The sequence below is a fragment of the Anabrus simplex genome, chromosome 5, assembly GCF_040414725.1.
Source record: "Anabrus simplex isolate iqAnaSimp1 chromosome 5, ASM4041472v1, whole genome shotgun sequence".
Classification (NCBI taxonomy): Eukaryota; Metazoa; Arthropoda; class Insecta; order Orthoptera; family Tettigoniidae; genus Anabrus; species Anabrus simplex.
The window spans coordinates 258332226-258404314 of record NC_090269.1 but is presented as its reverse complement, the minus strand read 5'-3'; the positions used below and the strand labels follow the sequence as shown (position 1 = coordinate 258404314).

Below are 72089 nucleotides of genomic sequence, written 5' to 3'. Positions count from 1 at the left end.
CATCATCATTTCACCCTCATCACGACGCGCAGGTCGCCTACGGGAGTCAAATCACAAGACCTGCATCTATCGAGTCGAACTTGTCCTCGGACACTCCCGGCCCTAAAAGCCATACGCCATTTCATTTCATTTTTTACCATGTCAGATGTCTTCTCACGCATACTTGAACCTGTGACCTGGACACCTTAATCAAATAAATATGTTACCTAGACAATTGCTTAGCCTAAATTGCATTCCTCTAAACAAACGTCTTTTTTGTGTTGGGACGTATTTCTCTGCCCGTGTATTTAACATATGCACACCTTTAAGGGTCAATACATGTGTTTCCTTCACAAGCGCATGGCTTCTAGGTACCCAGTGCAGTCAGACTAAAGGCCCCGTGATCGCCACCCCATCGGCTCTTAATTCAACAACCTGGGTTTTGACTAATGGGCACCTGGCTGAGTCCTGGAATCGTTTCCATTTAGTTGTGTTAATCTCCTCCCTTTCATTTATCATATTGTATCTCTCTTGGTCGACTCTTGTTCTATTCCGGCCCCGAAGGTATTAGGTTTACAGGCCCAGAGAGTTTCATTTCCACGCCCTTCGTAGCCCTTCACTTTCTTTATCGATACCGTTATTCTTCCATTTTTCCTATCACGCGGTACGTTTTCTACGTCCAACAATTACGAGATATTTGGGAGAATTCACGTCATTGCCTTTGAGAGAAATCCGCTGGGGTTTGAAGCGTGGAGTGCCAGTAAGCATTGCAAAGGCCACTCCTTGTACCAAGACAATGAGGCAGCGCAGTGAATCCGGAGAATACCCTAGCACGAGGAAGAAAGGACAAGTGGTTGAACCGGAAATCGAGCACACAGACAACAGGGAGGGGACCGTAGTACACCATGGGCAACTGGGATATTCGTGCTTGTATTTACGTCATTGGGCATAAATTGCATCCATCTCTTGGCACAGGCCAGAGTAAAGTGTAGCTTCCACCGAAGTCCCAGTCAACATCCATGGCTGTGACAATATGGAAGTGCTGGGGTATGGGTAGTGTTGAGTAATGACATTCAGAGCACGACTAGTGCATCCGAGTGTTATGAAAGGTGCTGCTCATAGGGTCGGTCGTGCTGCAATAGTACTTCCTGACCCACTGAGGAAAGCAATGGCAAACTACCTCACTCCTTACCTTGCCTAGTACGCCTCATTTTGGTGCTGCCATAGGATTTTGGGATTTCCATATAACCGCACAACCTTGGTAGTGCTATTTGAGGATCCAACCAGCCTCTGGGCTGATGACCTAACAGACAGACAGTAATATCCAAATGTATAAGGATAATTGATTCAACTGTTAGTTTGGACTAAAAATGGACTAAAGATGGTTCATGGTGTGGGTTACTGTAGTCACACCCTAGTTCGTGAACCATGAGCAACGGCTGAGTGGCCTAGTAAGTGGTCCTGAGAGTCGGGATACCAGTTGCTATGGAACGGGAGTGGGCATCTCGGACATATTCTGAGTCATGGTCCTCTTTGTGCTCAGACGGCTAGGACTATACAATCCACCGGTGGTCCTAACACGTAAGAGGAGAGATCATCACTTGGACTATATGTAAGTAGGGTAGCAATATTCTTCATTAATTTACCAAGCTCAGAACATTTTAGGCGAGCCTCGGACATATGGGAGTAACGGAGTCCCACTCTCATTTGACAGGCGAGGGACTCCTTGGAAACAATTTGGCGAGTGAAATGGAATTCTATGGGCAGCTATCGATATTAATGGGGCTTATGGAAGAAATAAAGTAGAACTGGCTGAGTCAGCAAAGAGGATGCATCCGGATGTGTTAGGAGTAAGTGTTATTCGGGTAAGGGGAGACAACGAGGAAGATATAGGAGGTAATAAAGTGTACTTGACGGGTGTTGGAAAGGGAATGGCAGAGTATGGGATTGGGTTGGTTATCAGGAATACCATTGCACGCAACATAGTTTCTGTTAGGCACGTAAAGAACGAATGATGTGGGCAGATTTGGCAGTTGGAGGAATTAGGACGAGAATTGTCTCAGGGTATTCACCATGAGAGGGTGGAGATGAGGATGAAGTTGACAAGTTTTATGAAGCAGTGAGTGACGTAGTAGTCAGCGTCAACAGCAAGGAGAGAATAGTGCTAATGGGCGATTTCAATGCGAGAGTTGGGAATAGAACTGAAGGATACGAAAGGGTGATTGGTAAATGTGGGGAAGATATGGAAGGTAATGGGAATGAGAAGCGTTTGATGGACATCTGTGTGTTAGTATGGGTTTAGCAGATAGGAATACATTCTTCAAGCATAAGGATATTCACAGCTACACATTGGAGGCTAGGGGTACCAGAGACATAATATACTATATCTTAAATTACTTCGAATTCAGGAAATCTGTTAGGAATGTACGAGTTTTTCGGGCATTTTTCGATGATACAGACCACTATCTGATTCGTAGTGAACTAAGTATTTCTAGGCCTAGGATAGAGAAAGTGACATCTGTCTGCAAACGAATAAGTGTAGAAAACCTCCAGGACGAGGAAATTAGACAGAAGTACTTGGATATGATCAGTGAGAAGTTTCGAACAGTAGACAGTAGGCAGGTTTAGGATATGGAAATAGAATGGATGGCATGCAGGGATATTGTAGTAGAAACAGCAAGGGAATGCCTAGGAACAACTATGTGTAAAGATGGAAAAGGTGAACATCTTGGTGGAATGATGAAGTGAGAGCAACTTGTAAGCGTAAAAGGAAGGCTTGTCAGAAATGGCTCCAAACAAGGTCCGATGCAGATGTAGATGAAATAAACAGAGCGAAACAAATAGTTTCTGGATCCGAAAAGAAGTCGTGGGAAGAGTTTGGTAATAACCTACAAATGCTAGGTCAAGCAGCAGGGAAAACTTTCTGGACAGTAGTAAAGAATCTTAGGAAGGGCGGGAAAAAGAAATAAACATTGTTTTGGGTAATTCAGGTGAACTCATAATAGATCCCAGGGAATCACTGGACAGGTGGATGGAATACTTTGAACATCTTCTCAATGTAAAAGGAAATCTTCCTGGTGATCTTACGAACAGCCAAGCTCATGGGGAGAAAGAAAATGATGTTGGTGAAATTTTTCTTGAGGAAGTGGAAAGGATGGTAAATAAACTCCGTTGTCATAATGCAGCAGAAATAGATGAAATTAGACCTGAAATGGTGAAGTAGCGTGGGAAGACAGGGATTAAATGGCTTTAGAGAGTAGTAAGATTAACATGGAGTGTTGGTAAGGTACTTTCAGACTGGACAAAAGTAGTAATTAAACCTATCTATAAGCAAGGGAACAGGAAGTATTGCAAAAATTATCGAGGTATCCCATTGATTAGTATACCAGCCAAAGTATTCACCGGGAGAAAAGTAGTAATTACACCTATCTATAAGCAAGGGAACAGGAGGGATTGCAACAACTATTGAGGTATCTCATTGATTAGTATACCAGGCAAAGTATTCACTGACATCTTCGAAGGGAGGGTGCGATCAGTGGTTGAGAGGAAGTTGGATGAAAACCAGTGTGGTTTCAGACCAGAGGGGCTGTCAGGATCAGATATTCAGTATGCTCCATGTAATTGAAAAATGCAACCAGAGGAATACACAGTTATGTTTCGTAGATCTAGACAAAGCATATCACAGGGTACCGAGGGAAGAGATGTTCGCCATACTGGCGGACTATGGAATTAAATGTAGATCATTAAAACCAATCAAAGGCATTTATGTTGACAATTGGGCTTCAGTGAGAATTGATGGTAGAATGAGTTCTTGGTTCAGGGTACTGTAACTGTTCCACCTCGTCAAAACACTTGAGGAGATGGAAGTTATTATCTTGGGACACATGAATATTAAATAAACTATTTGTGGCTTGCCCGCAAATTGCCACGCAAATAAAAACAATTAACATTCCATGGTTCCCCATTTCTCTATGTAATGTTTGGGCGCCATGGTTACAGTTTTAAATAAAACTGTAAACCAAAATTTATATTTACTAGCATAGAGACTTATACTTAAAACACAGGGGTAGGATTTTAAATAATTAACCATTAAGTATCGCTTAAGAAAGAAAATTAACGCAATATAAAATACAAATGAATTTATTATACAAAAAATGAGATGAATCGGAAAAGTTTCCTTAAAGCGTGGAGGAATTTATAATTTACTGAATTTACTATTGCTTGCTTTATCTAATTGAAGCTCACCAATTGCAGCTTCCGTTGAAGTCATCTGGTTTCCGTGGTTGCTCGTTCTCTTCTTCTCGATGTAGACTTTGCTCCATGGACATCCTTCCTTCCTTCTCCGATATGGTACGGGCTATCTGGACTAACACTCCCTACTTGCCTAGTCTTTAAATTAGACATTGTAAAAACTGATCAGCGTTGATCGTATGAGGAGAAAATTCAGAGATATGAATTTTTCCATATTAGTAGAAATCTCAATCCAACTGAGCTATACTATTTATACGGTACAGACTTGTACCACATTCCGTAGACTTGAACTAAACATAGTTCTTCGTCCACAATATTTACTGAAAATAACACAAGCCGTAAGCTTGTTTCTTCTCACGCAGATCCGATAACATTACCGCAACTAAATACTGTATCGAAACGATAACACATTGTACAAAAATACTTATGTCGCGGAGCGACCACACACTGTTTCAAAAATCAAATCACGTCGTTCAAAGTAGATGTTCACAGTAGGAGTACTAGTGATGGAGTTCACGTAGTTAGGTTGTAAGGTTGTAAGGTTGTGAGCTCCCGTGCTCGTGTTGAGAATCAGTATACATCCGGGCTCACCCCCACTCTTGGTAACAGTTCAATCTCAAAACTCATATACAACGAAGTATCTGATTCGATAGATCGAAGCATCAACTCCCCTTCCCTTCTTCCTCGACAAGTCCAGAAGGCGTGGCGATGATATAGCTGACCAGCTTGCAAGCCTCGCGCACCGGTCGCTGTTTACTAGCCTTGGTCATAAAATAAACCCATGACTCACGCAAAATCACAAGCTTCAAGAATAACCCTCCGTATACACAACATGAGGTGAAATGAAAACAACTATGTCTCAACATATTGACCGTATTTACAACATAATGAATTCTTATCCTACATAATATAATAATTTAAATACTAAAACGATGTTATTATATATACAATATGATTGCAAAAAGCCTTGATTACAAATGATTGACGTTGAATAAATATGTTATTACAAATAATTGCCGATGGCGGATAAACTTGATATCAAATGATATCGCGTAAAATGATATTATATTAAATTAGTAGGGCTGGAGACGCCTGGACGGTTACAGTACTTACAGGGGATAGACAAGACTGTAATCTCTCACCTTTGCTGTTCGTAGTTTACATGGATCATCTGCTGAAAGGTATAAAGTGGTAGGGACGGATTCAGTTAGGTGGAAATATGGTAAGTCACCTGGCCTATGCTGACGACTTGGTCTTAATGGCAGATTTTGCCGAAAGCCTGCACTCTAATGTCTTGGAACTTGAAAATAGGTGCAATGAGTATGGTATGGAAATTAGCTTTTTGAAGACTAAATTGATGTAAGTAAGAAATCCAAGCGATTTAAATGTAACATTGGTGATGCAAACCTGGAACAGGTAGATAATTTCAAGTATTTAGGATGGGTGGTCTCCCAGGATGATAATATAGTAAGTGAGATTGAATCAAGTTGTAGTAAAGCTAATGCAGTGAGCTCACAGTTGCGAACAACAGTACTCTGTAGGAAGAAAGTCAGCTCCCGGAATAAACTATCCTTATATCGGTCTGTTTTCAGACCAACTTTGCATTACGGGAGCGAAAGCTGGGTGGACTCAGGCTATCTTATTCATAAGTTAGAAGTGACAGACATGAACGTAGCAAGAATTATTGCTGGTAAAACCAGGTGGGAACAATGGCAGAAGGGTGCTCGGAATTAGGAGATAAAGGCTAAGTTAGGTATGAACTCGATGTATGAATCTGTACGCAAAAACCGGCTACAGTGGTGGGGTCATGTGAGGCGAATGGAGGAGGATAGGTTACTAAGGAGAATAATGGACTCTGTTATGGAGGCTAAGAGAAGTAGAGGGAGAACATGACGACGATGTGGTTAGACTCAGTTTCTATCGATTTAAAGATAACAGGCATAGAACTAAAGGAGGCCACAGCACTAGTTGCAAATAGAAGATTTTTGCGACATTTAGTAAATTCACAGAGGCTTGCAGACTGAACTCTGAAAGGCATAACTTTCTATAATAATAATGTATATTTGTGTATATTTACACACTATCTACGGTTGGAAACTTTACACTCTGCCATCTGGCAACCATCAGGGTATCATTTCAAGGCGGGGATTCACCTCGAAGAGAAATGATGCTATACTTATAACTCAACAACCTACGATCCAATTCCTTACGGGCATGTGTTTAATTGTATCCTATAAAACTGGCTATCTGACCATTGCGCTGTTTCACTCCTAATACCACGAGGATAGAGGTAATCCATGTTAGTGCAGGAGAAGCTCTAAATCTACGCCAGTTTTTCATTGTTCTTAAAAGGCAACATGATGTCTTTGGAGTGTGCAGACCGGGAAAGGTTAGCGCTGACGCTGATTAAGAATTATTTGATAAGCTAATAAGCTATGTGGGAAACGACATGAAATGGACTGTGATTGTAGCAGGAGATCTGAATTTACCAAATATCAACTCGAAAAGTAATGCGAATGACAGGAAGCATGACCAACAAATGGCAAAAACGTTAATGTGAGAAGGGCGGCTGATTCAGAAAGTGATGGAACTAACTAGAGGGAAGAATATCCTGGACGTAGTGCTGGTAAAACTAGATGAGCTCTATAGAGAAACCGAAGTAATAGATGGTATTAGTGATCATGAATCTGTTCTGTACATAACATCTTTTCTACACGTACTTTCTGTACGTAACACGACCTAATAGGTTGAAAGTGTGTTTCGATTAGGCATGAGGCAGGGGCGGTTTCTCCATAAGGTTGCAGGTTTGCGCTACTCCCATTAAATTTTTGTTTATTTTAGGTAAAGATTTATTATTTTGATTGCTCAACTACTGTATTTTCATTCAACAAGACAAACCTTTCAAGAACTTGAAAGAGCAAATATTGACTACAGGGCACTTTACAAGCCGGTACTCTTAGATGTTCACTGCAAGAGCTGAAAAGTTTGCAGCGGGAAGTCAACCTGAGGTAGGATGAAACTTGGGCTGCTCGAGGGGTGCGCGGGGCTGCTAGAAGTGTGCTTTTCGGCTGCTAGAGCGGCGCGCGGGGAGAGGAAAAGGTAGGCGTGGCTTCTTATACATTGCTTAAATGGAGGTTTATCAACCTGGCTCCTCCTACCACGGCCGACTGGATCCCTCGCTGCGCTAAGGGGCTAGCTAGAGGGAAGCATCAAATCGGTCGTGCTCCTACGTAACCAACTACCAGCCAAGTCGCTAGAGACCGCTGCTGCTCTATGTGAGATTCTGTTATAGAACAGGAGTGTCATCTAGCGACACCGGATGGAAGTTCATCTGCTGGATCACGGCCGGTTGGATCCCTCGCTGCGCTCCGTAAGGAGCTAGCTAGAGCTATTCGTCCAGGCTAGAGCGACGCATCAAGTCGGCCGTGGCTAGGTATATAACTAACGGCTCTAAAACACCGCCATTTCTTTCAGTATAGTCGTGAGCTTTGCTATGTGCGTACAAGCTAAGTAGCTTATTGATTTCATTGTGTAAACATTCGTGTCAGCATGTGTGTTTTTATTATTGTGCGTTTTTTTTAAATCAGTTAGTGGTATTTTGCCAGATCATGAATTCGATGCAGTCTTTAATGTCTAGGCCGTTTCCGCAACGGACTGCCGAGGGAAAATCCGAGGTGAAACGAATGGGTAGGCCCACGCGACGTTTACTTTCGAAACCACATACATTACAAGAGGATATTTTTTCAATACCGGAATTAGGCTACCTCAAAGTCTTTCATTTCAGTATGGTAAAAGAGTTTTTAAATGAAAAAATGTTAATGTGTTGTAGTAATATTCCTGAAAATAGAAATGTATAATGTTTGTTTTATTTTTAATAATAAAAAAGTATTGTTGATGTATCTAGATTTGAAAATTAGCCTTTAATCATCTTATATCTTTGGTAAAACTTGTGCACCACTGGACTTTTATATCACCAGCCGCCACTGGCATGAGGGAGTTTTAAAAAGTAAGTATGATCAGTGGAAAATGGTAAATACTAATGTAAACAAGGTCTGGGATGGGTTTAAATCAGTTGTTGAGGAATGTGAGAAAAGGTTTATGCCTTCAAAGGTGTAAAGGAATGGTGAAGACCCACCTTACTGTAACAGAGAAATAAAGAGTCTAAGAAGGAGTTGCAGATTGGAAAGAAATCGAGTTAGAAATGGTTGTGGAAGTAAGGTGAAACATTGAAGGTACTAGGAAACTGAATTTAGCAAAGAACTCTTCTAAGGATTACATTATGGCAAGCATAATTGGCAGTCATGCAAATTTTAGTGAAAAATGGAAGGGAATGTATAGGTACTTTAAGGCAGAAACAGGTTCCAAGAAGGACATTCCAGGAATAATTAATGGCCAAGGGGAGTGTATGTGTGAGGATCTGGAGAAGACAGAAGTATTCAGTCAGCAGTATCTAAAGCTTGTTGGTTACAATTGTAATGTCCAGACAGAGGAGGTGACTAATGCTAAACAAGTATTAAAATTTACAAATAATAACAATGACATTACAATAAGATACAAAAGTTGAAAACTAGAAAAGCGGCTGGAATTGAAAAGATGTATGGGGATATATTAAAGACAATGGGTTGGGATGTAGTACAATATCTGAAGTACTTATTTGATTATTGTTTGCATGAAAGAGTTGTACCGAATGAATGGAGGATTCCTATAATAGCCCCTGTGTATAAAGGATAGGGTGATAGACATAAAGCTGAAAATTACCGGCCAGTAAGTTTGACATGCATTGCATGTGAGCTTTGGGAAAGCATTATTTCTGATAATATTAGACATGTTTGCGAAATTAATAACTGGTTAGATTGAAGGCAGTTCGGGTTTAGGAACGGTTATTCCACTGAAGCTCATCTTGTAGAATTCCGGCAAGATATAGCAGATATCTTGGATTCAGGAGGTCAGATGGACTGTATCGCGGTTGGCATGTCTAAACCATTTGATAGTGTGGATCATGGAAGACTGCAGGCAAAAATGAGTGCAACTGGACCAGACAAAAGAGTGAATGGGTTGCTATATTTCTAGAAAGTTGACCTCAGAGAATTAGAGTAGGCGAAGTTTTATCTAACCTTGTAATAATTAAGAGGGGAATTCCTCAAGGCAGTATTATTGGAACTTTATGTTTTCTTATGTATATAAATGATATGAGTAAAGAAGTGGAATCATAGATAAGGCTTTTCACAGATGATATTATTATGTATAGAGTAATAAATAAGAGAGCAAGTACATGAGAGTCCCAAGACGAGAACTTTCTACTCATCTATTTTTGGGCGAAATGCCGATGAGTCGGAAAATCTCAATCACATGGACTGGCGGGGTGAAAATGTATCCCGCAAATCAGGAATGAACCCCCTCTTTTCTAAAACTGTTATAAATGCAATTGTTTGTAATTTTGAGAAGCAGAAGAAGGGTCTAAAGAAGGGAGGGGGGCGGAGGGAGTTTCACTTCTTAACTAATGGGCCTTTTCAGGGGGATTTATTTTTGATTTTAGTGACTTGGTGTTTTAATTTGGAATAGGTCAAAAAGTGGGGGGTAACCATTTAAAACAGGTCGTAAATTAGCCAAGGGCTGCGATGTTTGTAACGGGTGTTCGACTTGTTGGTTTTTACGACCCGTTTTAAGAGTAGGATGCCTGGGTCGATTCTAGACCTGGTTATGAGCGGAGTATGAAGTTCGGTTCGTATCTTTTTATTAGATCTCAAGAATGGGACTCTTGTCACTTTTCGTAGTATTATACTTGTAGCTTCGGGCCTCACAGCCATACAGCTGGATGATCCTGACACATCCTAGATAAAGGTTTCCCTTAATGCTGGTATAGATGTACTACAGTAAGGACAGCGCCGCTAGTAGGGCATTGGGCTTAGACTGGAAGCCGAACTGTTCCGGTCTCATTCTTTGCGGGCCCAAGTAACCATTAAGGCGGGTGAGAAGAAGTCTCTCAAATATTTTAGACATGTTCGACAACAAGGTGATCGGACGGTAATTTTGTGGGAATAATCTGTCCTTCCCTGGTTTCAGAATGACGACCATTTTACCCGTCTTACAAACACCAGAGAAGTAGGCTACCCCGTTTACAAACAGGCCGAAAAGTTAGTTGCCAAAAGGACTACTGCCTTATAGGGCAGGGATTTAATTTCTGTATTTGACACCTTGTCATCACCGGGAGACTTCCTCTCGTTTAGGCCCTTTATAACCCTGTGGACCTCTGCAGGCTTTATGTCAGGTGCATCATTGTCAGATCTCCATTTTCCTTTGAAAGTTAGATTTTTCCGTGTATCGCACGGGCCCCTTGTTCGTTATCATCGTCTGAAATATCGTGAGTTACACATTGATTCTCAATTGAATCCACGAAAGTCTCAGCTTTATCGTAATGTGACAATGCCAGCCCATGGACACCATGAATTGCACGCCCGGCGGGGTAGGTAGTCAGATTACGAATAATCCGCGAAAATTTTCGATCTGACTCGTTTCGGAGAGATTACAGAGATTCCTCCCATTTTCTATCTTTCTTTCCATCAATCGATTGGGTACTTCCCCGGCTAGTTCCTGATATTCCGTCCGGTCAGCTGGGTGCGAAATCTTTGCTATCTTTTTCTGTATGTATTTTTAATATGAATCGAATCCTTAAGGAGATCCGGCGTGGTGTCGTCTTGGGAATTATGTCAGTACTGAAACGTAGGCGGAGCAGCATTCGTATTTACGTCTCGGCCTTGCACCCGTTTCCTGCGCGCTTCATACATTTTGACGACGGTCCAGATTATTATTATCATTGTTATTATTATTATTATTATTATTATTATTATTATTATTATTATTATTATTATTATGGACCTAGCGGTGCGTGGGATTTTTAGCAGTACGAATGATCTATTTCCGTGAATTATTGACCTTATTATAAGGCGAGTAATGGCACGGTCAATATCATTCCTATTACTAATTGAAGGGTTGGATGCAAGAACCAGGCAGCTTCACTTTTCGTCAAAATGGACATTTTCATATATATCGAATGCAAACAAATAGGCGCACATTTGTATGCAAGAACCATGCAACTCCAATGACTTCCATTGGCGATACAAAGGAAAAGGAGCCACATGGAGATAGCATTCATCATAATTTTAATGCAAGAACAAGGCAGCTCCAGGAGCCACCTGGTTCTTCTATCGATTTTAGTTCAGTGCATCGTCACTGGTGCCGAAGCTTCGGATGTAGAAAAAGAAAAACGGAAGAGAGAAAGACTGTATGTTCCTAATGATTATGTGAACCTCATAAGAGGGTCAAGCTCAACATTTATTGTCAAACAAATTGAGAGAGACAGCTTTCTAGACTATAAAGGTACTTTTGAAGAATCCTTCAAGAAGAATGTTAGTGGTGTAGGTAAAGAGAAGTTCTCCATTTCAAAATATTGGTTGTTTATTCATAGTGAAGAATTTTGTGGAACTGTTAAAAGTTCAATGAATGCATCAGGTTTTTCTCTACAAGAGGTTCCTCTCTTGAAAAAGAACAGTACCCCAAAGTTTCCTCACGCGAGTCAGGAACTGTATCCAGAAGCCCTGCACATCAAGGAAGGAAAATTTCGGGATGTAATGGTACTGGCCAAACGCTATGTACCTCCCACTGACAAGTGGTATTACAACAACATAACCAGCCAATCAAGAGAAAATAATGTGAACACCTCATCTGGAAGTGAATAACATCAACTGTCATACTGTAATAGTGGACACACTTAATATTTAAGGTTCTTAAAATTTCTGTGACTTATTATGAAGTGTTTACATATTGAAATACTGTAATTTATTTTCCAAAAATACAGTTTTTGGTAAGTAAAACCACAGAAATGACTGAATTAAACATTTTCTATGCAAGAACCAGGTGGCTCCAAAATTAATTTATTTCTATAGAAGACAAGAAAATTGAAAATTCTGCTACAATACAGACTAAATGTATCAAGGAGGTCATAATTAACATACTGACAGAAATAAGTATTTATACCGTCATTCATACTTATTTTATACAGTTTTTTCTTGCTCCTGAAAAGTTAGAAAAAATGGAGCTGCCTGATTCTTGCATCCAACCCTTCAATTTCAAAAGTATTTAAATTTTTATTTATATGCCACGAGAATCTGTGGTTAAATATTTTTAATTTTTGTACTGAAAAAAATGGCTCTTGAAATCGAACCAAGGAAAGATTGAAAATAATGGGTTTGTGATCTCCATCGAGAGCATTATGAACTACAAAGTTGATGGCCCTGTTATAAAATGTAGAGACCGTGATATCAATGGCATCGGGTCGATCCCAAGCTGGATATCTAATATGTTCAGTTGGGGCGTAGACACCGGGGTCATTATCTCTCATATGTTGTTGCAGTATCCTTCCCTTAGGATTTGCAGTCCTAGAGTTCCAATCTGGATGCTTAGAATTTAAGTCTCCCGCTACAATTGAAGGTACGTGGAGCGATTTGTTGAATAAAATATCATTCGGCTGTATTAAGCAGAACCTTGGGGGGTGGGGAGAGGTAAATAGCTCGCAGAAAGTCGGTAGTGGTACTGTTGGTGTCTAATCTCGATACCGAGAGGCGCAATAACGCCCCAAGAGGGAGGGGTTCAATGACGTGGTGAGGACACCCACACTCTCGCTCTCTTTACGGTAAGTCGTAAAGTTCTTAATTTTGAATGCCCTATGAGTTTTTAGCCACGTCTCTCCCCTTAGCAGATATCGATTTTATACTCAGAAATAGGCTACTCAAATTCGTATTTCTTACTAGAATGTCCCTGACAATTCCAAGCACAGATTGTCATGTCCATTGTCAGGCAGAGGACACAAATTATGGTTCTGTGAAATATCGCATAGCAGCATTTAGCAAAACTCCTACCTTATCTACCGCACTCTGACATTGTTCTATCCATCTACTCAGCTGTTGTTCGCACGTGGTGAGGATCTCGCCTGTCTTGCTCTTCAGAGGACTAGTTTTATTAAAATCTTTCTTCGAAAGAATCTTTGTGATGCCTTTGTCGGAGCTGGCTAGCGGTCTCTTTTAAAATAGGCAACAAACTGGAAAAATTGGATTTACCTGAGGAGGCCCAAGATATCTCCCATGACCGAGAGAGCGGATATGGGAGGCGCCGTGCCGATGGGCTCAGGGTTCGATTGGGTTCGATGGAGTGGAGGGGCGGAGGCACCTCTCATCACTTGAGTGTAGAAGTTGGGATCTACTCCTCGGGAGGGGTAGGGTCGTCTTTTTCTGAGACTTAAAGCACCTTTAACCGTCTTAGTCTCCATAATGGTGCGGAATGTATCACATCCGCGCCAGGAAGCAAGATGGTTGCCCTAGCAATTAACGCTCTTGGCTGATGCTGTCGGAGTGAGTGGAAACGCAGCAGCCGAGTGGTTATCATCGCACATAACGCATTTCAGAGGCATGGCACATTAGTTAACTGTGTGATCCCACCTCTGACAGCTGTAGCATTGTGTAGGGTCTTCACGACCCTTATAGGCCTCCATAGTCACTCTGGATCCGTGAGAATCGCCCTTCCAAACATTAAGTTCTCAGAGGTTGTCAGATACTTTATTAACGGGAGCTATCTCAATGGCCTCGCAAATCTAATGCTGTCGGTGTTAGAAGAGAGCAAGAATTGAACACGAGATGGAGGATAGAATAGATGAAACCGAGGGGGCTGACTCATCTAGGAGACCCGTGGTTTAAACTCGAGAGCTCCGGGGGTTATCATTTTAACGACCTCTTACGATAGGCAGAAAATTCTGCAGATGTATTCTATCAACCCCCACGCACTGAGAAGAGTTTAGTTGTTTACAATAAAGATGGAGAAATTTCTGACAGACCGCAAACTCTTGTTGTAGGAGAGACTTCTACGTTCAATATTGCCCTTCGACATCACATACAAAATAACCGTCTACTTGAACAAATAAGAATGGCTTTTGTATTATAAATCTCTTGATTTTTCTTTCAGTGATTTCCAAATACTAAGAAATAGGCACATTATAGTGAACACTTCAATACAGTACATTTCACGCAACAATGCATTGCATTAAAAATACTTATAAATCCCCTTTCCTTTGTAGAATACCAAGAGTATAAACTACACAACTGGTTTTCAAAATTGACCAGTTTTCCAGTTTTGATCTTCTGAATTTTGTAAATATGAGGAGCAATACCGTTAATGAAGAAAACTCTCAGATGAAACTGCATGAAATATTAAATATCTAACAAAGCATTTTGTTTCAGTTGAATATTTAGTAAAGGCTACTTTCTCCTAATTCTAAGTTTTGTATCTCTTTTAGGTCTCTCACACTAACAACATGCCCCGAGGAAGAAGTTTGTTGCAGGGATGAAAGTGAATCTGAGGTCATTAGCACAACAACCACGACCACCACCTCTACCACCAGCAAACCCAAAAAAGGAATGCGTCCATCACCTTGTGGTCGGAGAGGCGGAAAGCTTAGAATTCTTTCTGGTGACAAAGACGGCGAAACTTCGTACGGCGAGTTTCCTTGGATGTTGGCCATATTCCGACGGAGAGGGAAGGATTGGAAGTTTCGCTGTGGAGGTTCATTAATCCGCATGAACATGGTTCTGACAGCAGCTCACTCCGTTAAAAGGTCAGGAAAAGCTACTTTCTGCGATATTGTTTTCGAGTCGAAGTTTACTTATCCTAGACCTAGATCGGAAATGCTCTGTGTTGCACATATCTTCCTACGTGTTTGAGTTTGAGGTTCTATTGAGGCCGTTCGCTGGGAAACACAACCCACTCACCCAAGTCGATTCTGACAAATACAGGTATCAACTCACTGTAACCCCCACTCTACATTCTCTTACTGCACTGTCCCTCTCGGTCACTATCTCACTGACTGACTGACTTCACCACAGAATCCAACGCTGGCTAACTCTGACTGTGTTTTACTCGATATATATGCACTTTCGACAAACAGTCTAGAAATATCGACTTCTGGAAATGTTCTTGCAACATTCTGAATGGAACACATTCGAACATACAAGGACATTCGATCGACCGGCCTCTCGATTGGAGTAGATCAAACTCGAATGTTCGATTACCGTTTATAAACACGCATGGACATGTCTACAACATTCTTAATGCTTCTGCATGTATCTGGATAATAAATCATTACTGTAGGTTTCCAGAAACCTCCATATGTAACAGAATGATAGTGGATTATAACCAATGTACGAATATTATAGAGTTTTCTACAGTTTTCGACTACACAGATTTTGAGGTTATACAAATATACAATACATATTTACAGAACATGGTCGTACTTAACATTTCATAAAAAATAATTGAAATATACTAACAATACGTATTTGAGGTTATACAAATGTGCAATACATATTTATCGGGTATAGTCGTATTATTATTTAATAAAAGATAATTAAAATATATTAAACATAATAATTGAAGGTTTTACAAGAGTTAGGTTATGGCGGCTGGTTCTGCCATCACATTTTGTCTCGGCTGCTTATGGCATGATGTGGATAATTTCAGGCCGTCCCTTGCCCATCTAGCGTAATGCCATCTCTTCTTGCGTGATGACGGGAATAGAAAATACATATGACATTACTTTAAGCATAATGATGTTCTTAAGGTCTACTAAAATTACAATGTGTCTTTTCTTTTCAAGATTGATTAAGTTGATCTTTATATTCTATCTCAATTCTTTATAATGCTAATTTTGGCTTAAATATTTGATTAAAGTTGGTTTGTTTTAAATAACTCGCCGATGTTATTTGCGTATTGTAGCCTTGTTCTGCTTTGTTCTTCTTAATAGTGTAGGCGTCTTAGAGCAAGTTGGTTGGTAGTATATAGCCTCGTATTTGACGAAATATTTCGCTCGGTTGATATTTCTTTCTCTATATCGCGAGATCTCAATATATTACTCTTGCTGACATACTCTTCTTATCTTGAATTTTTATTTGTTTAATTCCAACTCTTGCTTGTAGTACATATATTTGCTAAAATTGCATTTATTTTGTTCTCTGTGTTGGCTTGGCTCAACAATCCAAGTTCCATTTCTTTGTCCTTTCACCGCCATGATGATTATCTCTATTCTGATATCGGGCCAATGTAGACTTCTATGACAGTGGATCATTCCTTCTACTTAACCTCGCCCCGGGCAATCGCGTTTATTCTGATTTAACCGGAATCTTACCTTAAGAATAGTACAATGGTACACATGTAAATAGATTTTGTCCTGTGCGACTAGAGATACTACAAGTGTTTTAATGCGGTGGTTTCCCCTTGCCTTCCGCACCCTACGCCATTGACCTCCAATAAGTTCAGGAGTGAGTTCTCACCCCGAGGACAAGAGGGTGCCATTTTCTCCACCCCTTCATCCACCCTCCTAAGAGGCTGTTGGCCCTTTGTAGAGGGGGACCACTTATACCGGTGGTAGTTGGGTTTCTATAAATTGTACTGGTATTTATCCCCGAGCCGGGGTTGCCTCTTCCGCCATCTCCACCGTACCGAAGTCCACCTTCTCCGCCGTAGATGCCGTTGAAGTCTTCACTCGTAACCCTGAGCTGGGGCCCTTACGAGATGCTACACACCGGGTCAGTGTGCTCTGGGACTCACATAGCCAGGGATGCAACTCCCTGGGTAGGGCTGCCTCCGAATAGGGTCTCTACCCGCTACCATAATTTCCACTGATAAAAAAATACCGGGTTTTTTATTTGTGCTTGGTTTTGTTATTTAGTCGTTCTTTCTCAAGCGCATTTTAATCTTACCGCTCTTTTAAGACGCATTTGATTTTATTGTTGTTTTCGTGAGCGATACGACAGCACAGTAGTACCCTGCGTTTCCTGGTGAAATTTATTAAATGTATCCCTCAACCCTCGAGCCCATAAAAATATTATTGTTCTATTTTATGCCCTAGTTTACCTTACACTTCAATGCTGAGGTTCTTGTATGTTCCGTAGTTTACCTCTGATTCCGTACAAAGTAAAAATAGACCCTGTAAACACCCCCGTACTCTTTAGTTCATAAAATTAATTTGCAGCTTAGTTTCTTCCGCTTTTTATCTTGAACTTAAATACTGAATTTCACAAATTTATCTGCCGCCATTTACCCCTGATGGTGTTGAGCAGAGCCGTTCGATGCGGCAAACCTGCTGCCATAAGAGCGTTACTGTTTTCTTAACATGGAATGAACTATAAATAGAGGTTGCGCAGTAGACAAAGCATTCCGAACCATCTTATAATCAGATGGTAAATGAGATTTATATATCTTAATCACAAGAGTCAGGTTACACAAATGATTCCTCAAAAAGCAACAGAACTCTTAGCAACCACCAAGGGCACGGTGTTCGTAAGTTGATTGTCTAGCCTGAACAGCTTACAGAACCGTGTAAATTTGGATGTTATTGTGCCATTAGCTCGAACCATAAGACCCAAAATTTCTATAGATGTTAACTTATATTTTGCATTATAATATGGAATTGTGTGTTCGTAGGCGCTGCATTTCTCTTCATGAACACCCGTTGGTTGAATATGTAGGAATCGATATGTTTAACTAATTTCGACCCAGTGGCCATTACTACACCCATTATTACGTTTTGTTATATACTGCTTCACCTCTCTCCCCAGTTGGTGGTTATCCGTGACGGGCAGAGAGATATTTTTTCATACATGCATGAATTCAGTTTATTTATTCACTCCTGCATTTATCATCCATTCATTCAGTCATGCATTCATCCACATGGAATGTTCTCATCCTATCTGCTGGAGTTCCGTAGATGTAGGATGAGAGCATTCAACTCACTCAATCATGCAATCACTCACTCATTAATTAATTAATTACTTCATTCATTCATTCATTCATTCATTCATGCAATGTACCAATATAATCCAATCAGCAATGCATCCATTCATTCATTCATAAATTAGTCATTCATAAATTAGTCATTCATGCAGTGTACTAATATAATCCAGTCAGGCAATTTATTCATTCATGCAGTGTACTGTACCGGTTACGACCTGTACATGAGTATTTTTTGAGTATAAATTACATTTAATTATCACGCGTAATGTTCTGAGCACGCCTGGTTTGTTTACCGTCAGCGGGGCAAGCAAGCGAGTGAAGGACAGCTGTGAGCTGTGACGTAGCCACAGGGGCTAGCTAGACCGCCCGCCCGTCACACCACGTGTTCCCAGCCTGGACTCGTATATTCTAGATTCCACGTCACATCTTCCAGATTGTTCGACGGGGAAAATTTTGTAACTCCCGTAATAATTATGCTAGCGGCTTGAGCGATATGCCATCTTGTTTGGGATCATCTGAACGTCGCAATACTCGAGTTTCAAGTAAATCCATCGAGGGATTCAGGAGATATTCGGTCAAGCCGTATTGTGACGTAGACGTCCCGGATCGAATAAAAGGAGGGCCCACTGTAGCCTGTTCACTCAGTTACAGCTGAGTAGTCAGCGTGGACACTCTCGCTGCTACTATCGTCGTGTAGTGACAGTCCCGACGAGGAACTCTGTAATTTTCTAAGTATTCATAAAGTTAACTTGTATTTTCTCCGAGTGTGGGAGAACGAATTCTTCCAAGTATTCTAAAGTGGACTTGCAATATTTCGAGTGTTAAAGAACATTTTCTAAGTCTTCGTAATTGAACTTACAATATTTACGGGTGTTCGAGACTGGAATTTTTCCAATTATTCATGAAATGGACTTGTATTATTTACGTGTGTTAAATTCATAATTGGACTTGTATTATTTACGTGTGTTAAAGAACGAATTCTTCATAAATTGAACTTGCAATATTTGCGAGTGTTAAGAGACTCATTCCTCTAATAAACAGTGATTTATAAACTTTGCTAGTGATGATCTCTGAATGTGCTCAAAGTTCCCGTAAGCATAAATTTGTGATTTTGCCGGTACTGGTTCAAAGGCTTATAAACTTTGCCGGTGATGAACTCTAACTTCATTCAACGTCTTTAAAACATAAATTTAGGATCTCACCTGTGTTTATTCAAAGACTTGGATACCTTGCCAGTGATAGACTGTAAATTTATTCATGTGGATGGACTTGTGTTTTTCGTACATGTTCACTCAAAGACTTGTACATTCGCCAGTGTTGATTCAAAGACTTATAAATTTCGCCAGTGATAGACTGTAAATTTATTCATGTGGATGGACTTATGTGTTTCGTACATGTTCACTCAAAGACTTGTACATTCGCCAGTGTTGATTCAAAACTTTATACATTTCGCCAGTGATTCAGATCTTCATGTGGATGGACTTATGTTTTTCGTCCGTGTTCATTCAAAAGACTTGTACCTTTGCCAGTAATGAACTTTAAAATTTAGCCATAGTTTCATGAGAAGGGACTTGTGGTTTTTTTTGTCAGTATTTATTCAGAGACGAAAACTTTTTCTAGTGGTGAACTCTGAAATTATTTATAATCCTCGTATATAGAGACATATCATTTTACGAGTGTTAAATTATGAAAGTCTTGACGATTAATAACCAGTGACTTCGCTAATAGGTTAATCACCCAAGGTTTTTATGAACTCAGATTTATCAGTACTGCGAGTGACCTTGGAGACATCAACCCTCTCAGTCACATTGAGCTGAGGTAGTAAATGATTATCTGCAACATCACCAGGATCATCGTGGTTCAACCTGGGCCTCGAAAGTTCGAGGCATCTCTACCTTCTACCAACCCAGACAGTCCAGCCGCTTCTGTACGGAGTCCCTGGACTTCTGGAACGTGTTCCAACCTGCTCGGCTTGGTGAACTGGAGAATCCGAGCCATATTATAGGACTATGTGGAAAACAACTTATATCTACCTGGAGGTGATGTGCAATTTCATGCCTTATATGAATAAACTCATGTTCAGTCAGAATCAAAGTTTTCTTGTAGATAGGACCCTACCTCCTGTACCGAGCCCTAGCTACTAGTCACCCAGTTTTAGCCCTGAGAACTATATTCTTGCTTACTTTAAAATATAATCTGAGAGTCGGGCTCTTTTACCGGTACAGTACCAATATAATCCAATCAGGCAATTCATTCATTCATTCATTCATTCATTCATTCATAATTTAATTCATCCATTAATTCGTTAATTCATTCATGCAGTGTACCAATATAATCCACTCAGATAATACATTCATTCATTCATTCATTCATTCATTCATTCATTCATTCACTCAGTCAGTCAGTTAGTCAGTCAGTCAGTCAGTCAGTCTGTAAGTCAGACAGTCAGTCATTCAGGCTATATAACAATGTTAACGTCTAGGATGTCCGACTCACTGACGGAACGATCAGCGTACTGGCCTTCGGTTCAGAGGGTCCCGGGTTCAATTCCCGGCCGGGTCGGGTAATTTAACCTTCATTGGTTAATTCCAATGGCCCGGGGGCTGAGTGTTTGTCCTGTCCCCGACATCCCTGCAACTCACACACCACACATCACACTATCCTCCACCACAATAACATGCAGTTACCTAGACATGGCAGATGCCGCCCACCCTCATCGGAGGGTCTGACTTAAAAGGGCTGCACTCTGCTAGAAATAGCCACACGAAATTATAATTATTATAACGTCTAGGATAAAAATGTTAGAAACTACAATTTAGAGATCAAGTGTAATTAGTGAGTAGGCGAAATTGTAATATGTAAGATAACAATTTTGAAATGAATTGTAACAAAATCATGCACGTATCAATATAATTTGGATTTCAAAATATTATTACTCTCTCCTCAGTTCCTGGCGACCCCGAGCTAAAGGATGGCAGTATTATGTTCTATATAATGCTTCACCTTAGTTTACAGGTTTTGAAATATTAAAACAACGTCAATTCTGTACGGGGCATTGAAAGGCATTGCACGAGTGGAAGGCAAAGGCATCCACTATTCGTAACCTCGGCGAGAAGGAGTGATCATCTCTAGGCCTGGCCGCCCTTGATCTCAGGAACGAACCTGGAACTCATTCTTGGTGCACGCTGAGTGAACTTCAAGGCAATGCGGCTCTTCAGAAGTGGAAATTTGGTTTCGAATTGTTTCCTTCCTAAAAGGGAATCCAACTCACATCCTTCCGAATGGACCGAACTTTTGAAATGGACCGTGCATATTCGTGTCATGTCCATGGGTACGATTGATATAACGCAGTGCATGTACCAAAAAAGACAAAGGTTTGCAGAATATGAAGTGGAGCGTGGTCAGAGTGACGAATCCTCTTGGCTCAGGGACGATAACTCACCGTCAGAGAGCTCCTCGATTGTAATCACGTAGGGTGAGTGGACCCTGAACCAGTCCTCAGATCCAGGAATAAATCCCTGACCTGGCCAGGAATCGAACCCGAGGTCTCCGAATGAGAGATAGGCGTGCTACTCCTAGACCGCGAATTTACTATAACATAGTGTAAATAGAAGAACAGTTTGCTGGCATGGTTGAACATGTTCTGGGTGTCCTTTTAATTCTGAGAGTAATTACACCTTGTATGCTGAGTCATCAGCCTGAAGAGCTCTACAGATGTACCAGTCTACATACACCAGCCGACACTATGAGCAAGTGTTTCACAACATTCATTAAAGCGACTAGCTGCACAGGGAATGGTATTACTAGTAGTAGGACCCACTCATACCTCAGCCACTTTCATATCGTCAAGGCCAAGGGTGAGATTGAGAGAGAGAATGCGAGAACTCACTTGTTCTAGCCCCATACCAGGAGACACAGATCACGCCACGCCAGAGAAGAATCTAGGCAAAATTCACCTACGAGGGTTGTAAATAAAGTAGTGGCAATATTCATAGAATGCAATATTTAATGAACTAAGAAGTACAATTGCATTACATTCCTTCACTGAGGTCACTCGCAAATACCTTTTTCCAAATGTCGGGAAGCCCTTGGGGACTGATGGCAAGGCGTTCTCTGTTGATGATAGCGACGAAGCGCCCAATTGCGTGCAGTACAGATGCCATGTCAGGAAATGGGCGGCCTCGGAGGGGTTCCTTCAACTTCGGAAACAAACTCACAAGGGCTCATATCTGGTGAGTACGGAGGCTTTCCCAAGACCTCCCAATGCCACCGTTGCAATAAGAGCTTGACATTGTTAACTACATGACAACGTACACGATACAGCGATCGTCTAGCATTAAACGTGGACGATAGCCTGACGCAGATATCGCTCCAGAAACCGGCAGTAGTAATCACTGTTGTCGGTTTGTCCTTCAGACACAGCGTGCGTAAGAATAATATCCACGTAGTCGTCGTTCCTGTCGAAATTTCTGTAGACTTGGCGAACCTGGGCGGCGCCATTCATTCGATTGGCGCTTTAATTCAGGCTCGTAGACTCATGCCCACGTCTCATCAATGGTGACAATACGCAGCAGGAATGCCTCTCCTCTGTTGCGATATCTGTCCAGGTGGATGTCAGACATTGCGTACCGGCACCATTTCTGTACTTCGGTGACATGAAGTGGAACCTAACGGGACGCATTTTTCCTCATGTTAAGACATTTCGTCAGTATGTGCCACACAGCTTGATAACTGAGACCAACGTCTACGGATAATTATAGGACAGTCCATCGATGATCTACGGAAACGAGATCACTCACAATGTCAATCTGATATCGAGGAATGGACGGGTGGCCTTTGTGATGCAAATCCGCTGTCTTATTCCAACCTGCACGAAACGCCTTGAACCATCCTGCAACCATCCTAAACGGCAATATGCAGCCCCAGAATTTGCCTGGTGTGAAAATGGGAAACCACGGAAAACCATCTTCAAAGCTGTTGACAGTGGGGTTCGCACCCACTATCTTCCTAATGTAAGCTAACAGCTGTGCGATCCTAACCACACGACCAACTCACTTGCTTCTCGATAACATTCTGATGCATTTTTGCCACGGGCAAAGTCTATTTTTATCCACGTACACTGGTCACCTTTTGAAAACGTGCTTTAGAGCGGTGAAATCGACACTCTTCATTTCAACGCCACACATCAACAACACCACCAACTGGATGCCCGTTAGATGCACACTGCACATTGAACACCGACAACACTCCCATATCCTTTGTGCACATGTTCGATCTCCTGCAAGTATCTGGACTACGTTCCCACTATTTTATTAACAGCTCTCGTACATAAAATTTACCTTCATCGCAACATCTCATTTCAAAGGGTTTAAGTTAAGCAAGAAGCTTTCAGGGAAACATTTTTGTGAACATAAATGTATCAAAATCGCAGCTAAAAACATAAGAAATATTTTAAGAATGACCCTTAATTTTGTACTTGTATGAGACGTCATTTTACAAAAATTCTATTTTCTATCCAGTGCAAACTAGTCTTGCCTAAAAGGATTAATATCAATTAGATTTAACCTTGCTTATTTTCGTTTCATACCGAGTAATGCAGCATAATTCATTAACGTGGCTCATATTCCTTTTCGGCCGGCCTCGCTATCTAGAGGTAATGTGTCAGCTTCTCACCCGCAGGCCCCGGTTTCAATTCAGGACCAGGTAAGGGATTTTGACCAAAATCCGAGGGCTGCTTCGAGGTCAACTCAGCCTGCGTGATTAAAATTGAGGAGTTATCTGATGGCGAGATGGCGGCCCCTGTCTAGAAAACCAGAATGATTCGTTACACTGGCCATGCCAGGACTTCGGGCTGAGCAGTGGTCACTTGGTAGGGCAAAGCTCATCAGAGTTGTAGTTCAAGGGCGAGGGAGGGTGGGTGAGGGGGTATTCCTGTTCGGAATTATTTTGATGTGATAACTAGAGATCGGATTTATATGCTGTGTAAATCACCAATATGAGCATGCTGAAAAACGTGGTAAAATATACATCTAATTAGGCACTTATTTTCATGCTATTAAATACTTGTATGTAATGCAAACGTAACATTCCTTTACTAGACACAAGCGATTCAGCCGCACCAATACATAGAATTATGATCATGAATAAACAGCTGAATGAAAAACAAAAAATCACACTAGTTACAGCTCCGGCTCTTCCTCTAGTACAAACAATCCGTGCACAGTTTGTGAGGCGTATTAATCTACCAGTGGTCATTGTTAAAACAATGTTCACACCGAGGTGCCGGAATTTTGTCCCGCAGGAGTTCTTTTTCGTGCCAGTAAATCTACCGACACGAGGCTGACGTATTTTCTAGACACACTGTGTTAATTAATACACGTGATAAATCACTTAGTAAGATAACCGCTGGGCTGAGTGGCTCAGACGGTTGAGGGGCTGGCCTTCTGACCCCAACGTGGCAGGTTCGATCCTGGCTCAGTCCGGTGGTATTTGAAGGTGCTCAAGTACGTCAGCCTCGTGTCGGTAGATTTACTGGCACGTAAAAAGAACTTCTGCGGGACAAAATTCCGGCATCTCGGCGTCTCCGAAAAACCGTAAAAGTAGTTAGTGGGACGTAAAGGAAATAACATTATTATTAGTAAGACAACCGTATACAAAAACAACACAAACGTCTTGTTACACTGCACACCCTATATTTCCTGTCCATAATTTGTTTTGCAGTACACCACAACAGCCTTCTGGTATAAATCTGTGGTGGTGTTTGTCTGTTAAAACTAGCTTCAGTGGGGTTAATGATCTCTCTACATCTACAATGTGACAGGACAGTACTTGATTTCGGGAGAGTGTAGGTGTTGAACATTCGGGTACATGCAGTCAAATATTTTGTTTTTAGCTACCATGATATCGTAGCCCGAATTTCGTTTAAAGACATCACGATATTTCGTTTTACAGATGGCATCCGAGCTTTCCTTGAAACCTTCCAGTTCACTCTTTATGTTCTCCACAATGTTCAGTGAATCGCCAAGACGCAAACCACGTGTTCCTAGCTTCTTGATTTATTCTAGCTGTTATGATTTGGAAATGTGTCTTGATAATTGCCGAAAGTGTTCATGACATTACTTACATTTTCTTGAAGACTGCTTGAAAAAAACATGTTAAAATACGCATCATAAAACTCGAAAACATGCACAATAAATCTGAAAATTGAAATATATGCACTAATCTCAAATATATGCAAATATGCATGTGTATATGCGCTATTAAAGGGGCTGCTTGGCCGAGGTGGTAAAGGCGTGCCCGGTTCGCCCGGAAGGACGTGGGTTCGAAATTTAAGAAACGAGATTTCCACTTCCGGAGGTGAATATGGCCCTGAGGTTCACTCAGCCTACATCAAAAATGCGTACCAGGTTAATTCCTGGGGGCAAAAGCGGCTGGGCGTAGAGCTAACCACTCTACCCCATCACGTGCCGAGGTTAGCAATGGTGGAAGCCTTTACCTTCCACTCCTCCAAGGGCCTTCATGGCCTGTACGGAGGTGACTTTGCTTTGCTATATGCACTATTAAACTTATTAATGTGTCCAATTTCACATTTAAACGCACTTTCTTGTCGGTTTTGGAGGTCTACATATCGGCAAACAAAATACGCATTTGCAAACAAATCCGATGTCTAGTGATAACATCCCAATAAGCTGCATATACGGAAGGTTGGTGTTACTAAATTCAGCTTGACTATCTGAGGCTGTTTCAGGCAAACTATGAGTGATACTTTCAATATTCTAATAACACTAGGTAACTAAGGACATCAGCTAAATGGCACAATAACAAATTTAGCGCGATGCAATCTCTTCTCGCGGGTCCTCGTGTTTTGAGTGCTCGATTAAGCGTACTCAATACAGTTCGGAGCGCCGTAGCCAGTCAAAACGTCGACCGATTTAAACAGATTCTGGTCTCCTTTTGTTCACGAATGAGGAGTGTATGTTCTAAAGGTGCTATTTCCGCCCTAAGAAAGTTGTGTGAAAACGCAAGGAAACGTATAATAAAAGGCATATGGGTCGTACTCATGATCGGGTCTGGATTGTTCATGGCATTCGATAGTGTTCGATAGTATTCAAGTACTGCAATACATATGTATCCATACTAGCAAAAAGTATTGAAGTGGAAATAGCACCTTTTGAACAGACACTTCTCAAATGACAGGCTAAAACAGTAAATATAAGTGGCATCGTAATATATACAAGTAAAGTTTATGAACAAGTGACTGTGAATGGAGAAAACAGTGGAAAGGCTTGTGCTTTCCACTTGGATGTGAAAACAACACCAGCCTAGGGTTTGGTCTTTTTGCACCAAGATCTACTGAATTTTCTTAATGACCATTTTAGCTAATTGTGTCTATGGACACGTTTTATCCAGATGTCGGCTGGTTCGTCTACAAAATTAACTGCAGCTCTCTAATGAATAATGAAGTTACTGGACAAAAGGTCCCTTTTTCTTTGAACTTATTACTCCCCGGCGGAGAATTCTGTGCTAAAATTCAATTCAAGAACTGCTGTGCTACAGCGTAAAATTTTCTCAAAATTTCCTACATTTAACCTTGTTATTTTGATAGCTTTAATCTTATTAATTGTTCATAATTATTCAACTTAATTCGGTCTGATGTTTAACCAGCCTTCAAAGTAATTCAATTGTTCAGACTTTGTACTCTGACTTTCGCAGCTGTCGTAAGACAATAGTCTTACTTATTTATCTTTTATTCGCACAGCCTGTGGCAACTTTTTCGCTCAAGGCCAAGTGCTGAAATATAATGTTAAAATATTAATCATTGTTAAAATTTTCCTAATTCTTGTTGTTATTTCTGCATCATTTATATAATACATTTGTAACTGCTGATCTCCTTTCTTATTTCCCGAGAAACCTTGGAAACCCCCTTAGTAATAACAGTGGGATTATATAAAGTCTATAGTTTGAGGAAAGCTACATCTACAATATTTCCATTACTTAGTAGGTAGCGGTGACAAAGTTGCCTAAAACTAGCAGGTGAGGCTCCTCTGACAGAGACGGGTAGTGTATTCCATTGGCGTGCCGAAGAAATAACAAATGAGTTTGTGTATCGTGTGGTGCGGTGAGGTGGAGTAGATAAGAGTGTATCAGATTTTGACCGTGTTTCGAAACTGTGATTGGAACAGATTGGAAACGACGTAAATAGCACATACTTGTATTAATACACAGACTCCTCGCCTCAGTACATTTCCTCTAAATTCAACTTCCTTCATCACTGTAAACACTCGCGCTGGATCTGACCTAGTAATTCCTCTTCACCATTCATCTGTCCGGCTCCATGGCTAAATGGTCAGCGTGCTGGTCTTTGGTCACAGAGCTCTCAGGTTCGATTCCCGACAGGGTTGGGAATTTTAACCATAATTAGTTAATTCCCCTGGCACGGGGACTGGTTGTATGTGTCGTCTTCATCATGATTTCATCCTGTTCGTGACGCGCAGGTCGCCTACAGACGTCAAATCAAGAGACCTGCACCTGGCGAGCCAAAGTTCTTGGACACATCCCGGCACTAAAAGCATACGCCATTTCATTTATCATTCTTCTTTTGCTATCGCTTTTTCCCACACATGTGGGGTCGCGGGTGCGATCTGCGTCGCACACGTGGATTTGGCCCTGTTTGACGGCTGGATGCCCTTCCTGACGCCAACCCGATATGGAGGGATGTAATCACTATTGCGTGTTTCTGTGGTGGTTGGTAGCGTGGTATGTTGTCTGAATATGAAGAGTAAAGTGTTGGAACGGACACAAACACCCAGTCCCTGAGCCAGAAGAATTAATCGGAAACGATAAAAATCCCCGACCCGGCCGGGAATCGAACCCGGAACCCTCTGAACCGAAGGCCAGTTCGCTGACCATTCAGCCAACGAGTCGGACTTTACCATTCATCTACGTATAACAATTATTTTACTGTGACCGGTTTCAGACTTTGGAATTCCTTACTAATCAGTGTCAGGGACAGTGACTCATTAACTGAATTCGAGAGATCTTGCCGAGATTACCTATTAAAAGCTAGTGGCTCCTGTGTGGGGTATACAGGTGAGTGTATGCATGGCGACAGACTGTGTTTTTTGGTATGTGTAGACCTAGTCGATAATTGTGTAATATGTGCATTTATTTTGTGTGTGTGTTTGAGTAATATCATTTCATAATGGTTACTGTACAATAAAATATTTTAATTTCTTTATAAGTATGAGTGAGAGTGATAGCGTGTGTGTTAGTATAGTGTAATTCTATTAAATTATAACAATATATCTGAAGAAAAGTATTGTAAGTGTAATAAGTGTAAGAGATGGCCAAACTTCGCCAATTGAAAGAAGGCAAATAAATAAATAAATAAATAAATAAATAAATAAATAAATAAATAAATAAATAAAATAAATAAATACATTACATACATACATTATCATTATAGACTGTTATGCCTTTCAGCGTTCAGTCTGCAAGCCTCTGAGATTTTACTAAAAGTCGCCACAGTCCTCGATTTGCGACTAGTGTTGTGGCCTCATTTAGTTCTATACCTCTTATCTTTAAATCGGTAGAAACCGAGTCTAACCATCGTCGTCTTGGTCTCCCTCTACTTATCTTACCCTCCATAGCAGAGTCCATTATTCTCCTAGGTAACCTATCCTCCTCCATTCGCCTCACATGACGCCACCACCATAGCCGATTTATGCGTACAGCTTCATCCATCGAGTTCATTCCTAAATTAGCCTATATCTCCTCATTCCGAGTACCCGAGTACCAGCAATCATTCTTGCTACTTTCATGTCAGTTACTTCTAACTTATGAATAAGATATCCTGAGTCCACCCAGCTTTCGCTCCCGTAAAGCAAAGTTGGTCTGAAAACAGACCGATGTAAAGGTAGTTTCGTCTGGGAACTGACTTCCTTCTTACAGAATACTGCTGATCGCAACTGCGAGCTCACTGCATTACCTTTACTACACCTTGATTCAATCTCACTTACAATATTACCATCCTGGGAGAACACACAATCTAAATACTTGAAATTATCGACCTGATCTAGCTTTGTATCACCAATCTGACATTCAATTCTGTTGAATTTCTTACCTACTGACATCAGTTTAGTCTTCGAGGGGCTCATTTTCATACCATACTCATTGCACCTATTTTCAAGTTCCAAGATATTAGAGTGCAGGCTTTCGGCACAGTCTGCCATTAAGACCTAATCGTCAGCATAGGCCAAACTGCTTACTACATTTCCACCTAACTGAATCCCTCCCTACCGGGCGAGTTGGCCGTGCGCGTAGAGGCGCGCGGCTGTGAGCTTGCATCCGGGAGATAGTAGGTTCGAATCCCACTATCGGCAGCCCTGAAGATGGTTTTCCGAGGTTTCCCATTTTCACAACAGGCAAATGCTGGGACTGTACCTTAATTAAGGCCACGGCCGCTTCCTTCCAACTCCTAGGCCTTTCCTATCCCATCGTCGCCATAAGACCTATCTGTGTCGGTGCGACGTAAAGCCCCTAGCAAATAAAAAAAAAATCCCTCCCTGCCATTTTATACCTTTCAGCAGATGATCCATGTCAACTACGAACAGCAAAGGTGAAAGATTACAGCCTTGTCTAACCCCTGTAAGTACACTGAACCAAGAACTCATTCTACCATCAATTCTCACTGAAGCCCAATTGTCAACATAAATGCCTTTGAATGATTTTAATAATCTACCTTTAATTCCATAGTCCCCCAGTATAGTGAACATCTTTTCCCTCGGTATCCTGCCATATGCTTTCTCTAGATCTACGAAATATAAACATAACTGCCTATTCCTCTCGTAGCATTTTTCAATTACCTGGCGCATACTGAAAATCTGAACCTGACAGCCTCTCTGTGGTCTGAAACCACACTGGTTTTCATCCAACTTCCTCTCAACGACTGATCGCACCTCCCTTACAAGATGCCAGTGAATACTTTGCCTGGTATACTAATCAATGAGATACCTCGATAGTTGTTGCCATCCTTCCTGTTCCCTTGCTTATAGATAGGTGCAATTACTGCTTTTGTCCAATCTGAAGGTACCTTACCAATATTCCACGCTAATTTTACTACTCTATGAAGCCATTTCATCCCTGCCTTCCCACTATACTTCACCATTTCAGGTCTAATTTCATCTATTCCTGCTGCTTTATGACAATGGAGTTTATTTACCATCCTTTCCACTTCCTCAAGCGTAATTTCACCAACATCATTTACCTCCTCCCCATGAGCTTGGTTGTTCGCAACACCACCAGGATGATTTCCTTTTACATTGAGAAGATGTTCAAAATATTCCCATCATATCTCCAGTGATTCCCTGGGATCTATTATGAGTTCACCTGAATTACTCAAAACACTGTTCATTTTCTTTTTCCCTCCCTTCCTAAGATTCTTCATTACAGTCCAGAAAGGTTTCCCTGCTGCTTGACCTAGCCTTTCCAGGTTGTTACCAAAATCTTCCCATGACTTCTTTTTGGATTCAACAACTATTTGTTTCGCTCTGTTTCTTTCATCTACGTACAAATCCCTGTCTGCTTCGGCCCTTGTTTGGACCCATTTCTGATAAGCCTTCTTTTTAAGTTTACAGGCTGCTCTCATTTCATCATTCCACCAAGTTCGCCTTTTCCCATCTTTACACACAGTTGTTCCTAGGTATTCCCTTGCTGTTTCTACTACAGCACCTCTGTATGCCACCCATTCACTTTCTATATCCTGAACCTGCTTACCGTCTGCTGTTCGAAACTTCTCACTAATCATATCCATGTACTTCTGTCTAATTTCCTCGTCCTGGAGATTTTCTACCCTTATTCGTTTGCAGAAAGATTTCACTTTCTCTACCCTAGGCCTAGAGATACTTAGTTCACTACAGATCGGATAGTGGTCTTTATCACCGAAAAATTCGCGAAAAACTCGTACATTCCTAACAGATTTCCTGAATTCGAAGTCGGTTAAGATATAGTCTACTATGGATCTGGTACCCCTAGCCTCCCATGTGTAGTGGTGAATAGCCTTATGCTTGAAGAATGTATTTGTAACAGCTAAACCCATACTAGCACAGAAGTCCAGCAAACGCTTCCCATTCCCATTAGCTTTCATATCTTCCCCACATTTACCAATCACCCTTTCGTATTCTTCAGTTCTTTTCCCAACTCTCGCATTGAAATCGACCATTAGCACTATTCTATCCTTGCTGTTGACCCTGACCATGATGTCACTCGATGCTTCATAAAACTTGTCAACTTCATCCTCATCTGCACCCTCACATGGTGAATACACGGGCACAATTCTAGTCCTAATTCGTCCAACTGCCTAATCTACCCACATCATTCGCTCATTTACGTGTCTAACAGAAACTATGTTGCGTGCAATGGTATTCCTGATAAAGAGCCCTACCCCAGACTCTGCCCTTCCCTTTCTAACACCGGTCAAGTACACTTTATAATCTCCTATCTCTTCCTCATTATCTCCCCTTACCCGAATATCACTTACTCCTAGCACATCCAGATGCATCCTCTTTGCTGACTCAGCCAGTTCTACCTTCTTTCTTCCATAAGCTCCATTAATATTGATAGCTCCCCATCGAATTCCATTTCACTCGCCAAGTTGTTTCCAAGGAGTCACTCGCCTGTCAAATGGGAGTGGGACTCCATTACTCCCATAGGTCCGAGGCTTGTTTAAAATGTTCTGAGCTCGGTAAATTCATGAAGCAGGATGCTACCCTACTTGCACAGTCCAAGTGAGGATCTCTCCTGTAACGGGTTATGGACCACCGGTGAATTGTATAGTCCTAGCCGCCTGAGCACAAGGAGGGCCATGACTCAGAATATGTCCGAGATGCCCACTCCCATTCCATAGTAACTGGTATCCCGACTCTCAGGACCACTTACTAGGCCACTCAGCCGTTGCTCATGGTTCACGAACTAGGACGTGACTACAGTAACCCACAAACATGAACCATAATAAATAAATAAATAAATAAATAAATAAATAAATAAATAACATCCAATAGGAGCTAACCGCGCACCCATTTAATTTCCATTCGCCAAATCTGCCAGTCCTTCTTTCTGATATTAAACTTTAATAATGCACATTTGTATTAATAAATAAAGTGTATTGTAACTAAATCCTCTATGACCACAGATTCGCGAAGAGTCCAGAATTGTTGATGGTACGCGCGGGCGCATGGGATCTCATGAATGACCTAGAAGATCCTAATGTGCAGGAAATGGGAGTATCGAGAGTCATAATACATGAAAATTTCAACGAGAGAGGAGTCCTGAATGATATAGCAGTGCTCAAGACCAGTGAAGCTTTCCGCGCTGATTCCAATGTTGGAATCGTCTGTCTAACGAAGATTGCGGACTACTTCCCTCCTCAGAAACGTTGTATAGTTGCAGGGTGGGGTTACGGTACTTACGGTAAGTAAAAATTGGTTCTATCCAAAAGTCTTCCTTCAGATCTTTTCACATTTCATAATGTCACAGTATTTAGATTGTAATAGGGTCAGTCAGACGACGATGATAATACTGGTAACAATATGCGTTTTCTACAGTGCAGGAAAATGACAGGAAAGGCTGCCGGAGTTGGTTAAGGCTGGGCTGACCACCAATAATATGTGTTGAGTATTCAACCCGAAGACTGATTGGATCCTCAACATCTATGCCATCATCTATAGTAGAAGGCCTAGGCGTCACTAAAGAGGCATAATAGCGAAATTAGGAGAAATGAGGTAGTTTCCCATTGCTTTCCTAAATGAGTTGGAATGTAATATAACATATCAGTCAGTCAACCCCACTTCGTGCACCAACCAACAGACACTATGAGCAACATTTGATCAAAACAATACAAATGGCCGAAATATGGATTTATATGCAATTTAAAGTTGCCTTAAACGGTGTCAGGGTCCCATCACGCAGTTATTTTTCAGATTTCAGCTAAAATGAACTCAGGAAAAAAATATGACTTTTCCTTAACACCCGAAACTTATTCGTTACATACCTGTTCGGGCTGCATTAGAAGTCCTTTTAAACTGAGTCTAAAAATAATACTGGCCTCAGGCCTCTGGAGTGGTCCTGCTGCAGGTCTTTCGAGCTGACGCCCACTGGTGGCCTGCGTGGATATGCGGATGGGACCCTACCTATCATTAAATAGACGGCACAAATATCCAGTCCATGAGCCAGAGGAATTAGGAAATGAAATATAAAATCCCCAACACCACCAGAATTGAACCCGGGACTCCCGGACCAAAGGCCAGCATGCTAAGCAGTTAGCTGCGGAGCTAGACAAACAGGGACTAATACCAAACTACACCTGCGAGTCAAACTAAAATAGGGAAATAAAATTTGTAACGAACTCCCATCTATATAGCTCACATCAAATCCCCTTTAAACAAGGCCTATCCATTTTACCTTTACATAAATTTAATTTAGATACATAAGTTACAAGTGAATGATATGAAAACAATTTTACATGTATTGGTAGCCCACTATGTTCCTTCGACACGGTATTACCTAACCAACACTTTCATAAGGTGTAGATCAAATACTCCCAACGTCAAAAAGGCTCACCTTTGAAAGTTATAGGCTACATGCCCCTACAGCTAGCGGATTGCCCGTTAGCTCAGAGAATATATTCCAAGGGTACTATTCTAGAATAGAAGGTAACGTCCACAATATCACCAGATACCATGCCATAGCAAACACAATGTTCTCAACTGTTGCAAGGTTGAGCCCTCCATGACCTGTAGATAAAACGATGGCTTCGTCCATACTGTCAGAGGTGGTGGTGATGATTATTGTCTAAAGAGGAAGTACAACTAGGCACTTCTGATATAAAAATACAGAGAGATATCAAGGAAGATGGACTTACGGAGATGAAGTCAATCTCACACATTCGAGACGGGAATTCCGCCAGAAATAATGGAGGCAGAGCAGGGACTGTATACTTTGATAATACCGTAAATTTAGACAGGCACTGCACTTGAATACTCACACTGTTTTTTCGAACAGTTACTTAATAACAGAAAAATATATAATCGCTGAACAGAGACCTCGAATTTGAATTGTTTTCAAAATATTATTATTTCGTAGTAATTTTACAAAACCTCCACATAGTTCTATGGAGACCACGTAACAAAATATCCAATAGATCTGCTTATAATGAATCAATGAATCCAGCATGTACAGTATGTCGTATGTTATGACACTTGCCTACAGATATCTCGTAAGTTCAAAATGAAAATCTTAAAGTAATTAAAATTGTTGACACTAATCAATGCGATTATTATCAGATGTAATTCATAATTGTCCACCTCTGTGGTGCAGTGATTAATGTGATTATCTGCCACCCCCGGATGCCCGGGTTCGATTTCCGGATATGCCACGAAATTTGAGAAGTGGTACGATGATTGGAAAGGGATCCACTCAGCCTTGGGGGTTCAAATGAGTAAAGAAGGATTCGACTTCCGCCTCAGCCATCCTCGAAGTGGTTTTCAGCGGTTTCCCACTTCTCCTCCAGGCAAATACCGGGATGGTACCTAGCTTAAGGCCACGGCCGTTTCCTTCCCTCTTCCTTGTCTATCCCTTCCGATCGTCCCATCACTAACACGGCGTCTCTTTAGCACAGCAGGTGAATTACGCAGAGGGGTTATGTTAAAGTATATACCATTTTCAAATGCAATTTCTGAAGGAAGTCACTGAGATCCAGAACAGCATTCTTCTTCTCAGAGCACAGTTGAACATATGAGAGAGCCTGCACGCCGGTTAGTGGTTGTGAGAAGCTGTGCTCGATACTGCGTTTTCAAATATGCAAGGATATGGCAGTACCTAGTGTTTACAGTGCACTATGTCTTCTGGTATAGGCTAGAGCAATTTTGTTACTTTCTTGGCCTGTCTCAGTCTTATCCTTGGCTTTGACAATATGAAAGTGACTGAGGTATGAGTGATGCTAGTAATACCATTCCTTATGCAGCCAGTCCCTGTTATTGGTGTGAAAATGTTGCTCATAGGGTCGGTTGATGCATGCATTTCAGTGGGCTTGGCAGACTGATATGTAATAGCAACTTCTGGCTCGGTGAAAAAAGCAATGGGAAACTACCTCAATTCTTATTTCCCTAGTACGCCTCTTCAGTGATGCCTAGGCCATCTATGACAGCTAATGGAGGAGCTGTTGAGGATCCAACCAGCCTTAGGGCTGACAACTGAACATACATTGAGAGTTAATGCGAATAACTTTGAACTTAATCTGGGATAGAATATATTACACTATCAAAGTCGTTGTTAATAACCATTATTTAAGAATTTCATATCAATTATTTTTCTCGGATGTCGTGAATTAGTTATATAAAAGTTATTTACCTAGCAAGTAGCTGCGCGGTTTGGGCCACTTAGCTATCAGCTTGCATTTGGGAGATAATGGGTTCTTACCCCACTGTCGACAGACCTGAAGATGCTTTTCCATGGTTTATCATTTTAATTTCAGGCAAATGCCAGGGCTGTACCTTAATTAATAGCACGGTCGCTTCCTTCCCAATTCTAGCCTTTTCCTATCCCATCGTTGGTACGACGTAAATGAAATTGTATTTTTTAAAGTTATATACGCGTGTTGTAAGTTATTCATTATTGAAAGTTCTTTTTGATTCAAAGTTTTCAAGCAGACATTAACGATATTCTTCTTACCATCATGGGTTTTCACCACATTTTTCAGGACATGAATTTATTGCTTCTTCACTAATGCTACACATTCAATTGAAATGCTGGATACTGTGTCCGGCTCCATGGCTAAATGATTAGCGTGCTGTCCTTTGGCCACAGGGGTCCCGGGTTCGACTCCGGTTGGGTCGGGAATTTTAACCATCATTGGTTAATTTCGCTGGCACGAGGGTTGGGTGTACGTGTCGTCTTCATCATCATTTCATCTTCATCACGACGCGCAGGTTGCCTACGGGACTCAAATCAAAAGACCTGCACCTGGCGAGCCGAACATGTCCTCGGACATTCCCGGCACTAAACGCCATACGCCATTTCATTTTTTGCTGGCTACTGCTAATTTCGATATCATTCACAGATAAAGGTTCGCACAGATTTGTTTATGTTTACTAACAACTTACTAACGTACTAAATATGATACATTTGGTTTAAAGAATAAAATGCACGAAATATCCATGTTCTGCTCTTTCTCAAAATTTATAATAAGTTATGTACTTATTTACATCGTTTTATTGTTATAAAAACTGTAAGTGGTTAGTTTAGAGGCATAATACTATGGTCAATTTTAAATTGTTTTTCTCCGATGTGATCGTTTTTATAAAAAAACAGACGTCAAAAATAAATGCTTATGTTAATCTTTAAGACAACTTCATGGTTACTGTTTTAAATGACGTGAGAACTTGTTTACCTAAAATTCCTTTTGGAAAATCCAATCATCATAAATAGGGCCCGGATGTTTATGCAGTAGGCCTAATAGGTTAGAATGCAAACTTACTGAAGTGAGTAATAAGTAGAGTCTACCCGCACGTCGAATGTGCTATGAGGTTTGCATAAGCATTAGGGGTTCGGCCCATTAGAACCCCTAGAATTCATGTTACTCCCACTACATTACGTTAGAGCGGGCAAGTCGATATTTCCTACTAACAAAATTATTTAGTAACAAAATTACTTAATAGGATATGTCGACTAGCCCGCTCTAACGTAATGTAGTGGAAGTAACATAAATTCTAGGGGTTCTAATGTGCAGAACCCTTATAATGTTTATGCAAACCTCATAGCATTACCGTCGTGCGGGTAGACTCTACTTATTACTCGCTTCAGTAAGTTTGCATTCTAACCTATTACTGCATAGACATCCGGGCCCTAATCATAAATATGCCTTTCAATAAAATGTGTGACGTAGTGTTTATTTAGTAACCGTGCAGGCTCTGATGTGATGTATTGACGGATGGCCATGACATACAGATCCACGGCCTGTGCAGTCCTCGAGGTACTGTTGCTAGGTAACACCGCGTCACACAGCTTGTTACTTGACAGTATTTAGTTACACAAATTTTCTAATGACACCCGGTTCTAAGGCATATTTATGTAAAAATCACATGGTTTCAATGCGGAAGGAAACACATGCCAATGTTGTGCCAGAACCAGAGAAACATTACATTACTTCATTGCGTTACATTACATTACATTACATTACATTACATTACATTACTTCAATGAAGCATAAGTACTTAAATGGAGTGAATGCCACGCCAAACACAGCGACTTTCCGATGCTGTCCGACTTGGCGCATGCGTTCTGCGTGGTATTTGATCTACTCTTTTCTGAATGCCCACATTTTCCTTTATTGTGTTGCTTTTGGCGGTATTTATTTTTAATCCCTTCTTTATGGAAGCCATATATATCAGATGCAAGGAACAATTTTGTGGCCTTTTGCAACAAATTTCAAAAATGTTTATGTTGTTAGCCAATCATGTTCATTGAAAGAGTGCGCTTAGAACATTTATTTAAGTCCTCACTCACTTCGCAATGTTTTCAACTTTAAAATTTTAATGTTTCAAAATTTTGAGTTAACCATTTTAGTAGTCGAAAACTACATATATTAACTGGACGCAAAGTTTTTATTTTACAAAACTTCAACGCTGCTTTTGTGTAGAAATCCCTTTGTTCCGTTACAATCGGAAGTAAACGAAAGGCGTAACAAGCATTTGAAATTACCTCTGTTTTCGTAACGCCGCTGGAGTTGATGTATGAATGTATAGTTCAATTGATGTTAACAGGTCAAAAATGCAGTACTGGTAAGAAAATTGTCATTTCTAAAAAATAAATTATTCGGTATGCATACTGAATATTGTATTAATTTTGATGTTTTTATCGTTCTGCCCAGCCTCTTCGACGACTGGGCAGAGTTATGGGATTTAACCAAGTCTGGTCAACTTGTCTGGTTCGAGAGATGGGTGTTTGTGTTCTCTGTTTACATACAATACGGTACATCACACCACAGAGACCCACTCCTGTGAATACATCCGTCGCCACAGGAAAGGCATCTGCCAGTAAAACTGGACTTAATGCAAATATAGCACCAACTTCAAGTAACTGGATAAAGGCCAGGAAGATGATGAGATTATATTTGCACCGTTCTCCCAATTCAAGTAGAATGGTATGAAGTATTTTACTACGAGACAACTGAAAAGAAGATTCCCCTACCAAGCGACCGCTGCTTAGCCCGAAGGCCTGCAGATTACGAGGTATCGTGTGGTCAGCACGACGAATCCTCTCGGCTGTTATTCTTGGCTTTCTAGACCGGGGCCGTTATCTCACCGTCAGATAGCTCCTCAATTCTAGTCACGTAGGCTGAGTGGACCTCTAACCAGCCCTCAGGTCCAGGTAAAAATTCCTGACCTGGCTGGGAATCGAACCCGGGGCCTCCAGCTAAGAGGCAGACACGGTACCCCTACACCACGGGGCCGGCTAAAAGAAGATCACAAACATAAAATCTATTACTTAATAAATATGATATACTTTGAGGTTTTGCTGTGCCAATAAATAAATTCCGTAAGTTTATTTATGTCCGCCTCTGTGGTGTAGTGGTTAGTGTGATTAGCTGCCACCCCCGGAGGTCCGCGTTCGATTCGCGGCTCTGCCACGAAATTCGAAAAGTGGTACGAGGGCTGGAACGGGGTCCACTCAGACTCGGAAGGTCAGCTGAGTAGGGGTGGGTTCGATTCCCACCTCAGCCATCCTGGAAGTGGTTTTCCGTGGTTCCCCACTTCTCCTCCAGGCAAATGCCGGGATGGTACCTAACTTAAGGCCACGGCCGCTTCCTTCTATCTTCATTGTCTACCCTTTCCAATCTTCCTATCCCCCCGCAAGGCCCCTGTTCAGCATAGCAGGTGAGGCCACCTGGGCGAGGTACTGGTCATCCTCCCCAGTTGTATCCCCCGACCCAGAATCTGAAGCTCCGGGACACTGCTCTTGAGGTGGTAGAGGTAGGATCCCTCGCTGAGTCCGAGGGAAAAGCCAACCCTGGAGGGTAAGCTGAAAGAAAGAAAGAAAGAAAGAAAGAAAGTTTATTTATTGACACGGCAGAAAATAAGTAACATGTATTTTAATACGGGCCAAGGAAGTATGAACCTAAATTCATCACTTAATGTTCATTTAAGGGGGAGTTAGGACTAAATTAATCAAACTGTGTAAATATAAAATAATTATTAATATTAGATTTACATATTATAATAATAACGGAATCATTATACTTATTCTCGACCTAATCACCCACAAAATACTGAATATACGTGAAAAAGATAACAAAAATGTACGCTTAATGATACTAGTGTTTGAAGGTATATCTTTTGGTCTGTATTTTGACTTTCAAGGTAGCAACACATCGACGCTTCCTGGGTACTTAAAGGGATGATGCAAAACATTATTTTCTGAAATGAAATGAAATGAAATAGCGTATGGCTTTTAGTGCCGGGAGTGTCCGTGGACATGTTCGGCTCGCCAGGTGCAGGTCTTTTGATTTGACGCGCGTAGGCGACCTGCGCGCCGTGATGAGGGTGAAATGATGATGAAGACGACACATACACCCAGCCTCCGTTCCAGTGAAATTAACCAATGATTGTTAAAATTACCGAGCCTGCCTGAAATCGAACCCGGGACCCCTGTGGCCAAAGGCCAGCACGCTAACCATTTAGCCATGGAGCAGGACATTATTTTATGAGTGCATTAGGTAATAAGAGTAACCAAACGAGCATACGAACATACAAACACATCCGTGGCTTGTACAGCTCATTGAGCCAATCTAGCTCGGCAGCATTTATGTTAAGAGTGTCACGTCATTATGATAAGCATACACAGAAGTACTATTTGACCCTCATGAACATGCCCGCAGCCTCCCATATTAAACAAATCCTCGGTTTGTTCCACAAGGCTGAGCGAATCCCGTTCCAGTTCTCACTCCAGAATTAATATCCTTCCGGGTAAGAGGCATACAAGCTTTCCCTAAACCACTCGGCTGACCAATGTACAATTTCAGAATTACATAGAAGATCTGTTTATCAACAGATGGCCTTCCGTAGTATTAATGTGAGAGTGTTCATTCATTAATGCACGTATTCATCAAATACTAAATCACCTAATTTATGTTTAGATCTAGAGCCAACGGACACCGTAATGAGGCAGGTTGTGGTTCCACTTGTGTCCAGAGAACACTGCCAGAATCAACTCAGACGAACAGCTCTTTCACGATACTTCACACTCCATGAGAACAACCTCTGTGCCGGTGGTGAGAAGGATGTAGATGCTTGTACGGTGAGTTTATAAACATTATTGGTAGGATAAGTGCTTTACATCAGTTTAAAATTCAAAAATATAAATAGTTTAAGTTTCGCATTTCCTAGCATTTGAACTCTTTCATTTAGAACATCATATTAGGTTTCTGTGTAATATTACACATACATTAAAAATTTGGATTCAATGCTCTTTACTCCTTTGCCGGGTGTTTAACTCAGACGGTAGAGGTTTCTGAACCCAAGTTCGTGGATTCAATCCGTGTTCAAGGTATTTGAACGACTAAGATATTATAGCAGCCTCAAGACAGTAGATTTACCGGCGTGGTGAGTAATTTAACCCTTGAGAGATATTTTTTCAGCCCCGAAGACCACATAGTTTATGGGATCTAAAACCAATAAATTATTATTATTATTATTATTATTATTATTATTATTATTATTATTATTATTATTATTATTATTATTATTATTATTATTATTATTATTATTATTATTATTATTGTTGTTACGGGGTTACCCGTGGAATGCAGAGGTGAAAGAAGGTGCGGGCTGGAATGGGTCTAACTACAAAGCAGAGATATTGATTAAAATTGCATTAAAGGATATATTTTCAACAACAGCAAAACTTAACAAGTTTCACATAAAACTTCAGATTTTAACCAATAACAGAGGCGACTAAAAGGGGCCCCAGGGACTCTGAACTTTGGAGCGTGGGTTGGCGACAACGGGGCCCTCAGATGAGTCCTGGCATTGCTTCCACTTACTTGTGCCAGGCTCCTCACTCTCATCTATCCTATCCGACCACTCTTGGTCAACTCTTGTTCTTTTCCGACCCCGACGCTATTAGGTTTGCGAGGGCTAGGGAGTCTTTCATTTTCACGCCCTTCGTGGCCCTTGTCTTCCTTCGGCCGATATCTTCATTTTTCGAAGTGTCGGATCCATTCCATTTTTCCCTCTGATTAGTGTTATAAAGAGGATGGTTGCCTAGTTGTACTTCCTCTTAAAACAATAATCACCACCACCACCACTTAACCAATAACAACAAGTGAAATCAGGTACAAGACCAGGAAAGCCAAGATTTCGAGACAATTAAACAATCTGGCCCACTAGCCCTATTTTTTACAATTTCTGAGCTCTCAGCTCACAACCACATATTACCAAAGGGCAGAAAACCCCTAATTACATGGAGCACTTGCTCCCACCTAGCAATGTCAAGCCTCCTAGAGGCACATATCCAAATACAAGAAAGAGCTGACCCGCTCTCAATGTTCTGAGCCTAGCAAAGGGCACAACGGACTTTACTATTCACTGCCCTCAAGGCACACTTACAAAGAAACAGGGGTATCTTGTACCCAACCTAATTGCCTTAGTAGAAAAATAATAGGTTAAGTTAATGGCCCAAAATGCAAAACTGAATGGAGGCGGGGATCAGCACTCCTACATGAAACTTCTTAAAACCTAAGAGACACTAGGCCGATGAAACAGGGGCTATTCCCAAACTATGGAGGTGACTCGTATACAGAATAAATTTAACACATTAAGGAAGAGTAAAAGAACGGTTACGAAAACGTAGTCACCTCAAATTCAAAACGAAGGGGAGCTCGAGAGGGTAAAGCACTCTCTATCCCCGATTTACAGTTAAAGATATATGAAGTTTTACAAAAGTGACGGCAATTTACATGTTTGAAGATGGGTTACATATTAAAGGTTTCGGACCTTCCCCGCGGATTAAATTGCTGAGCTAGCAAGAAATAAAGATGTTAAGCGGCCATTACCTTGTTGAAGAGCTGCTGCCGGATGAAAGAGGCGCTTCCCGCCTCCTGCTACACTTCCATACACAATGCTAGATGTTGTTCGAGTGGCCGAGAGACAGGAAAATCAGCATTTTTTATACTCTCGAGGAAGACTTTCATGAATAATTAAGACACACCCACAGTCGTTTATTGGTTGGCTAAAAGTTACACATCAAAATTGAAGAAGAAAGACACGATTGGTCAAAAATTAATTACAGAAATAATTGATTTGCTAACTTCAAAACTGGCGGAAAGAAAAGATTTATATTGCCAACCCACAAATGAAAGAACGAAATTTAGTAAAGAACAAATTATGAATACAAAATTTCTTCAAATAAAGTTCTTCCACTTCGCACCAGGGTGCATGGTCATAGGTTTTTAGTAGAGGCATCTATAAGAGAATGTCCACACTTCTTGATCAATAGAAACAAAACCAGTTGAACTCCACACAGTACTGACAACTTCGTAATCACAAAATTTACGGTGGTGACATCTTCTGAGAAAACTTATGAGTTGATACAGTTGTTAAAGTTCAGAGTTTCTCCTGTAGAGGAGTACTTATTGGCGGAAGATTTAAAATTGCGGCGTAAAGGTGTACCACCCGGTACAATTATTATTATTATTATTATTATTATTATTATTATTATTATTATTATTATTATTATTATTATTATTAACTCGTCTTCTTATACTACTTCATACTGTAAAGATTAGGTTTGTAGGCTGTTGCGGCTTCACTTTTCTTATCTGCTCATAGAACGTATTTCCCAGATTCCGTGGCTTTGTCTAACTGGTAACTATCATGGCCATCAGGCCTTAGGGTGTCGAGAGTTAGATTCCTGGCTGGGTCATGGGTTTCAATTGTGAACGACTTATTCCCTTTGCTCGGGGACTTCATGTTTTTGCTGTCTCCACCACTCCTGAAATTCACTCGTCAAATCAACTACTTTGCATCACACCAATAGGCAGATCCCCATACATGGCAATTGCCGCCTGCCTTAGTCGGATGGTAATAGTCATTTATTATAAACCGGGCGAGTTGGCCGTGCGCGTAGAGGCGCGCGGCTGTGAGCTTGCATCCGGGAGATAGTAGGTTCGAATCCCACTATCGGCAGCCCTGAAGATGGTTTTCCGTGGTTTCCCATTTTCACACCAGGCAAATGCTGGGGCTGTACCTTAATTAAGGCCACGGCCGCTTCCTTCCAACTCCTAGGCCTTTCCTATCCCATCGTCGCCGTAAGACCTATCTGTGTCGGTGCGACGTAAAGCCCCTAGCAAAAAAAATAGTCATTTATTATTGTACCGGGCGGTACACCTCCACGCCGCTAATTCAAACTTTGCGCCAGTTGTAAATCCTCTGCTGGAGGAAGTCCGAACTTTATCTAATGTATTAATTTTCAAGTTACCCAGAAGGTGTCACTACTTGGAAATTTTGAAGTTTCTGAACTGGGTCGTTTTCGACGTATTTTTGTTTTGCTTGTAGTAAGAAGTGTGAACTTTCTCTTCTAGAGGACACTACTGAAGAACTACAATAGTGCACCCTAGTGCAAGGTGAAAGAACTGTTTTTTGGAGAAATTTTTATTTCAAAAGTTTGTTTCTTGTTAAATTTCTTACTGGTATTGTTTAAGTTGGCTGTATTCCCCTTTCTTTCCCCTTGTTTTGAATTTAGCCAATCCCGAATTTCTTTAATTAATTTACGACCAATAAGGTGTTTCTTCTTCAAATTGGATATGCTGCTTAACCCTAACCAATAAATGAATGTGGGCGGGTGTTTTCTTTCCTGAAACGCATCGAACTTTCCGCGAGAGTATATAAACTGCTGATTTTAGGGTCTCTGCGCCACTTCAGTACCATCTTTCAGTGTGTAAAGTACATAGCAGGGGGCGGGAAGCGCCTCTTTCTTCGGACAGCAGTTCAACAACCAGGTAATGGCCGTATAATAACTTCTTTTCTTGCTAGCTCAGCAGTTTAACTCTCGGGGCGGGTCCGAAGCTTTTCCACCATGTAACTTTTCCCTAAAATGTAAAGACTCTTAGTATCTATTCTCTTTTAAGCTACATATTGGGATAGAGAGTGCTTAAACCTCTCGAGCTCCCACTCATATTGTTTTGAGGTGAACTTACTTTTTCACAACCTATTCTTCTTTAACGTAATGTAATTTTCTTTTCTAAAGTCACCTCTTTAGTATGGGATTAGCCCTTGCATTTGTGGCCTAGAGCCAGATTAGGTTTTAAACAAAATGTATTAGGAGTGCAGTTCGCCTCCTCTCACATTGGTATTTTAGAGGCCATGTAATTATCCTTTTCTCGCTTAATAGTCCTCAGTAGGTTGGGTATTTTACCCCTGTGTTTACGTCCTTAGAGGACAGCTTGAAGGTCGAGTTAGGTGTGGCCTTTTGATAGGCTTAAAGTTTTGAGAGCGGATCGCTCTTTTGAAATTTGTTTCTGCGTGCCTCTAGGAGGTCTTACTGTGTAATTTGGAGCAAGTGCTCCTGGGCGTGATTTGGTTTTTTTTTGCCCCTTTGTTAAACCTTATGTACATGTAAGCTTGGGCTAACTGCTCAAGAATTGTGAGTTCGGGGCTCGAAGCCCAAAGCCTGTAAATACTGTTGTTGCTCTTTTGTTGCCTTGCTACTCTGTACCTTCCATGCTTGTTATTTCTTGATTTTGAAAAGAGAATATAACCTTGTTAAAATTTCACATTAACTTTAATTTCGTAGTTTGAGACCCGTTCACCCCCGCACCTTCTTTCACCTCTACCTACCACAAAAATGCGGTAACAATTATTATTATTACTGTACCGAGCGGTACACCTCCACGCCGCTAATTTAAAATGTGCGCCAATTGAAACTCCTCTGCTGGAGGAAGTCTGAACTTTATCTACGGTATTAATTTTCTACTTTCTCAGAAGATGTCACTACCTGGAAATTTTGGAGTTTTTGAACTGTGTCATTTTCGACGTATTTTTGTTTTGCTTGTAGTAAGAAGTGTGAACTTTCTCTTCTAGAGGACACTACTGAAGATCAACAATAGTGCACCCTAGTGCGGAGTGAAAGAACTGTTTTTTTTTGAGAAATTTTGAATTCAAAAGTTTGTTCTTTGCTAAATTTCTTTCAGTCATTATTTAAGTTGGCAATATTATTCCTTTCTTTCCCCTTGTTTTGTATCTAGCCAATCCCGAATTTCTTGAATTAATTTTCCACCAATTAGGTGTTTCTTCTTCATATTGTGTAGGGGTTTTCTTGGTTAGCCAATAAAGTTTTTGTGGGAGGGTGTTCTCATTCCCCAAACGCCTCGAACCTTCCGCGAGAGTATATAAACTGCTGATTTTAGGGTCTCCGGGCCACTTCTGTTCCATCTTTCAGTGTGTAAAGTACATAGCAGGGGGCGGGAAGCGCCTCTTTCGTCGGCAGCGGTCAACAACAAGGTAATGGCCGATTAATAACTTCTTTCCTTGCTAGCTCAGCAGTTTAACTCTCGGGGCGGGTCCGAAGTTGTTCCATTATGTAACCTTCCTTAAAATGTAAAGAAACTTGTATCTATTCTATCTTTTAAACTACATATTGGGATAGAGTGTGCTTAACCCTCTCGAGCTCCCACTCATATTGCTTTGAGGTGAACTTATTTTTTTCTCTACCTATTCTTCTTTAACGTAATGTAAATTGTTTCCTTCTTAAGTCACCTCTGTAGTATGGGATTAGCCCTTGTATTAGTGGCCTAGAGCCAGATTAGGTTTTAAAAAACAAATGCATTAGGAGAGCAGATCGCCTCCTCTCTAATTGTTATTTTAGAGGTCATGTAATTACCCCTTTTCATTTAATAGACCTCAGTAGGTTGGGTATGTTACCCCTGTGTCTATGTCCTGAGAGGACAACTTGAAGGTGGAGTTTGGTGTGGCCTTTGAGAGGCTTAAAGTTTGAGAGCGTGTGGCTCTTTCTTGAAAATTAAGTGTTGTATGCCTCGAGGAGGCCTTTCTGTGTAATTTGGGGCAAGTGCTCTTGAACATGAATGGGGGTTTTCTGCCCCTCTGGTAAAACGTATTTTGGAGTAAAGTTGGGCTAATTGCCCTAGAAGTGTGAAGTCGGAGCGCGAAGCCCAAATCCAGTAAATATTGTAACTACATTTTGTTGACTTGCTACTCTGTACCTGCCGTACTTGTTATTTCTTTATTTTGAAAAGAAAATATAACCTTGTTAAATTTTTAAATTAATTTTATTTTCGTAGCTTGAGACCTGTTCACCACCCCGCACCTTCTTTCACCTCTAACTACCACGGAAATCTCCGTAACAAGTGGTAGCAGAGCGTGGTTTAATGGGTCTCATTTTAGCCCCTTTTGACGGCTAAACATTGTTTTGTTCCGAACTCTAACCATTTTCTCAGTTGCTGGAATTTTTTGAGTTTTTCAAAATTGTTCTGTCATCATGCCCGGCCCTCGCGATGTTCTCCATCTTAACTATTTGCGCAAAGAGGAGTTGATCTATGAGTTAACTATCAGAAATGTGCAATCTGGAGGCACGGTTGCGATAGACACCAACAAGCTTAGAGAGTCCCTTGATTTGCCCATTTCCATCCCCAATTTGGGACAGAAAGAAATTGACGACTCTCTTTCCACGATCACCGAGAATACTACTGGGCTAGCATCGGTAGTTAGTTTTTTGACGAAAATGATCCTTCTCCTAATCAAATTAAGCGTGTGCAAGCCAGGCTATATCATTTTTCAAATAGAGTTAACGATCTGTTGTCTCTGAAGTTGAATGACGTTCAGAGGAAGGAAGCTAGTACGTTGCTTGAAAGTATTTCTGAATTATCTAGCAAGGTCACTCAATTGTTAACTGGGGAAGTTCCTCCCAAAATTGATCAACCCACCACGATGAATGTAGGTAGCGAGGAAGAGCCTCCTAAGGGAGAAGCCAATAGGATAACCGTTGCCGCTCAAACTATCTCTGCCCCATTGGACAACGAGTCGGAACGACGTGCATCGTTGAGTAATATACGTCCTGAATTAACTTCCTTGCCATTGAAACCTTTACCTACTATGTCATCCGGGTTTAGCAGCTTGCCTCATCCATTGGCAATGTTGCTCAGAGGTATCTCTAAGTTTTCCGTTAATACCACCAGTGACGTAATTTCATTTTTAAGATTTTTAGTTGAATTTCAGGATCATGCCCTTGTTTTTTCTCTTTCCTCATGTCAGATTTTGCAAATCATCTATCCCTATGCAATTGGGATTCTCTCCGACAAAATAGTACGAGCCATCGCCGAGCAATCATCTATTGAGGATTTCCACGGCCACTTGCTAGCTAACTTCATCCCGGCTAGGGCCAGGTCCTCCCTTATTCAGAAGTACTATTATCGTGTACAGCGTTTGGATGAAAACTTGGCAGACTTCATCCAAGATATTAAATTCTATACTAGGGTGTTTGCCCTTCATTTTCCTGAAGATCAAATTGTACAGGCTATTGTAGAAGGAATTTCACCATCCTATAGGTCATATTTGTGTTTCGCGGCGTGCCCGCAAACCTTCTCTGAACTTGAAGCATTGGCCGTCTCAGCGGAAGGAGTTAGACACGCCGATTCCTTGCGTGTCGCGAAATAACCCCCACCTTCCTTTAGTAATACTCGGCCTCCACCTCGCCGACCAGTCACACCCCGTAAATGTTATGCTTGCGGGTCACCTGACCATCTTCGCAATAAGTATCCATTGATCAAAGCTAGTAGGGCAAATAAGGGAGCTGGCTCATCACAAGGCTGTTTTAAATGTGGGGCTTTCTCACATATCGCCAAAAATTGCCCAAATTCAGATAGCACCCCCTCCTGCTCAACTTCAGGTGCAACTTCCAACAACAATCAAAAGTGACTAGTGGCTTCGGCTGAGTCGACTAATCCATCTTCCCGAGGCTCAGCCCCTGGCAAACTCGTCGAAAATTCAGGGAATGATCAATCTGCAAATCTATCTTTTGAATGCCCCAAAGAGTGTCTTAGGATTGCGGCGGATACCCCCGCACCTGTTCCTTTTCTTAAGATTGAGTTGAATAACGAGCCTATAACCGCTCTATTAGATTCAGGCAGTGTTTGTTCAATTATTTCGGACCATTGGTATTCTAAATTGAAGTCTGTTTGTAAACTACCTGACTATGGCTCATCTACTGTTCAATATGTTTCGGCTAATTCATCTCCATTAGAAATTCTAGGTTCTGTACAGGTCAAAATTCGTATTTTTAAATTTACATGGAAAACCAAATTGTTTGTGGCTAATCACCTGTCTTGCCCCATCATATTGGGAGCTGACTTCATTTCTCACACTGGCCTTGTGCTCGATCTTCAGAGTAAGTCGTGCACATTCAAATTTGCTTCCAATTGTAAAATTCCCTTGTTAAAGTGTAATTCTGTATCATGTTCATCTATTTCGCCTACCCAGGATGAGATGTTGTTAGACCTTAGACATCTACCTGAGGAGCAGACTGATAGTATTCGTAAATTATGTCAGTCATTTCCAGAGGTGTTCTCTGATACTCTTGGTGTTACTGACCTTATTGAATACAAAATTGAGGTCACGGATTCGATTCCTGTCCGTTTTCCACCTTATAGACTATCTCCACCTAAAATGAAGGCTCTGAAAGAAATCATCGATCAGATGTTGAAGGATGGTATTATTAGGCCCTCTAAGTCGGCGTATTCTTCGCCTATTTTTCTAGTCCCGAAACCCCAAGGAGGCTTCAGGCCTGTCATTGATTATAGGGCTCTCAATCGGAAGGTGGTGTTACAATCCGTGCCCCTTCCTGACCTTCATTCTTGTTTTTCATGGTTTCGTAAGGCCAAGTTCTTTACTATCTTGGACTTGAATCAGGCCTATAATCAAATTCCCCTAGCGGAAGAGTCTAAACATCTTACAGCGTTTGCCACGGACTGGAATTTATACGAATACAACCGCGTGCCTTTCGGGCTCCCCACGGGAGCAGCTGTACTCACTAGGCTGCTAGATAGGGTCTTCTCCGACATCAAATTTGAGTACTTGTATCACTACTTGGATGATGTCGTCGTATTTTCGGAGACATTTGAAGAACATCTAGATCATCTGCAAGAAGTTCTCAATCGCCTTCGTAAGGCTGGGTTAACTGTCAAGTTGTCCAAGGTTGCCTTTGCTAAGCCCTCTATGTCATTCCTAGGGCATATTGTGTCACCTGATGGTGTTGCAGTCGATCATTCTAGAACACAGGCCATCCGTGATTTTAAACCTCCCAAGGACGTTAAAGGTATCGCCAGATTCATTGGTATGGTCAATTTCTTCAGGAAGTTTATTCCTAACTTCGCTAATAGAGCGGCGCCCTTGAACCTTCTTCGTAGGAAAGGCATCAAATTCGAGTGGGGACCTTCTCAACAAGCCGCTTTTGAAGATCTTAAATTAGCTCTCTGTAATGCCCCTGTACTTGCTATGCCTGATTTCTCGAAGAAATTCATCGTCCAAACCGACGCGTCGTCGTCAGCAGTAGCGGCAGTCCTTCTTCAAGAGACTGAACTAGGGAGGCGACCCATCGCCTATGCATCTAGGACTCTATCGGCTCAAGAAGCCAAGTATTCTATCTATGAGCTCGAAGGGTTGGCAGTCTTATTTGTCTTAGAGAAGTTCCGTCTCTATCTGGAACATGTCAAATTCGACCTGGAGACAGATAATCAAGCCTTAAGCTGGGTCTTAGGTAGGCCGCGTCGTACTGGTCGTATAGCCCGTTGGGCCATCCGTATTTCTGCCTTCCAATTCGATGTCCGGCATATCGGAGGTACCGAAAATGTTGTTGCTGATGGACTCAGCCGAATGTTTTCCAACGACGTTGAGAACCATGAACCGGTCGATAGTTCATCTCCTCCCGAGTCCATGCTATCTGATGTTAATGCCATCTTAACAGATGCTCCCATGCTCTTTAGGGATATCGAGAAATACCAACGTGAAGATCCGACGCTGGCTCCGATAATGGAAACCCTTTCTTCTGGGGAACATGTTGTCCCTTATGTTCTGAGGAATGGTGTTCTATGTTGCCCTTCGAGGCATGATAAGATGATGAAGGTTGTCGTTCCAGCTGTTCTTGTGCCTATGATCTTCAAATACTATCATGAGACCCCATTAGGGGGGCATCTTGGAATCTTTAAAACTCGTGAAAAGATTCGTGAAAGGTTCATCTGGAAGGGTATGGACGGTGAAATCCGTGAACTAGTAAAAGCTTGTAAATCTTGTTTGCTTAGTAAACCAACCATGTCCACCAAGGTAGGCCTTTTGTCTTCGCATCAAGCGTCGCGCCCCATGGAACGCCTGTATATTGATTATGTAGGACCCTTCCCCCAGTCAAAGGGAAATGCCAACAAGTTCATCTTTGTATGCGTAGATGGTTTTACAAGATTTTCCTGGTTATTTCCGACTAAGCTGGCTACCGCTCAGTCCACCATTATTTGCCTAAATTCTATTTTTGCTTCTTTTGGTCCGTGCCAATATATTGTGTCTGATAATGCTAAGGCGTTCACATCAAATCTTTTTCGTAAATTCTGTTTTGACTTGTCCATCTCTCATGTGACAACTTCTGCTTATTACCCTCAACCATCTCTGGCTGAACGGGTTAACCGTAATCTCAGGTCCGCGCTTATTGCCTATCATCATGAAGATCATTCCAGGTGGGACACGTCCCTGCATTGGTTAGCTTTTGCTTTGAATTCGGCGGTTCATGAATCACATAAATTTACTCCAGCCTCTTTGATGTTCAAGTTTGTTCCCAACACGCCGCTCTCTAACCTCTGGTCCCTGAGTGACATTCTACCTAAGACAATAGATCCGGACAACATTAAAGATCTTTGGAAGAAGGCTAAAGCCAATCTCACAGTGTCTCATGAAAAGGTTAGGGAAAGGTATTATCGTGGACGGAGACCCACCCCTTTGAAGGTAGGTGACCAAGTAATGGTCAAGAATTTTGTTCCCGCGGGCAAGCTTGCCCCCAGATTCCATGGGCCGTGTGTCATTCTCGATTTCCTTACGCCGGTTACGTTGTTATCAAGCAATCCAGCCACCGAGAGGATATTTAGGGTTCACCTGTCACAGGTGAAACCGGTGTAATTTCTGGGTTAACTTGCTTCATATAATCGTGAAAGGAATATGAAGGTTATATATATATATATATATATATATATATATATATTTTTTTTTTTTTTTGAGTTTCACTTTTAAGGCTCTCTGCCCCTTCTGTAGTATTTTGTTTTATATGTAAGCATTTTTGTGAAACCTTCCCCGAACCATTAAACTGCCATCCTGTCCTTGCCACGGCCATTACCACGCTCCCGTCTCCTGCTCCACTACACACAGTGGCTCGCATCTGAAATGAATTTCTGCACGCCGCTGGCCCCTCAACCTCTCCACAAAGCCTGTGCCCTCAAAAAATGATGATGGTCCAACAATTCTGCCGCCTAGCTTTAATGTTTCAGTGCCCCCGCAGCCGCGCGGCGCCGTGCTGCGACTGGGTTAGAGGAAGGGCCCCCTCGGCCCCAGCGAGGACGACATGTGCACGGCGAGCCGGAGCCCTCCTCCCGGCCAAGGCTGATGTGCGGCGCACGACCAGCTACTTGCCCTAGCCTGTAAATGTTCACCGCGGGCGCGGCGTGCTTCAACACCACTGCTCCCCTCATAGTGCGGGCGAGCGGTATCTCAGGGTACTTGAGGGGTCCGAGCGGCCGCCTTTGGATGCAAGCTGCAACGGCAGGTCTGGTCATCCAACTTAATCAACATCAACTATATGGACATTCCAGATCAACTTTACTACCTTTTCTTGGGTATTCTACTGCAATATTTGGTGGACTTAGAAAATTTTCCTCAACTTTAAAAACTAAAGTTTTCCTTCTGAATTTCTACAAACATAAAGACTTTACTTCGCCTGTCACAACACAAAATTTGAAACTGAATCAAACCACATTAAGAAAATCCTATAAATACTTCTGCAATTAATCTCCATATCAACATCAAAACTTGAAACTTGTTTCCAAACAAATTGCCAGTGTCACCCCTGGAGGAACTTTTGGGGGGGGGAGGTCTGTACCGGGCGGTACACCTCCACGCCGCTAATTTAAAATGTGCGCCAATTGAAACTCCTCTGCTGGAGGAAGTCTGAACTTTATCTACGGTATTAATTTTCTACTTTCTCAGAAGATGTCACTACCTGGAAATTTTGGAGTTTTTGAACTGTGTCATTTTCGACGTATTTTTGTTTTGCTTGTAGTAAGAAGTGTGAACTTTCTCTTCTAGAGGACACTACTGAAGATCAACAATAGTGCACCCTAGTGCGGAGTGAAAGAACTGTTCTTTTTTTGAGAAATTTTGAATTCAAAAGTTTGTTCTTTGCTAAATTTCTTTCAGTCATTATTTAAGTTGGCAATATTATCCCTTTCTTTCCCCTTGTTTTGTATCTAGCCAATCCCGAATTTCTTGAATTAATTTTCCACCAATTAGGTGTTTCTTCTTCATATTGTGTAGGGGTTTTCTTGGTTAGCCAATAAAGTTTTTGTGGGAGGGTGTTCTCATTCCCCAAACGCCTCGAACTTTCCGCGAGAGTATATAAACTGCTGATTTTAGGGTCTCCGGGCCACTTCTGTTCCATCTTTCAGTGTGTAAAGTACATAGCAGGGGGCGGGAAGCGCCTCTTTCGTCGGCAGCGGTCAACAACAAGGTAATGGCCGATTAATAACTTCTTTCTTTGCTAGCTCAGCAGTTTAACTCTCGGGGCGGGTCCGAAGTTGTTCCATTATGTAACCTTCCTTAAAATGTAAAGAAACTTGTATCTATTCTATCTTTTAAACTACATATTGGGATAGAGTGTGCTTAACCCTCTCGAGCTCCCACTCATATTGCTTTGAGGTGAACTTATTTTTTTCTCTACCTATTCTTCTTTAACGTAATGTAAATTGTTTCCTTCTTAAGTCACCTCTGTAGTATGGGATTAGCCCTTGTATTAGTGGCCTAGAGCCAGATTAGGTTTTAAAAAACAAATGCATTAGGAGAGCAGATCGCCTCCTCTCTAATTGTTATTTTAGAGGTCATGTAATTACCCCTTTTCATTTAATAGACCTCAGTAGGTTGGGTATGTTACCCCTGTGTCTATGTCCTGAGAGGACAACTTGAAGGTGGAGTTTGGTGTGGCCTTTGAGAGGCTTAAAGTTTGAGAGCGTGTGGCTCTTTCTTGAAAATTAAGTGTTGTATGCCTCGAGGAGGCCTTTCTGTGTAATTTGGGGCAAGTGCTCTTGAACATGAATGGGGGTTTTCTGCCCCTCTGGTAAAACGTATTTTGGAGTAAAGTTGGGCTAATTGCCCTAGAAGTGTGAAGTCGGGGCGCGAAGCCCAAATCCAGTAAATATTGTAACTACATTTTGTTGACTTGCTACTCTGTACCTGCCGTACTTGTTATTTCTTTATTTTGAAAAGAAAATATAACCTTGTTAAATTTTTAAATTAAGTTTACTTTCGTAGCTTGAGACCTGTTCACCACCCCGCACCTTCTTTCACCTCTAACTACCACGGAAATCTCCGTAACAATTATTATTATTATTATTATTATTATTATTATTATTATTATTATTATTATTATTATTATTATTATTATTATTATTATTATTATTCAACATTTTGGAATTAAATAGCTTTGCAATTTGGAGAGCTTAATATGTACTGTTTGGAGAACATGAATTATTTGATTAAAATAAAATACAGTTCTTCAGGAGGGGATGCTTGACCGCGGTGATAAAGGGGTGCTCGGTTCACCCAGAAAGGAATGGGTTCGATTTCCCGTCAGAAAGTCGAACGTCTGGAGAGATACATGACCCCGAGGTTCACTCAGCCTACACTAAGATAAGTACCATTTACAATAAAACACATTTATAATAAACCACAACGAAAACAGTACAGACCATGGTCGGAAGAACGTTAACAAACCTTCTCGGAGAGAATGAAAGCCTATTTTAACAACAAGAAGAACCCACAGAGGAATCGATTAAGTTATTTGCTTAAAGTCTTCCAATATTGGGAGAATTCACTGCTGCTACTACTACTACTACTACTACTACTACTACTACTACCGGGCAAGTTGGCCGTGCAATTAGCGGTGCGCAGATGTGAGCTTGCGTCGGAAAGATAGTGGGTTCGAAACCCATTGTCGGCAGCCCTGAAGATGGTTTTCTGTGGTTTCCCATTTTCATACTAGGGAAATGCTGGGTATGTACCTTAAGTAAGGGCACGGCCGCTTCCTTCCCATTCCTAAGCCTTTCCTATCACATCGTGGCCATAAGACCTAACTGTGTCGGTGCGACGTTAAGCAAATAGCCAAAACCTACTACTACTACTACTAATAATAATAAGAAGAAGAAGAAGAAGAAGAAGAAGTAGAAGAAGAAGAAGAAGAAGAATTCCATGTTGTTATTGCTAGCCTGGTTCAGCCCTTGTATGGCAGACCCTCCGACGTGAGTGGGTGGAATCTGCCGTGTATAGAAAACTAAGTGTTATTGTGTGAGTTGAAATGTCCGTAGGATATCTGCCAGATTATGGAATATCACATAGTCTAACGAATTCATGGTCCTCAGGTACATTGTGTTTGGCACGTTGTGATGACAAAAATTACGGCCGCGTGCCTTACTTTCATAAGCCTTGCTGTAGGGGTTACAAATAATTGAGAAATGCAGCACTTCACGGCAGTTACTTGTTACCACAGAAAACTTCAGGACGATTGTTGTTGAGAGTCCAATAGCTTCCCTTGTAATATTTTCCCCAAATTGTCCACTGTTACGCTATGCCTTGAAATCCATATCTCAGCAATTTTCTTAATTATTGATGTATTTGTGAGACCAACAATTAGAATGTAAATTATAACAATGTCGCCAGAGAGATTATTAATTTACTAGCAAATGTACCCGTGCTTCGCTACGGTATTCTGCATTGTATACGAATATTGAAGTAAATACTGTACATGCAGTAAATAAGATTGTTTTAAAATAGCATGTCTCTTAGCGTTATCCGAGAAACAATATGCAGAGGTCCCCATACGTTGTTTCCAGTGTAAAGTGCTTGTTACGGATTTGTGATGATAACGACAGGCTCACTTCCCTACTGCGATTCACAATCGAGTTGGGAAGTTTACATTATAATTGCAGGCCCCATTGCCTACTGCGCGGTCACAATCTATTTGGGGAGTTTCCGTTACAATTGCAGGCCCCCTTTCCTACCTCCAGACATATTACAAATTGAAGAGTTTTTATTATAATGGCAGGAAACTTCCCTACAACCAGTCAAAATTGAGTTGTGCAGTTATCATTATAATGATAGGCCCCTTTTCCAACTGCCAGCCAGCTTCCTGCCAGTCACACCAAGTTGATGAGTTTCCATCAAAATAGCAGGCCAGTATGCCTAATGCCAGTCACATTTTAGATGGGTACATCTGTTTATAACTGCGGGAACGCTTGCCTACAGCCAAAGACTGTATGCTGCATGCTCCCTTGCCTTCTGAAAGTCAAATCGAGAAGTGAATTATTCATTACAATGGTAGGCCTGCCTCATTAATGCCAGTTACACAGGAATTGGAGAAGGACTCCATTCCTACTGCCAGTCATAGTCGGTGTGCGGAGTACTGATTACAATAGCAGACACACCCTTTCTCGATCGCTACAAAATCGACATCAGTGAATATATATAGTTCGACATACGAAAGTATGTGCTTGTTTACAATATTGCAGACCTTCATTTACAGATTAACTGCTTCTAAACGGTACATCATATCGAGAAAAGATTGTACCATAAGACGCCGGATTTAGCGGCCTAAATTGCTGGTCATATGATATCTCATCTATTCATGGGTCAGATTGAGTTAGAAACTTGGGTAAAATTTGTGTAAGATTATCTCACATTGCATTGCTTTTCGGATAATTAAGTGACAGCTACATACATAGCATTTGGCTCACATATGGCTACTGGGTGGACCAATTTTCGTGTAGAGTATGATGATTCTATCTTTCCTCTAAGTGATGGAAGGTATGAATTATGTATGTGAAAAGTACTACTTTACTTAAGATCGAGAAATAGAGAAAAGTCAAACGTAAAATGGATATAAATACGACAAAAAGTCGTACGACCAAGGTTGTAGATCACTCCAAATTGAACGGGGATTGTGCCATCCGTTATGTGATGATACTTCCCGAAGGTCTGCACCATCATTAAAATTGCCTCCATATTTCGATATTCTTCGGGATAGAAAGGGAAAAATTTAAAGCTCTTGGAAGTTTTCCGCCCGTTACAGGCTAAGTCGTAAAATTTTGCCAAATTTCAGTTTTCTTTCTCGACTGGCAGATTATGCCGCAATACTGGGTTTTCAGTGAGAAGTGTAAAAAGTAGAACTTTCAAGATACTAAACCAAAAAATATGCAGATGATCATTATTACCCCTTAAGCGTGTAGCTGTTCGAAAATTTCGACAAAATAGTCTATGTACAGGCACACAGTAGTTACGATTTTATTTACATAGATAAATAAGGAACCAGCTCCACGTACAACACCTTTTGGGCTATATCCGCTGGACTTAACCGGAAAAACGGACCGTTTATGATATCTCCCTTATTAATCCTCCTGTCGAAAAAATGCACATGAAAAAAAGTTTTAGAGATGGAATTCCATCATGTTTGGTCGATTTCCAGTCAGGTTGGTCTTGTACTGTATATATTCTGGAAGAGTAAAATCACCATTTCGGTTCCCTATAAACCGCCAGTCCATTCCGGGAACATGAAATGTTATTGACGATTAACACCTACCGTTGGACAGGTGGATGTTAATATAAAGTTTGACTCAAATATCTTCAGTAGTTTTCAAGTTGTAAAACATACGCTTTACACGCACCCGCTCTTGAGTTAAGTCCGGTGGGACTTGTACCGGAAAACGGTCCGTTAATGATATCTCCCTTATTAATCCTCGTATTGAAATGATGCACATGAGGAAAAAGGCCTAGAAATGAATTTCCATTACGGCAGCTAAATTTACATTAAGTTTGGTTGCAAAATGACGGTTTCGGTTTCGTATAATCCCCCAGTCAATTCAGGGATTCAGAAACAATACTTGCCCTAAAACCTACCAAAGGACAGATGGATTCTAAATATCAAGTTTGGTGGAAATATATCCAGTAGTTTCCAAGTTTTAGACAAACAGACAAACAAACAAACAGACAGACACCAAAACAGAATATATGCAGATGGTCATTATTACACCTGAAACGGATAACTGTACGGAAATTTCGCCAAAATTGTCAATGTACAGACATACTCTAGAAGTGTAAACCTTTATTTCGATGGTTACTGCTTTGCAACTGTACGACGTATCTACAAACGGACTTCACCATCAGACGCCCCTTTCAGTGCTCTACATGGTTGGTCCTATGACATCTTCTCGTATCTCCTTTATTTATGGGTTAGATTGAGTTAGAGTCATTGAATGGGGTGAAATCTTGTACAGTTTTTGAATGCTACTTTATATTTTTGATTCTCATGTGACAGCTAGAATCATAAAATTTGGCTATAACATTGCCAATGGTCATGTCAATGTGCGTGCCGAATGTCATTATTCTACCTTTCCTATAAGTGTGCCAAATGATAACATATACGTGTAAAAGTACAAAATCAACTTGTGTTTAATGTATTAGGGATAGAAATACGACGAAAAGTCACAGGACAAAAGTTGTAGATCTCTCCAAAATGAAACGCAATTTGCTTTGTGACTTTTGATACGACTTACTGATTAGCCACCAATTACCCCGAAACGAAGGTCTGCACCGCCGTTAAAATTGCATCCATATTTCGGAATTTTCCTGGGCCAGAAGTTATACATTTGCATAGCTTAGAATATTTCCTCAAAGGAAAGAGTGTACAGCATTCGGGATTAGCACTCGCATACATACGTGGTAATTAAGGAAGAAAGTAATACAGTTTAGTAAGTTGAAATTAATAGAAAATAGATTATAACAGAGGACATCCGGATGACGACAAATATATAAATACCAAGTGAATGTATTGGAAAATCAAATGCTCCTCAATAAATTATGCCGGAGTGAGTTATGGATATAAGAAAGCGGTAATCGGAGAGAAATTTAGGCGCAGGGATTCTTAGGTAATCAGATAAGAAGATGAATATTTGTGTTATTACTTATGCTATTCGAGGACGGTTATAACCTCCAATGATATTCCGCCAATATCCCGCAGAATGGGCGATTGACGACTCTCTTGCTTTCTACCCAAGGAACAACCACGAATTTAAAGGAATGATGAGGAAAATGACAATACGTTACTTCCCTGCTGGCAAGCAGTCAGAGACGTTGCCATGGTAACCCATATATTCGTTATCGCTCTGTCGGTCCCTCAATGCCGAGCATGGTATCGGCAGAAAATAGTAAATTTCTCCGTCATTTGAAGAGTAAGGTAAATTATGAACACAACGAAAGTTGTTTGTGATGAAGAGACCTTTCACATACGGTCCACAGAGTTTGCAGAAAATCAATAGTATAAGAGAAAATGGAGGAAGACCGTTGTGGTTTTCCTATAGACCCCCGTCTTTTCAAAGATTTTAAAATGATATGCATATCGAAACCTTCCCCGGGGTGAGTATACTCTAAATATGAAGTTTGGTTGAGATCTATCCAGCCCTTTCGACGTGATGGTGGAACAAACAAACATTTTTATTCTTTTTATTTTGCTAGTTGCTTTACGTCGCACCGACACAGATAGGTCTTATGGCGACGATGGGACAGGGAAGGGATAGGAGTTGGAAGGAATCGGCCGTGGCCTTAATTAAGGTACAGCCCCAGCATTTGCCTGGTGTGAAAATGGGAAACCACGGAAAACCATTTTCAGAGCTGCCGACAGTGGGGTTCGAACCTACTATCTCCCGAATACTGGATATTGGCCGCACTTAAGCCAAACAAACAAACAAACAAACAAACAAACAAACAAACAAACAAACAAACAAACAAACAGACAAACAGAAACGAACAACTTTATTTATAAGATTATTTTTATACCACTCCCCTCGCCCCCTGCCAAAAGGGTGCTAGGGGTGTCTTACCCTCACGCGGTTTGTCTCCTGATACTAATTGATAAGTGTACCACGTTTGGTGAAATTGCTCCAGTGGTTTAGGAGGAGATGTGTCATATACACACCCACACCCACACACCCACGCACACAGATACATCAATTTTTATATATAGTAAGAAGAAGAAGATAATATTTTTATATGTAGTTTTTCGATTAATTTTATATCTCACCCCCTTCGCTCCCCACTTGGATTTGCAAAAAATCCGGAGTAATACTATTCATCTCAGAGACCCTGAAATCTATGGATTCGAAACTGTTTTTAATTATTTCTATATCTCACCCCACCCCCCCCACCCTTTGCTCCCAACCTAAAAGGGGGCTGGATTTTAAAAAAATTCTAGAGTATCACTTTTCAACTCAGCGACCCCGAAAACTATGAATTCGACACTATTCTCGATTATTATTGTAACTACCACCCCCCTGACCCTCTCCCTTAAGGGCGCTAGGGATGGCTTACCCCCCACAGTGATCGTCTCCCGATAGTAAGTGATTCGTGTACCAAGTTTGGTTGAAATTGCTCCAGTGGTTTAGTTGGAGATGTGTCATTTACACACACACTTCCATTTCTATATATAGTAAGATTTTTACACTCGTTCTTCACCCCCTTTCCATCCCCGCCCAAAGGAGTCCTATGAGTGCCTTACACAACAGTATATTTTTTTTCCCAGATATTAAGTCTTATTTGTACCTATTTTGGTTGACAGCTATGCCCAAACGTACATGCATAATCTCACTGCTCTAGAATCCTGGAGCTGACGTTGCCATGGTTACGGCAGTTCATTTCTTTATCCGATTCCTAGAGCAGGGGTAGTGTGGTGCCAATATCTCCGTAACGGTTGGTTTTAGGGCCTTAAAACATGGTTTTCGGGCCCGTAGGGCTTACCGAGTTTTGTTCTTTGCGTCAAGAGCATTAAATTGAGCTTTGTCTCGTCCTTATACGACAAATTCGATATTTTGCCTATAATAGTATAAGAGAAAATGGAGGAAAACCGTTTTTCCTATAAAACCCCCGTCTTTTCAAAGATTTTAAAATGATATGCATATCGAAACCTTCCCCGGGGTCAGTATACTCTAAATATGAAGTTTGGTTGAGATCTATCCAGCCGTTTCGACGTGATGGTGGAACAGACAAACAGACAGACAAACAGACAAACAGAAACAATTTTATTTATATAGATTATATAGATTAATAGATTAATTAAACACAATATGTACAATCAAGTTTTTCACCACTCTGTCATTTCTGTGATTAGAGATTGAGGTCTGTTTACACATTCCACTAAATGGTATTTAGAGCATGGATTACTGCATTTCTTGCAGACGCAATCCTCCTTGGGTTCATGGAATTCCTCGTTCTGGCAGATCCTTCCATGAAACCGGTGGACAGCGAATCGTGTATATAGATGTCGAAGTTTGAAATTGGGTCCCTTCCAAATTCCTGACTTCATTGCATCAGTCTCCATTATTTCTTGGGGTATCTCGTCGGCTTTTTTCCGTCTCTCCTCGATGATAGTTTTATATGCATGTGTTTCCGATAGATCAAAAATTTGCTTTATGTCTTCCATGAAGAAGGTTTCCTGCGCTATTTTATAGGCGTAGCTATTTCTTGAGAATTTTGATATTGAGAGAGCTCTCTTAATAAATCTCGCTTTGACGCTTTCTAGCTTCGTAAGGTTGCTTACCGACAAATAAGGCCAAATTAATTGAATACCATATGTGACAGTCAGCATAACTTTAATTTTGAATAGTTTCATCGCTGTTGATAGGGATAGGTTTTGGAGTTTGAGGATGTCGTATGAGACTTTCGTAGCGGCCGTAGCTCGCTCCTTTTACATGTAGTGAGAAAGCGGTTCCAGTAGTTTGAAATACGACACCCAGGTATTTGAAGTTCGATACGAATTCTAAAGGTTCTTCTCCGAATTTTAGTTGATCCATATTAGATATCATTGCTCACCTTCTAAATTTCATAGCCTTTGTTCTGGAACTATTTATTTCCATAGAATTATCTTTCGCCCATACCCTAATGCTCTCCATGGCAGTTTGTAGGTCCTCACGGTATCCTGAGAGGATGACCACGTCATCCGCATACATAAGCAGTTTGACTGATATTGGGTCTATAGATTGCTCAATATAGGAGGTCATTACGTTAAAGAGAACTGGACTCATCGGATCCCCTTGTAGAACACCCTTGGTTTGAGTGATACTCCTCGACGTTGTGGTGCCATCATAGATTGTTACATAGTTCACATTTAAAATCGATTTCAATGTTTCTACTTCACTATTGGAAGTGTCCGACTCGTTGGCTGAACGGTCAGCGTACTGGCCTTCGGTTCAGAGGGTCCCGGGTTTAACCTTCATTGGTTAATTCCAGTGGCTCGGGGGCTGGGTGTTAGTGCTGTCCCCAACATTCCTGCAACTCACACACCGCACATAACACTATCCTCCACCACAATAACACGCAGTTACCTACACATGGCAGATGCCGCCCACCCTCATCGGAGGGTCTGTCTTATAAGGGCTGCACCCAGCTAGAAATAGCCACACGAAATTATATATACTATTGGAAGTTCCTAATATGTTTTCCAATTTATGGATAAGTATCCCATGAATACTGTCAAATGCCCTAGAATAGTCTATAAAGATTGCGTACAGCGGTCTACCAGGTTGCGCTAAAGTCGTCATTATTTCTTGCACAAGATCCTGCACAGCCTGTAGAGTTGATTTCCCCGGGCTAAAGCCGTATTGATTCGATGGTATGTTAGCACGTAGAATTTGTTCCATCAGTCTTAGAAGGAGTTTATAGAAGGTTTTGAACATAACATTTTGTAGGGCGATTCCACTGTTTGAGTTACACAGTCTGTTAGCTTTCATTCCCAACAATATATATTACTGTAGAGTATTACTCTTGTTAGTTCTGTGCTTTTCGGAAGAAATTATGAAATGTTCAGTAGAGTAATTGCATTACATCATCTCCAGTGAGGAAAATTGGGTACAGTATATTTTTTACTATTAAGAAGAGCGTTAAGAAAATTCACAACTCTTCAGGTCACAAACTATGTTTAAATGTAATCAATCTTCAGCAGTATTAGGTAGTAGAATAAAAATTAACCCCTAATTCTAATTTAACGTCATTTTAGACGTTATACCTTGAAATGAAATGTCGTATGGCTTTTAGTGCCGGGAGTGTCTGAGGACAAGTTCGGCTCGCCAAGTGCAGGTCTTTTGATTTGACACCAGTAGGTGACCTGCGCATCGGGATGAAGATGAAATGATGATGAAGACGACACATACACCCAGCGCCCGTGCCAGCGAAATTAACCAATTAAGGTTAAAATTCCCGACCCTGCCGGGAATCGAACCCGGGGCCCCTGTGACCAAAGGCCAGCACGCTAACCACTTAGCCATGGAGCCGGACACGTTATACCTTGTCCGACATGAATCGTGAAGATAAGATATTACTTTTCCCTACCCATTCCAAGAACTTAACTGGCATTTGTCTAAGGAATGCCAGGTCTAGTAATAAATGACATTCAGAGAAAGACTAGTGTGTCTGGGTGCTACGAAACATGTAACTCACAGGGCCAGTGGTGCTGCAATAGCTCTTTCTGGACCAGTAAGTAAAGCAATTTAAAACTTCCTCACTCCTCATTTTGCCTGATATGCCTCATCGTCGTTATGATACGACCACCGGTTTTTGCTATTTCTCTATACTGAAAGCATTCCTAAATATCCAAAGTGTTGTGGGAAAATTTCGAGATATTTAAGAGGTAACCTTGCAATGAATGGAAATTGAAATGTCGCGATCTATGAAGGTAGGTATAAAATGTACATGAACATGGATCAATGATGCGCTTCCCGACACCATAGAAACTCATACCTTGGTACCAGAGAGGACGATATACACAATGTGGCAAGAATTATTGAAAATTCCAAGCCCCCCATCCCAAGAGGCCAAGGTATTGGAGTTCGAAATTAAGGCTTGCATTGCGCAGCTTCGTTCACCGTGCAGTTCGCTACACAGCTCGCCGTAGTTTACGTATTCATGACCATCTTGCTCACTATCGACGCAATCCCCAACGAGCTGTCATGCATCACGATCATTTCGCAACTCACTCCTGGCTCACTCAAGACTGACTTCGTGCCCCGCAGCTGCCCTCTTCATGCTGTGTAAGTACGAAAGTGTAAAAGAAAATTCACCCTCTGGGAAACTTGTTTCCAAATGTATCACGGTTTATGCCAATTAATGTAGGCCTACCTAGTAAAACTGTAAATACATGTATGGAGAAAAATTTATACTAATGTATATTTTACTAAATTCATTTTTGACTTTTAATTGGGAAACGTAGTAGAGCAGGTTCGTGTTTCTCGATACTGTGACGGGTTAGCAGATTCCTTAAAACTAAAATAAACTACTCAGAGGGGTAGCGTGTTTTACTATCCAATATATTTATTAAACTACTATTTACAATTTTTTTACAAGTGGGCTCTTGTTGAGTTTTCCACTGGACATAATTATTACTCACAGGTGTAATCGAACACACAGCGCCGTGGTCCGTTGAACTCCCACTCTTCAACAAGACTTGCATAGCGCAGCTTCGTTCACCGTGCAGTTTACTACACAGCTCGCCGTAGTTTACGTATTCAAGAATGTCTTACTCTCACTATCGACGCAATCCCCAATGAGTTGTCACTGATTACCATCGTTTCGTAACTCACTCGTGGCTCACTCAAGACTGACTCAGGACGGACTTCGTGCCCCGCAGCTGCACTCTTTTTTCTGTATAAGCTCCTGGAGTATTCTCGCAGTTTCCACTTCCAGGACATTCCGGGCACATTCTTCATCTGTAACCAGTTTCCACCTTCTGTTAATGGACTGGCTCATCGCGAGCCTCAACGATTCGTGGTGAATATCATTTTATTCGTTCCTAACCGGTAAAACATTCCCACTGCTGCACCCACATTGTTACCTCTCGCTGGAATTGTAAATTCTGCCAATTACCCGCCCTCTGAGCCTTCATTGTTACAATGTTACTAAGTAACTCAATTCGTTCCATTGGTAGTATGTATTTATCATTAAAATAAATCTGAAAACTCATTGTAATTTGTACATGCAGCGAGTGCACATAACAACCATTGTTTGAGGCAAGACCGGGTGACGCGCCGCACCCCCTTCAGTTTGAAAGGATGTAAAGGAGAGGGCTTATAAGTCTCTGGTAAGACCCCAACTAGAGTATGGTTCCAGTGTATGGGACCCTCGCCAGGATTACTTGATTCAAGATCTGAAAAAAATCCAAAGAAAAGCAGCCCGATTTGTTCTGGGTGATTTCCGAAAAAGAGTAGCGTTGCAAAAGTGTTGCAAAGTTTGGGCTGGGAAGACTTGGGAGAAAGGAGACGAGCTGCTCGACTGAGTTGTATGTTCCGAGCTGTCAGCGGAGAAATTGCGTGGAATGGCATTAGTAGACGAATAAGTTTGAGTGGCGTCTTTAAAGTAGGAAAGATCACAATATTAAGATAAAGTTGGAGTACAAGAGGACAAATTAGGGCAAATATTCATTTATAGGAAGGGGAGTTAGGGATTGGAATAATTTACCAAGGAAGACGTTCAATAAATTTCCAATATCATTGAAATCATTTAAGAAAAGGCTAGGAAAACAACAGATAGGGAATCTGCCACCTGGGCGACTGCCCTAAATGCAGATCAGTATTGATTGATTGATGTGCTGAGAGTAGTTGAGCTAGCTCAGTAGCAAAGGCTTCTATCACTTGTGTGCACGATTTCTCGATATATTTAATGTATTGCTGATTTTAAACATGTTAGTACAATACCTTCCTTGCGAAAGTTAAGGGACTCCTTAATTTATTGTTTTGTTATCTCTGTTTTTCTCAATTCTCTTGCATTTATTAGTTTTAATAGACAGCACTGTATGATGTGAAGGTTCTCGCCATTACTACATCAATACAGCCCTGAAGGCAGTGTGCGCAATCTGTCCCGTAGGTTTGGCACACGTGACGCAGTGCTCTCAAGGGTGACACGCCGCACCATGTATTGAGTTCTATAGTGCACGAAATAGTTTTTCATTTACTTTTCAGTTATAACTTTAATGATTCCAAACGAATACAAAAAAAAATGTGAAAGAGAAAAGCAACGTGGCCAATTAATATGTTTTATTATTGTTAACATTGATGCATTCACGGCCCATACTTGTAGAAATGATACCTACAGTACATATTTTATTATTGCTCGTCTTTTGTCCGACTCTGTGGAGAGGTAGCTGGCGTTGCTGGCTGCCACGCCAGAGGTCCCGGGTTCGATTCCCGACCCTGTCATGGGCATTTTCTATAAAATTGGATTGGAATCGTTTAACCCCTTGACACTGACCTTTCTTTTCACATGCCACCGACCTCCATGCGTGGTATAGTTACCTATAAGCCTAACTTCATTTCGTTCTAGCTTGTAAAGTTTTAAAGTTCTCGAGATGTAAATGCTGTACCTTTGAAGGCATTCTTTGCCTTTCTTCTTTGTATAAATCGTTCCTAATCAATGTTTCTTCTTTCTTTCTAAATAATTTGAAATTGCCTGACCTCTTTCCTCTTGGAAGCATATAGACTATAATTTCTGCTGAATTCTATCAGATGTATGTGTCCTTATACGAAATTTCCTTACGTAGAGTAATAGTATAAATCACAGTCTTTTCTCTGATGTGCATGTTGACATCATCTGGTGAGGATTCCTATAACATTTTCAACGCCTTGAAACCTCTTACACCGGGCGTGTTGGTCGCGTGGTTAGGGCCGGACAGCTGTGAGCTTGCATCCAGGAGATAGTGGGTTCTAACCCCATTGTCGGCAGCCCTGAAGATGGTTTTCCGTGTTTCCAATTTTCAAAGCGCGAACCTTAATTAAGGCCACGGTGGCTACCTTCCCACTCCTAGGCCTTTCCTATCCCATCGTCGCCATAAGACCTTTCTGTGTCAGTGTGACGTAAAGCCAACTGTAAAGAAAAAAAGAAACCTGTTAATTACTCGACTCACTGGCACTTTGAAATTCGATATGGCATGGCGCAGAAGCATGGCACGGCGCAGTTTGAATGAAAGAGAAGTAATTAAGTGTTAATAAATCAGACGATAACAGCACTAAGCCAGACTGAACTGACCGAGGTGACCGTGGATGCGTAACATGAGGAATGGGAGCTCATGGTGCGAGGGATCAAGTAACGGACGACAAAACACGCCAAAATACAGGCCCTCTTTCTCATGAACTAATCGTCCCAGAAATGAGCTATTCTTCAGCTCAATGTTTTCTAGGCATTGTGAAACAACCCATGCAAATACTGTACAAGAACGTCACTTTCATTCCATATCAAATGTACTGTAGAAGGACTCTTCTCCAAGGTACTTACTTACTTCAAGGTAAATATAAAGTCAATGAATATTAACTACATTATTTCGAGTCTCTACTGTAAACGTTTGAAAATAATCTCAACTAAACCATTGTAACAGTAAATTTTTAAAGAGATCACTGAATTTTCCCAGTGCTCACACCTGAATCGCCTCCGTGCGCTGGATAATATTGTTGAGTACAATCATTAAGTTTAGGCCTAATTTGAATTTAAATTATTTGTTGAATTAATTTTCAGTAATTCTCTAATAGTACGTAACATATTTAGCAAATGTTTTGTACATATTCTCCATAGTAGATGTTTACGTATTTCTATGAATAGTCTATCATTTTCACCTCATTGCGTCATCTCTCCTGAGTGTGTGGCATATCACCAGTCCTTCCAGCAATTGTCCAGTTATTCAACCTTCTGTTCTTTGGTTCATAATGGACCTAAATGAGTCCTATATGGCAAACTAAGTGTTAAATAATAAAGTCCACATGTTATTGTTTCCTTTCTGCAAAAAGTTGTCAATCTCAAACACTTACTAAAAAAAATAGAATAGACACCATTAGAACAATCTGCAGGCCCATGAGTTAACACACAGTTATCCATCTATTTTAAACAAAATACATAGTAAATATGAATACTTTAACCGACTGCTGTGCTATTATAGCACAAGAATGGATGTTTCTTGTCATCAACATGATATCTTCAGTTTGCGAGAGAAAGTGCCACCGACACTCGTTTCATCAATAATCTGGTAGCGAAACTGTTGGGAACCCCTCCAGCTTCCAGCTGAAGACTCATCAGTCGCGTATGCATTCTGCACAGAATTGAAAGCTAATTTCATAAATGGTAATAACTGACTACCTTCTTCCGCTTCTACTTCTTCTTCTTCTTCTTATTATTATTATTATTATTATTATCTATATATTAAAAGAGGTGACTAAAAGCAGCTTTGGACCTATTTGCTTTATTGTTGTTTTATTCTCTCTGGAAACATCTGCCGGTGAATCATGAGACATTGATAAGCCTCTAAATTTAGCCCACTTTGAGTAATCATAAAATGACCACTCCAGTAATTGCAGGCGAAGGCTTACCCTAACCCGCAATACATTCTGTACTTATCAGGTTGTTAAGCGATGATCTGATATATGTGATTTTCGTCCTTAGAAATGTCATTGCATGCAGCCCTGTTTGATTACTACCTGTCAAGCCAAAGAGCCACTTCCTCTGATCACGAAATATTATTCCCTCTTAGACACTCTTTGATTCTCTAACCTTTTGCAGCTTCCAAATATGTTCAACAGATGGCAGAGTGTTCCTAAAACTTACATGCTGCTAAGAGCAAAAATCCACGTACAAACAGCCCTCATCATGACACATGCCCTAGACATCTGGGAACACTTATGGAAGGATAACCTAGCTACACTAGAAAGAGTGAAGGCCATGTATCTTAAAAATGTTCTCTGGCTGGCAAATACGCTCCTTCGAGACTAATGTATGAGCTCACAAGACAACCGTTCTGTATTGAAGACCTGCGATTAAAATACCGTTGCCTTCTACGACACAATACCAAACTTTGCTTCAGGAACTGCAGGATTAAAGAAGCGAATATACGAATAGATATTTATCGAACAGGCGCCATGATGACGTCAGAATGGATGAATTATGACTACGAACTGTGGCATACCATAACGCGCTTCTTATTAGATGTTCATACAATTATTGAAAAGGGGAGGCAAAACAATATAAATACGACAGGCATATCAAGACGCGTTATATGATCTATTTATAACGAATGTTTTAGGGCAGCACGAGTCCTCTACTTATTACTATTATTATTATTATTATTATTATTATTATTATTATTATTATTATTATTATTATTATTATTATTATTATTATTATTATTATTATTATTACCGTCACCGCTTGTCGCCTGCTATCAGGGCGATGTGGTGTTCATTGTTAGCACCTCGGAACAATATGGAAGTGTTGGTTCTATACCTGTCTCTTCCTCCTTATATTTTACCTTGAATTATACTGTAATTTGAAGAATCTCTTACCAGCTGTTTCCCCACTATATGCTCAAAATACTCCTTTTATTTATTTTGTGACAGTTGGTATCACCTCTAGTCCTTTATGTAGTCTTCTTAGCACTAGTGCATGACGAACTTTATCCGCCTATGATGTTTTAGTACGCGTCTGTAGCATCACATTTTGCTGGCAATGGATGCCAGTGCCCAAGCCTCAGCTCCGTGTAGCAATACTAAGAGCACGTCACACCGAAGTATATAAGACTTTTCCGGAGGACTTTCGGCACTTTCTTAAATGCAGCACTTGCCTGCTCAATCCGATATCTAATTTCCATTTAATGTTCTACTTTGTGATTAAGTAAACAGCCAAGATAGCTGACGCTGTGAACTTGGTCCGATGTTTTACCAGCGACTGTAAGGTTAACAACGGGACTGGAATGTCCTCATAACTATTGGGTTCTGTCTTGTTCTTTTCTATGTTTAGATATAAGCCTACAGATTTACTGTATTTTTCTACCTGATTCAGCAGCACTTGTAAATCTTCAGCTGTTGTTTGAAAGTAGTACCATGTCATTTGCATGCCTGAGTTTTTAAATTTATTTATTACGGTACCATATACTGCAATACCCTCCTTTTATCGTTACAGAGTTTCGGAGAAGATTATTTCACAGTATCGAGAAGAAGAGGGGACAGAACACAGCCCTGTATCATCCCTTGCTTTATTTCATTAGCGGCTTTATTCGTGTCTTCGATCTTAATTGATGCTGTCCAATTCCAATTTCAGTGCCTATCACATTATTCAAATACTTTAACACAGTACTCCTCTATTTGTTTCAGGGAGATGGTGGTGGTCCCTTGGTTTGTGAAGTCGATGGTCGTTACTTCCAGGTCGGTATCGTATCCTGGGGGGTTGGATGTGGAAAAGAGGATGTACCAGGACTCTATGTTGATGTAACGAAATTCATAAATTGGATTGTGGAGACGTACAAAACATTCTAGAAACACAATCCTGCTTCTGCTACCAGCGTTCATTTATTTTCAGTTTCAGAGAGAAGTTATTATTATTATTTATGAGTCTGAATAAAGAATATAAACTAATATACTGTAGCTTTTATTTTATTACCATCCATGCATATCTCCTCTTTGATGTCTAAGGCCGGGCTGAGTTGCTCAGACACTTGAGGCTATGGCCTTCTGACCCCAACTTGGCAGGTTCAATCCAGGCTCAGTCCGGTGGTATTTGAAGAGGCTCAAATACGTCAGCCTCGTGTCGGTAGATTTACTGGCGAGTAAAAGAACTCCTGCGGGACAAAATTCCGGCACCTCGGCGTTTCCGAAAACCGAAAAAGTAGTTAATGAGACGTAAAGCCAATATTATTATTATTATTATTATTATTATTATTATTATTATTATTATTATTATTATTATTATTATTACGGGGATACTGTAGTGGACAGAGTTGAAAGAAGGTGCAGGATGAATGGGTAGATAGATAAAAAGATTAAATAGAAATTTAAAACTTTAAAATTTTGGAATATATTTCTTCCCCCTGTTTTTTCTTTTCTTTTCAAACTTTACACTTTGCTAAGCAAATAACAAATAATCAGGTACAAGGTCTAGCTCGTGAGTTCGAGAGACACTATAAGAAAAGTCTAGAACATGATTTAACAACCTGAGCTTGAAGCTCCCCAGTAACAATTTTAACAAGAGCACCACTGATCTCTTCGATTAATACTCAAGGGGACTGAGCTCCAAAATCTACAACAGTAGAAGGAGCAACATTATAAGGTACAATCTACCTTTAACAAAACCAACAGTAGGCACTGTCTTATTTGCTCAACAGTCGAAATTACGTAGGAAAATAGAATGAGAATAGTGAACTTTAACTGGGGCAATAAGTGTCCATTCTACCTGGCCTTGATTTAAAAAGAAAATGTTAAAGTTTCTGGCCGAAAATCAAAATGTTAGGAGGCGAACATTTGCACTCTTTCTGAATTCACCAGAACATCATTAAAACCCTATGCGGGTTTATGGACCGAAGTCACAGCGGCTAAGCCTATACTACGGAGGTGACTAGATGGAGAGAAAGTTTTAATTTACAAAATTAAGAGGTAGATATTAAAGATGACAAAATCATAGTCACCTCAATATCAAATTTAAAGGGAATACAAGAGGGGTCCCACTCTGTATTCCTTAAGGTATTTTAAGTTCTTTGAGAATTTACATTGAGGAATATAAGTTACATTACGAAAGAATTGAAATCTTCCCCTCTAACTATCTTTAACAGACTGTTACCTGATTACACGGAGTCTGCCATTACCTTGAGCTGGTGGACCTTCCGGCAATGGACGAGGCAGCCCTACCCATGCCTCCCCTACGAACACACTCTAAATCTTTTTACTGTAGCGATCCAAAAACAACACGGCCTGAAATGTTCCAGCTTTTATATGAGAGACGAAGTTTCCAGATTTATCTAGGCCGAAACCCTGACACAATCCCAGTTTTCATTGGATAATCAAATAAATATCAAAATTTTCTCATTGGTGAGTTTCATAAATGTACAAAATACTCTATTGGCTAAAATATGAAGTTGGCGGGAAGAGATAGAAGTGTTGATAACTTTAGAACACCAAAGACAATTTACAAACAATTCAGTTTTACCAACTAATTACTATAAAATTTCTCTTCCAACTCAATCGTCCATCCTCTCATCAGGGCGAGTACTTAGGTTGATAGCAGAGACCTCTATCGAAAAACGTTCAAACTTCTTCTACAACATAGTTTAAAGCACAAGTTGCAGATGGCCTTCTAAAATGCGCTTAATTTAAATGCACGGAGCGGGTTTACCTCCGGTACTATTATTATTATTATTATTATTATTATTATTATTATTATTATTATTATTATTATTATTATTATTATTATTATTATTATTATCATATATGGCTAAGGATGAATCTAACCCACTTCGAGGTCAAGAAAGGATGATGTTGATTTCATTGCGAGTGGCACACAATATCTAGTTCGTATGCGAGATATTAGCTCCTTCTCAGAAGGATAACGACACAAAGTTTACCTTTGGGTGATATTGAGAGCATCTGGTCTGTAAAAATCAAAATAAAACAACAAGTGACAGTTAAACTTCAGAAACAGTCATCATCAGAAAAATCAAGCAGTTTTTTTTTTTTTTTTTTTTTTTTTTTACAGCATGAGTAACGAATGGAGTCATTACACCAATCACAAAAGTTCACTCCGTCTAAATTTAAAGCAAACTTGTTAGTTGTGATGTCTCATTGAGGATGAGCATCCTTGAATAGCGTGGTGATTCAATGTGCATCCTTCCATAAT

The 72089-nt window shown here is 40.9% G+C and overlaps 1 protein-coding gene across 1 annotated transcript; it reads left to right on the top strand.

Moving 5' to 3' along the window:
* The first annotated feature begins 14693 nt into the window (after positions 1-14693).
* LOC136874481 (phenoloxidase-activating factor 2) lies at positions 14694-69838 on the top strand. The gene is made up of 4 exons (XM_067148110.2): positions 14694-14890; positions 32252-32529; positions 40250-40410; positions 69578-69838. Exons 1-4 carry the CDS (start codon positions 14694-14696, stop codon positions 69737-69739), a joined length of 798 nt encoding a protein of 265 aa, XP_067004211.2. The 3' UTR covers positions 69740-69838.
* Positions 69839-72089: the final 2251 nt, after the last annotated feature.

Excerpts from the sequence above, each read along its gene's own strand:
- LOC136874481 (XM_067148110.2), top strand. The coding sequence starts at position 14,694 with ATGCGTCCATCACCTTGTGGTCGGAGAGGCGGAAAGCTTAGAATTCTT. Across the intron at positions 14,891-32,251 it reads GCAGCTCACTCCGTTAAAAG|ATTCGCGAAGAGTCCAGAAT; the intron begins GTCAGGAAAAGC and ends CTATGACCACAG. Across the intron at positions 40,411-69,577 it reads AGGATGTAGATGCTTGTACG|GGAGATGGTGGTGGTCCCTT; the intron begins GTGAGTTTATAA and ends TATTTGTTTCAG.